The following is a 63,566-nucleotide window of genomic DNA, read 5'->3' on the forward strand; positions in this document are numbered from 1 at the left end:
CGACACTAGGCACGCACGCAGGAAGTGTGGGTGTTACGGGGACCACTAGCTTCCCACCATGGGTGGCTGCAGCCCCCTCACTGAGCCAACGGCCGGGCCAGGGAGGGTTCAAGAGGACTGACAGCTCAGCCACACGCCGCCCCCGAACACCACACTATGTCCTTCCTGGACGCCCCAGGGATGGCGCCATGCTCTGCTGGGCCCTGAGTCTATTGGATGCTGCAGGGGCTGTGGACACAGAAGGGGGCTCAACGTGCTAGGCGAGGATGGGGTCCCAGCACCGCAGGGAACCTGCTCTGCCCCCAGGGGACTGAGCCCCACCGCCAGCTCCCCACCTTTCAGTCTGTGGCTTCATCTCCTCCTCAACAGCCAGGGGAGGAACGGCCTTTCCTGAGGGTTTCCCACTGCAGAAGTCTGGAGTGGAGGTGGCTGGCCCTGGGTGCGCAGCCCACCAGGCCCGCCCAGCTCTGGTCCTCTGCTGCCCTCTTCTGTTGTTTGTCCCAAGTCGCTGCTGGCCTGTCCTGGACAGGGAACCTACCCCTTCTTCCAGTACCCAGCCCACCCCACCCATGGTTCCAGGGTATTAGGGGACTAATAACTAGAAGCAAGAGGACTGTGCTGGCCATTACTTCAAACTAGGAAGTGGGCCACTCCCTCCTTGGGCACAGCTGCCCGCCCCTTTGAGAACCCCGAGTGTCCCGCCCTCCAAGGGTCTGGCAGATGGCGAGCGAGACTAACACTGACACGCTCTGTATCTCAGACTCTACAGCCAACAAGGGCACAACTTGGCACCAAAACTCCAGCCACCCGCCCACACCCACGGTACTATGGAATCACCTAAAAAAGAGCTCAGTGGCGTGGGGGCCACCTGTAGCAGAAGACGCGCAGCCCCACGCTCACGAGGTCTGCAGTGCAGCTCAGCACCACCTGTGAGCCTCCAAGTCCTGTGCACACTGCCCCCACCCCGTCCCCGCATTCAGTCTTGGGGCCACCAGCCGGTGTCTGCTGCCCTGAGGACTCGGCAACCCCTCCCACAGGTCCTGTCTCAGCCCTTTTTCCAGTGAGGAGGCTCTGGGGGCAGCGGCTAGCAGGTGTCCAGACAGCACACCTGTCCTCTCCGGGGCTGGCCTGTCCCGGGGCCTCCCTGCACCCAGGGGACCTTTGTCCATTGTCCCTTTTCTTCCTATAAACCACCCTGTGCAGAGACCCATGGGGGGAAGGGTGGTGCACAAGGCCTGGACGTAAGGCCGGACATACCGCCCAACGACCCTGACGACTGTCGACACACCCCCTCTCATCAGCTCCCTCCAAGGGGCCCACCTGAAAGGACGACACCTGTCTGGAGACAGCAGGGAGGCTCCCTCTGGTGGCCAAACCTGGAGAGGCATCTGCGGCAGCACCCAGGCACAGCAAACTGCCGGCTGCTCTCTGGACTCGGCTCCTGCTCAAAGCAGTCCACTCTTGTTCCTCGGGGCACCCTCTGCACGAGGGGTGGGGTGAGGGGACAGTGGAGTGGGATGGTGACAGGTGAGGTGAGGCTGGGCACCCGCGCCCACCCCTCTGCAGCCCCGCCTCCTCTGGGGACACAGCCTGGATGAGGACACCGTGGTGCCTGGTTAGGCCAGCAGCACAGGGCACGGCCCACCTGTTCCCGGCATCTCCAAGGACAAGGATACTTATGGCGTTTTGCCCACGTGAAGGCTAAAGAGGGCTGCTACATTTCAAGACACCTCCACAACACAGAAGCACCTTCCAAGCCAGGCCACAAAAAAGCAAATGGCCTGTTGGCGGCTGTGGCACCGGGTCACGCCTGCCCACTCCGAGTCTGGGAGCAAGAAGAATGTGGGCGCAGACTTGGGCATGAAGCAGGTTTGCCCGCACCGGGCCCACACGCTCCATTCAAGACCCACAGAGCCCCAACCAGGAGCCAGAGAAACGGAGACGGCTCCTCAGTACAGGGCGCAGGCCCCGCCCCGGCTCATCGGACTGCCAGGCCACCCCTCTAGGACTGGCAGTCTCTGTAGTGAAACAGGGCAACGGCCTACCTACCTGTGCTCCACAAAGTCATCCTAAGGAAGTGACCAGAGCAGGGCACTGCTTCGCCTGGAGATGCCCAAGTGCCCCGTAACGACCACGGACCATCACGACAGCTCCAGGTTCCAGCAGCACCGCCTAGGAACCCGGCACGCCCCACCTGCTGAGTCCCTACAGCCCCCTCCCCCCTCCCTCCCATCCATCAGGTGGTGTTTGCTCCTACGGTCTAACCACCAGTCTGTCCCGGGGATGCTTTCATTGTTCTGTGAACCAGTAACACATGTGCAAGGCTGCATAAAAGCAAAACTGAGTTGCTTATGAAATTTTGTATTAAATTAGGTACAGGTGGAACTGATAAAAGATTGAATAAAGTTGTTTAAATAGTGAAATAGTTAGGGTCCCTCACAAGCTGTGTCTGAACTACCCATTGCAAAGGAAGCCCGTGCCACCCATCACTGGTGATGCCTTGGATGACTGAGTGAAGGCCCCGCCTCCAGGCTAGTGTCTCTCAATGTTCTGTTTACTGAAAGAACAGGCACACGATTGAGGTTAAACGACATGTGCCTGCCCCCCCCCACCCTATGCAAAAGGGGCCGTCTTTTGCCTGTGTTCCTGCCGGAACCATGGAAAAGTACTGGCAAGGGCAGCCGCAGCCCGGCCTGCAACGAGGGACGCCTGCCAGGAGCTCGACTTTCTTGGGGAGAGAGGGTGTCTTTGGCACTTCCAGAGCACTCTGTTTCCTCAGAAAGGCAGTTTTTAATCTATTTTTCCAGCCAAGGGGAACAAGAAAGAACGGGCCGTGGCTTCCACTCACCTGGAACCGCTCACAGCCCGTCTGTGCCTGAAGCAATGCAGCAGGCCTTCCTGAAAGTAAAGGACACATCTGCACCCGCCACGCCCAGCCCTTCGCCTCTGCACCGAGCGCCCAGAACTGACACAGGGACAGGATGATCATTATGTGGCTGGCCGGCCTCCAACATCCAGTCTGTACCGATGAAACTGTTCATCCGCAAGCATTCGAAACACGGAAATCTGTTACATAAGCTTGGAAGAAGTAAAATACACACCTCACAAACTGACTCTAAACTCTGAAAATGAATGTACAACAGTTTTTACTTTGTAAGTTCCTTCTTGACACCATGTTTCGGGTAGGCAGCTTCTGGGAAACATTCCTGTTACAAGTTCCACCGGACGAAGCTGGAAGGACAGAGTTGGAAGGCCGCTGCGGCACTGGGGGTGCAGCCAGGACCCCGTGTGCAGCAGAGGGACGCTGGGAACTTCGCTGGTGTCCTCGGCTCCTCTCCCAACAGCTGCGAGGAGGACCTTTTCTGCCTCATGTGGAGGAAAGACCATTTTAACGTGGCCGACGCCGAGCACAGACTAGCACAGTTACGGACGTGACAGGCAGTGACTCTGAAGTTCTCATCACCTGTCTCCTATAACAGGGACACAGCACCCATGACCCGCTCACTGGCTCTATGGCAGGACAGAGCCCAGAAAGAAACCTGTGGGCACCAAATGCCAACCAACACCTGGCCCGTGCAGAATACAAGTACCCACCAGAGCTCTGAAGTGAAAGGCAGAAGCCTGTTTTGAAGGGGCCTACAGAGCCCAAGGGGAGGTGGGGAGAGAAGGCAGGCCCCTCCCTCCGGACAGGCGCTGACTCTGTGCTCAGGGCCCTGCCACACAGACCCCAAGGGGCGGCCAGCCTCCCGCGGTGGGCACCTCAGATACTGCTGCCAAACGCAAAGTCCAAAACCTCGGCATCTTCACACCTTGTTTCTTGGAGCTCTGCATGGCAGAAGGAAGTGAGGACACTCAGGTTTTTGCCAGCCTGTGTCACCACAGGTGGCACCTCTGGCGTGCAGCTGCCGGCCAGCCTCCTCCTCCACGCGCCGGAGGCTGCGGGCTCCCTGGGAGACGCCTGGAGAGTGATCTGGAAGGTGAGCTGGGGCCCTCGCCCACCCAAGCCCGACTCTGCCCCCGGCCCTGGGGCCCGGGGCCCACTCTGACAGTCCTCTCTGCCTGCTCCTCACGGAGCCGCAGGACGGACCCAGGGCCGGGCCGTTTCGCCCTTTTCCCCACGTCCAGGTGCTTCTCTGGGACCCGGCCTCTCAGTTGACACTCAAGCGCAGTTTTTAGACGACAACACCCTGTTGTCACTTTGGGTACAACACACAGGCCTCGACTGGCAGGGAGACACACTTTGTGCTCATTGGTGGCACCAGCGCACAAGGCAGTGACCGGAACACGCCGCCGAGCCCAACCACGGACCAGCAAGCAGCGCACATGACGGTGGAAGCTGACACTCCAATCCCAGCAGCATTGTGAACAGGTCACCGGGGCAGGGGTGGGCTGCACACACGCCTGCCTCTGCCCCCCTGCCCTCCCCAGCGAGGCCGAGACTCCACCTCCCCACCCACAGATACACCTGTTGCGTTGTGTGGGACCCACGGGTGAAGAAGAAAAGCTGGGGGGGCCGGGGAGGTGCCAACACATGGGCCAACAGGGCAGCATCCCCTTGTAAGCCTCCTGTCCCAACGTCAGGGGACTCTGATACGTTGGAAGACTAGACTTAGACTATGCTCCCGAGTTGTCTCCGCTGGCCCGACGACACCCATCCAACAAGGAGCAATGCCACAGCTTGGGGACGAATGTGACCAGGAGCTGTTCTCACAGGCACAGGCTTGTCAGCTGCACACGAGGGCCCAGCACAGGTCTGTGTCTGCTGCGGCACAGACCCACTGGGGCCGCCCATATCCAGGTTCACGGCCACGGATGTGGGAGAAACAAGGACTAGCAACAGGAGGAAGGAGCCAGCCAGAGTCCTCCCCACAGCACAGAGACCTTTTAAAATGGCAAGCAGGGAAGGTGACGGACGGGCCGCCCACAGCAGCAACGGCTGCCAAAGCCAAGGAGACTGAAGGGAGTGGGGCTGGCGGGGCCCGGGGCTCCCCAGCTCCCCTCACCCCACGCTTCTCAAGCCTCAGAGTCCCTCCTGCTGTCTCGCCCTGTGCCCAGCGTCCCCAGCTGAGCACCATCAGCTCACGCACAGTGAGGGTGATTTCTACGAGAGGAGGACCCATTTGCCCACATTCTGGGGAAGCGTGGCTTTAGAGACAGGCTCTACTTGAAGACGGTGGGGGTGGCCCTTGTTAGTGGGGACTGGTGGCAGCAGAGCAAGATCCAGAAGAGGCCGCTGCTGGCGGTGCGGACGCCTGGCTGGGCAGAAGCCAGGGAGAGCCTCCCTCTCTGACAGCAGGAGGCAGGGGCTGTGGTCTGGTGGATCCAAATAACCAGCATGCAGTGTTCTAGAGGACCAAGGATTTATTCACAATAGAAACTGCAACATTTTATACAAGCTACCGGAACAAAACAAATGAACAAAACCCAGAGAAGAAGGAAGGGGCAGGGAGCAGGCCCCAGGACGGCCGGGCGAGCCCCCCCCCGCGTGGCGCCGCACAGCTCCTCAGCGACCCTGGAAACCGGGCCCTGCATCTGCGCACCGACCGAAGGCTGAGGCACCAACACACTGTTTGGAAGTTCGGTTTGTTTTAATTCCAGCCACTGAAACTGACATAGAAATTATTGCTTAGATAAATAAACCTAGTCTACGAGGAAAAAGAAGAGTGGATAAAGAAACAAAACCCCAAGAGTGAAAAACGTAAGCTCCCCAGTACGGTAACAGTAAACAGGAGAGAAATGCCTCCCCCTGGAGCATTTCCTGGCATTTCTGGTGCCCTCTGGGCACAGAAACCGAGTCGGACTCCCGGCCGGCGCACCGGGCAGGCCTGACGTCGACGCTGTGCAGGACAAGGCGGGTGGGGACCCTGCAAAACAGTCAGCACTTCAAACCTCAGCCACCACAAACCGCTCTTCAGAAAAAAAATACAAAAGGTGTCAAAAAAATTTTTAGTTGTTTTTTCTTTTTTTCAAAGAGTTCTGGAAAAACGATCCCTAAGGAATAGAAATAGCACCGTTTGCAGGCTGGCCTAGACCCGGTCCTGCAGCTCTGCTGAGGCCCCGGAGCCGTCCTGGGTGGAGTCCCGAGCGCCAGTGTGTGGGCCGCGCTGGGTCTACTTCCGGCCCGGCGCGTCCTTCCCCGTGCAGCGCACGCAGACGTAGTCCTCCTTCGCGGCCGTCTCGGGGGAGACACCGACGCAGACCTGGTGGAACCACCGGTTGCAGCTGCCGTCGCACTGGACCCAGTCCACCTGGTTACAGAGAGCGGGGAGACGGGCATTCAGAGGGCCGCGGGCTCGCGGCCGGGCGGGCCAGCCTCAGACCGGGCCGGCCGTTTGCCACCGGTGGCCACCGTCCCACCACTGGGATTCTGGCACGGCAGCCAAAGCCACCAAGTTGGAGCCGCTCTTCAGGCTGCGACTGCTCTGGGGCGGAGGCGGTGCCGCCCTGTGGCAGGCGAGCAAGGGCGCTGGTCAGCATCCCTCCCACCTTCGCAGCGCCAGGGCGGCGACGGCTGGAGGAGCAGGAGGACAGAGGGAAGACGAAGAGTGTCTTCAGGGGAAGGAAGGAGCCCCGGAAGCGACGGGAAGAGCACAGAGACGGTGGGGGCAGGCCGACCCTTCAGGTAAGCGCGGAGCAGGTGAGCAGGAGAGAAAGACCGGGCGCGGCCGGGGCCAGCCCGTCCTCCAGGCCCAGACCTCACTGACCTCGTCTCCTTCCGGCTGCAGGCAGCTCCCCGCCGGGCAGACGGCGTCTTCGTCCTCAGAGTCCTCCTGCTCGGAATGGGAGGTGTCTGAGGGCAGGGAATGCGTGTCCACAGAGTGGACGAAGTCACAGCCGCGTGCACTCTCTGACTGCAGAGTGTCCGTGTCCGCGGGGCGGCTCAGTCTGACTCTCTTCTTCCTGGGGGTCCGCACGCTCCTCGCCCGATCCCACCGTTCGCGGGCAAGGCCTTCTCGGTCCAGGCGTCGCTTCAGTTTCCTCTCCAGGCCGTTGGCTCCGTCTCGCTTCCCGCGGCAACAGTCACTCTGGGGGAAGACGAGGACACCAGTTTCAGCCTCCAGTTCGCCCATGACTGAAGGGAGCCAGGCCGGGAGCCAGCTGTGAGGGAGATCGATGCGCCCCCAGCGACGTGGAAACCTACTGCATCCGAGCACCCACGGTCACCTCCCCTCCACTCCCCCTGGACGCCAGGGGCGTCACCTCCCGACGTCAATTCCTTTGACATGAATTCTGGAAAAAGGTTCCAGATGTGACTGGCCTCCCAGTTATTCAACCAGCACCAGAAGCTGGGAAGACACCGCCACTCTTTTGTAGCCAAATCCACGAGCAACTGACTGGCTACCGAGCTCGCACCAGGCGCAAGGGATTCTCGAGGACGTGCTCGCGCCTCCCTTCCTGAAGGACACACGTCCCCACCCCGCAGCGCGCAGGCGCACAGACAGACCACAAGCAGTAAGTCATCTGTGATGAAAAAGTCATCGGTGACTGCTGCCGTGAGGACAGATTCGGCTGTGCGTGCCCACACCTGCCTTCACAGCCTCCTGCCGAGCCCGTCCCCTCCCCTGAGCACAGCCTCCAGGCATCAGCTCAGAAGCAGGAAGGAGCAGCAGCTGCTACCCGGGCCCTTCCTTCTCCAGGGTCGGCCCGTCAAGGCCGCCAGCACTCAGCACGGACACCCCCAGTCTCAACCCAACCTCCCGCCGGCCACCTCGCTGCGGTCAGAGGGGTTTAGGTCTTTGTTAAACGTTCACTCCAAGATTATCAGATTACCTTTGACGTTTTTTTTTAAAGATTTTATTTATTTATGTTAAATAAATAACATAAAGGGGAAGGGAAGGAGAGGAGAGGAGGAAAGGAGAGAAATATCAATGTATGGTTGCCTCTCATGCGTCCCCTGCTGGGAACCGGCCTGCAACCCAAGCATGTGCCCTGACTGGGAATCGAACCGCGATTGTGTGGTTCGCAGGCCCGCGCTCAATCCACTGAGCTACACCAGCCAGGTATCTTTGACTTCTGAAAGCTTCATTCCCAAAGGCCTTCCCACAACCACAATACACTGCATTTTCATCTGTACTGATTTTCTTTAAAAAAAAAAAAAAAAAAGTTTTTATTTATTTTTAGAGAAAGGTGAAAGGAGGGAGAAAGGCAGAGAGAAACATCAATGTGTGGTTGCCTCCTGAGTGCCCCCACTGGAGACCTGGCCCCCAACCCAGGCACATGCCCCGACCGGGAATCGAACCAGCAACCACCTGGTTCACAGGCCAGCACTCAGTCCACTGAGCCGCACCAGCCAGGGCTCCACTGCTTCTTTTACAGAAGAAAAACAAGCCTGCTTCCAGCTACCACCTGGAAATGAGGAGCAGCCTGCTGCTAAAAACAAGTTCGCAGAGTGACCTGGAGAGCAGGACCGGGAGCCAGGCTGTGGGCCAAGGTGGCGTCTAGCCCCTGCCCGGTCACTGGCAGGCATAGCTGGGCAGTTTGCCTCCCTTTCTGGGCAGACGCCTCCACTCACCGGACGGCCCCCACAGGTGGCCCCGCCCGCCCCCCAGGACAGTCACCTTCTCACTGCTGGGCCGCACTGGGGAGCTCCGGTCAGCCTGCGGAGTAGAACTTGGCTTTGCAAGTAAAGTCCGGTACAGCTCCTGAGTTTCAGGAAGGGCCACCTGGAGCAGCTGTGCTTCCATCAGCAGCTCGTCCACTTCTGGACTCACACCTGTCACGGACCAGACCACGTCACAACACTGACAGCTAGTATCACACATGCACTCAGACCCGTGACACCGGCGGAGGCACCCGCGGGCAACAGCCTGTCCTTTTGGGTTACACGCAGCTGAAGTCAGGTCCGCAAACGTGCCGACAGTGCAGGGGGCACAGCGGAGCCCAAACTGGAGTCCCACCTTCGGTGACCGGGAAGGTGACCTTCCACAGTGAGCCCTCCCCACTCAGTCGCCCGCAGACGACTGTCACTCTGCCTTGACAGCTTGGGGCAGAAAGCACAGAAGAGCCCAGGGCACGGGTCACTGTGACGGTGTGAGAGGGAGCTTTGAGCAGGACTCGGGCGTCATTTACAGGTAAAAATAGGAAAAAGGAGCCAGTTCCAGTTGAGACTCATCTCTAGGCGCCCCCCACCACCAAGTCTCCTGAGTGATGAGGTGACCAGAGAGCCCGTCACCGCGTCTCTGATGGACATGCTGCGCTCAATTCTCAGTTGACATGGCCTGACCCTTTTGCCCCCGAAGGCCATGGATATAAAGACTGCCTTTGTTTCCTGTGCATCGATAAACCTTCCGATAGGATCTTTCTCTACCTTACGAGTACGTGGTAACCCCTTTCGACATTTCAGGATCAAGTTCTTTGTCACAGTATTGATCATCTGTAAGAAACCCTACTGTAGGCTCACAGGCTGCTGTCCTGCCCTCAAAATACAGAACACAAACCATGGAGGGGTACGCAGCTCCATCCTGCGGAGAAGGGCGAGTGCGAGGACGAGGCTCTGCCGTCCCAGTCACCAGACGAGGAAAAGGACGCTGTGCCAGGAGGCTGAGACACCTGCGGAGGAGACCCACTTAGAGGCGGGCTTTTCCAGGGCTGCACAGCCCCACCCATGGGCTGGAAGGGCGTGGGAATCGGGCAGGCACCTGAAGGCACCGCTTGGTGGTCTGTGGGACCTGGCTTTCCCACATGGAAAGCGTCTCCCGGACCTCAGCTCTAGCCAGGTGCCCGCAGACCACCGAGCCCTCAACCCGCCTGGTTCCGTGTGGACTGACTCCAGCAGGAAGAGCTCCGAGGGGAGGGAGGGAAATTCTCAGGGCCCGAGAGCAGAGCCCGTAGCCTCTTCTGATGTGGCACAGAACACAGACAGGACCCCTGGAGTGAACCTTCCTACCTTCTCCACTGGCTACAGGAGGAGCTACGAGAAACACCCCCCCACCCCCAGACCAGCGACTGAGTGACAGCAGTGCCTCCCCCTTTGTTAATCAGCACAAACTCCTGGCACATCTCGCGTGAGCAAACAGACTCTCCACTGGGGGCTGCCCAGATGGCCACCGCCTGCTGGGAGTCAGGTACTATATTTCCAAAACCTGGACAGAAACACTTTGAAAAGAGGACTATGACAGAGACTGATTTTCTGTCCTCTCTGGTCCGCTGAGAGCTGAACACACAAAATCCACATGTTGCCGTCCCCACTGCGCTTCCTGCTAGAGGGCCGGTGGGCGCGCCCAGCCCGAAGGCAGAGGCTGCCCTGCCGGTGCCCATCTAGTAGGTCTGTGCTCGCCCTGCGGCCAGTCCAGTCCCCCCAGTACACGGCTGCCCCTCCAGGGGCCGCGGAGGAACCTGGCTTTTGGCATAAAGGTCCAGACAGTGTGGAGCCTGCGGCCTCCCCTCTGAGGAAAGCAAGTTCCTTTCACTTGTGTTGAGAGGAACACACGAAAAGGGGGCAAAAAGTTAAAGGATACATATACATCCAACGTGCATCTGGGTTCACGCGCATAAGTGACAAAAGTCTATGTACGATGCACATACGGAAACGTGAAACCTGCTCTAGAGAAACAGCGGCCAAGAGACAACTCCTGACCGGCAGGTGCAGAGGAAACTCGGGCCACACGGTGGGGACACAGGACCTGCACAGCGGGCACCACGGGCTCAGTCGGGGAGAAGGAGCGTGGCAGAGTCCAAGCGCCAGCACGGCAAGGCCGGGCTCACCTTGCTGCTGTCCGGCGCCTGTCCGGCCGAGGCCTGCCACCTGCCGTGTGCCGGTCCGGAGCCCGCCCGGTCGTGCACAGACGCCAGGCTCCCCGACGACAGCAGGTGCTGGGCTCTGTGCTGCCAGTTCACGGTTCTCTCGATCATGTAGCGCAGGGCGTCGCCCTCGGGGAGGCGCACACGGAGGCGCTGCAGGGAGGCCAACAGGGGCAGGATCTTCTCCAGCGGAGGCTTCTCCGACCGCCGGCAGTGGGGGCAGAGCCAGACGCGAGGGCCCTGTGGGGCACTGGGGGCGGCCACGCAGCTCGTGTGGAAAGCATCCCTGCAGAGCTCGCACTGCACCATCGGGGCAGCGGGCCCTCGCTGGCACAGGCAGACCTTCGTGTCCGCGTCGGGGCCCGGCGACAGCAGCTTCCCCTCGTTGGCTCGCCTCAGCGCCTGCAGGGCTTCCATCTCCCTCAGGCGCGCCTCCCCGAGGGCCGCCATCTGCAAGGACACCACAACCACGGGCACCGTCACAGACACTCTGCACTCGGGGCCAGGCTCTGCGGGGCGAGCGCTGGACCTTGGGTGACAGACACACCCTACGGTGGGGATGACATGCCCGTCTCACGGGCTGCGAAGGGGAGAGACAGGTGAACAAACAGGCTGCCCGGCACTTCGAAGCACAACCACTCCACATGCTCCACTTCTGGAAAGTCTGACTTCCTTGCCCACTGACCACCTAGAAAATTCACTCCCTTGAAAGGCCCAGGTTTTCCTCCCCCCTCCCCTGCCCCGGGCACTCACTTCCAAAGTCCCCTCCGCTCTCTGCTCCTTAGCTGCAGGCGGAAAGGTGCCCTGGAGCAGCCTCACACCAGCCACTGGCCACGTCTCTGTCTCCCACGTGAAGAGAGGCAACAGGAGCCGTTGGGCCAGACCTTTCTCACACCCATGCACACAGGCAGGACAGAACAAAGTGGGGTGTGGGGCAAAGGCAGAAGCAGGTTGCTTTCCTGCAGGAAGTGGCCAGCCCCCTCCCACTGGGAAGTCTTTCCTCTCCAGTGAAACAAGAGCCATGTCCCAGGAGAGCGCTGACGCAGCGAACCTACAGCCGTGACCTGGAAACACGGACAGACTCCACCTCTCACCAAGCAGCTGGGGGCTGCCGGGCACCACTCTGATGAAGAGGTTTCTGAGCTGTCCAGGGGGCCAGCACACCTCAGGCAGTGTACTACGTGTACTAAGTCCAGGCCAAGTCTAAAGGTGACTAGTTCAAAGCACAGGCTAAGCCAGAGTCAGCTGCCACCACCCTCAGCTTGGTGCAGTCTCCTCGACCAGAGGCTGGGCCACCGTGTTCCTCGACCTCTTCACTAACACACGGGGGGAGCGCAGACTTTGATGGCTGAACTGTCCCCTCTACACTCCAAAGCAGTGGGCCACAGGAACGGGGCCTCCCCCACACCTATCCCCACGTCCTCAGTGGCTCCGTCTGTCACAGCTGGAGCTGTTCCTCATCACCACGTCTGCCCACTGCCAGCTCTGCCGTGACTCACCAGATGAGGCCAGTGTCCTAACGCCAGGACCGGCTCTCCACTATCTCTGTGTGGACTGGGGAAGCAACACAAAGGTCTGCAAGTGTATCAGATAACAGGCCTCTGCTGTGCTGTGAAACACCCACTTGTTTCTGTGAACGGAAGCCGCACACCGAGTGGCTGAGTTGGGGACACTGGGGACAGCTCTCTCGGAGCTCCCGTGCGAACCCAGCAGGGTTCAGCTGCTACGTCCCGCAGCGTGCCGAGTTCCGAGTAGACAGGGTCTTTCTTCTCAGAAATGAAACACAGACATCACAGGGAAAGAAGCCCCTGAAAATCGCCAGAATAAGGCTCAGGCAGCAGAGTCTGATTGGAACTGACTGAATGTACAAACACACCCAAAAAAGGCTGTGTCAAAATATGCAAATCAATCCAGGCCATGTGGAACACAAGAGAAGCCAGCAGCTACAAAGAAGAGACTTGGAAGAAGAGGCCCCACCTGAGGACAGAGCCACACGCCCGGGTCACTCAGCAGGTCGCCCCTGGGCAGTGCTGTGCACCATTAGACCGTCTAGGTGGGACCACACCCATGGAAACCAGCGGCAGAGTGACAAGGCACCAAAACGGAGGCAATACTGGCAAATCCCGTATCCCAGGAGCATCAAACTCATTTTCACCAGGGGCCACATCAGCCTCGTGGTTGCCTTTAAAGGGACGAATGTAGTTTTAGGACTGTGTAAATGTAACTGCTCCTTAACTATGGGCAAGGAGCTCAGCACCGCCACCGGGTGGAACAAAACAAGGTGGAGGGTGGGATTAGGCCCCCCGGCCTTCATTTGCATCTGTGATGTATCTGATAGGGGTTAAAAATCAACTTACACAAAGAACTCATATAGCACAACAGCAAGAAACCCAAACAATCCAATTAAAATGGGCAGAGCATCTCCACAGACATCCTCCCAAAGAGGACGCACCGGTGGCCACCAGGTGCGTGTGAAGGTGCCACGCGTCACCACCACTGGGGGGAAACACAAGGCAGGACCACGACGAGCCATCACGCCCGACGGAAGGGCGGTTCCCAAAGACAAGAAGCGACGCGTGCTCGTGCTCGAGGGACGCGGGAGAAAGGCAGCCCCTGTGCGCTGTGGGCGGGGCCGGTCGCTGGCGCGGCCCCGCGGAGAGCAGTGTGCGATCCCTGCGAGCGGCGAGAACGGAACCACGAGGGGACCCGGCCGTCCCTCGTCGGGGCGCGTCCTCCACGCGCCCGCAGCAGCCACTGCACCCCGCGTTCCCCGCAGCATCACACACGGCGGCCAAGACGCGGGGGCCCCCTAAGTGCCCACGGACGGGGAGCGGGCGAAGGACGTGTGGCGTGTTCACGCGCTGGAACACACTGAGCCGCGAGAGGAGGGAAGCCTGCCGTCTGCACCGGCACGAGTGCGCACCTGCAGGGCGCTGGCTGGGCGAGGTCGGTCAGAGAGACAAAGTAATCTTTCAAAGAACTTTAAAGGCTTCCAAACAACAGAGCTGCCTCCCTGTCCCGATGCTGTGATCACCGAACATGTTCCACCTGGAGGCCAAATCAGCACCCAGGACCCCAACCCCAGCCCAGAGGCACTGATGAACCAGTGCTGGGGGCCCTTGCTGGGTCTGCCACACCTGTCTGCGCATCTTTCATTGAAAACTTCTACTTTCAACAATTTCCAGAAACTTTTTGTTAAACCTGAGTACGCTGCCGCCCTAACACCCTGTGAAGGAGGCAGGGGTGGGGGCCGCCCTCCCCACCACCAGAGGAAGGAGGCGAGGGGCCCATACGCACAGCTGCAGCCGTCTCCTTGCTCTCGGCTAAGGCCCTCTCCAGGTCGCTCAGGGTCTCCAGCCTGCTGCTCCTCTTCTTTCCACTGGGCAAGGGTTCCTTGAACTTCCTCTGCTTCCTTTTTGACCCCCAAGGGCCAATATCACAGCGAGGACACAGCACCTGAAAAGTGGGACACAGCACAACCGCTGGCACGCAGGTTTCGGACACGGACGAGGCAGCCCCAGAGGCAGCGACGAGCAGTGGGAAGGGCGTCAAGTTCTTCCTGCTCAACATTTCACTGGTCCTGTGTTGCCCTGGGCCAGACAAGTCTCCTCTGAAAGGAAGGGGGAAGGAAAGAAAGAGGGAGAAAGAAGGAAATCTCACGAAGCATCGACTTGCACTCAGACTGGTGTCCGCTTACGAAAATACACCAGGTCAGTGGCGGTGCTTTATGAGAGGGGAGGGGACGCCTGTCAAGCTCACTAAGTGCAAGGGGTGGGAGTGCAACCTTAACAGACTGACGAGCCTCAGTGAGAAAGAGTCCTCCCTTACATCAAATGCCATCCTCAGCGTGTCCACAGAACACCTGAAGAATCATTCCCTAGGAGCTCAGAAGGATCTCGGGCTCTACTGAAAAAATCGCAGACCCCCATGGGACGTAAGGGGCGGCACACACACCTCCAGGAGCGAGTACGGGGAGTTCTCCATCAAGAATGTGTTCGCGGCACACTCCTTCCAGGCCTGGACCTCAGCCACCAGCGACTCCAGTCTCGGGAGGGAGCTCAGATGCACTGGGATACAGCGGCCTCGAGTGACAAGTTCCACCAGTGTGTCCAACACTGGCACGCGGCCCCCAACCTGACAAATCGAGAAAAATCAGAGCGACTGAGAGAAAAGGGTGTTTCTGGGCGAAGGGGGAAGAGCCCAGCTGAGACTCGGCCCACGATGGTGGGGGTGGGTGGGGCGTGTTCTTTCACTTAACAAATAACTGAAGAGCCCACTTTGTGTTGGGCCCCAAGGAAACGACTGTGGCCCCTGTATTCTGACTGCGTCCTGGGAAACTCGCTGGCCACACTGGTTGCCATAGGCAGTTTGAGAACAGTTCAGCAGAAGTGTAGATGTGTAGCAACTCAAGAATGCAGTACTCAGGAAACTAACGTGAGCCCAGAAACCCAGTGGTTTCCCAAACCTGAGAACGCAGTGGGACTCTCCACGAAAGCCTGGGTGTTCTGATTCAGATCCACAGGGGAGGCCCAGGAACCTGCATTTCTGACACGCCCAGGCGGTCCTGGGACCCGTTTTGAGAAGGACACCGTCACACAGGAAGGAAGACCGAGACACTGGGTGGGAGTGGGGGCGGGAAGGACAGTGCTGCTGGGCAGCCAGGAGGTGCACCCTCCCCGGGAGGGACGCTTCCAGGAAGACCGAACGGAGAGCAGGCAGGTTGGAGTTTCACTGCTCTGACGTCCGTCCTGGTGGGTCAGAAGCTGAAAGGCACAGCTGTCCTGCTGGGCACTTTGGGACGGCACCTCACACCACACGCCGCTGTGATGCTCAGCTTAGAAAGGCAGGGACACCCCCTGTGTGGAGCAGGACACTGGGTAACACTCTCACGTACACAGTCCACTAAATAAGATGTTCCTTGATGCGGGTGTTCAGTCCTCAAACGCACGACACAACCACGGCCAGGCCGTCACCACAGGACCGGCTCCTGGGCCCTGCCGCGGCACACACCCAGTGGTGTGGTCTCCACACGACAGAGCCACGCCCTGCCTCTCTGTTGGCAGGGCAGGGGTGCCCATCCCCTGGCTGCAAGGAAGGAGGACCTTGCCAAAAACTCACCACCAGAGTTCCAGCCATCGCTGACAAGAGCCTGCACCCAAAGCACCCACGGGGGAAATTTACAAACAGGAAATACTTCACGTGGCCAGTCTTTAACTAGCTGGGCTCACTCACTCCTTAATTACATAATAATATTTATCACACATCTTCTCTTCCCTATGAAGTGCAAGAGATGCCCAGACGTTTTCTTGTAAATATCTAGACAAACCTTCCTTTCTGGCATTTATTAGACATTGATTAATTAGCACCACTTTAAATGACACAAATGTTCATAAAGCAAGGTACTTTATTCCTAACAAGAAATTCTGATGGCTTAAAAAAAAAAAAAACAACAAAAACAGACCACCTTGAGACTCAAATATACCGTAAATTAAAATGTTACAACACAGCCCATTAAATAATTCAAAGGTCTTTTTCCTCACTAGGTCACTGAGACCCTTTGGTTCTGGGGATGAGAAAAGAAGGTCAGGAAGACACCCCTACCGCCCCCTTTTCAGTGAAGCCCCCAGCTGACCAGGGGGGACAGCCTAGAAGTCACTGCCAGCGAGTGTGACTCCTCCCCCCGCAGGAACACCCAGCCGCAGTGCTTCTCTGGATAATCACTTTGCAACTCGCCCCACTTACTTCTTCAGGAGGGACGGCAAGGCACCTCTGGTCAAGCCCCTACTGCCTGGTGACACACCTGGGCCCTGGGACCATGTTTGGCCACGCAATCATGTACCTGGGCTAAATCTGCACTTTTTTAAAAAGCCTTTATTTAGAGAGGACGATGGAGGGAAGGGAGAAAGAGAGGGAGAGAAACATCGATGTGTGGTTGCCCCCCACGTGCCCCCACTGGGGACCTGGCCTGCAGCCCACGCCTGGGCCCTGACCAAGAATCTAACCAGTGACCCTCTGCTTCGCAGTCCAGTGCACAGTCCTCCGAGCCCCACCAGCCGGGGCCCAGTTTTTCAATTATTGCCCTTAATAGACACATCCACACACTGAGGTTTGTTTGTCTTTCACACCAACCTGCAGGGCCTCCACCTCCTGAAGCCAGTCCCTGGCTCTCTGCACCGAGTCCTTCAGAGCCGCCCCGCTGGGCAGGTACGCGGGGATCTCCTCCATCTCCTTCAGCGCCGCCGTGAGGCTGCTCAGGGAGTGCCGAGGCCTACGAGGGTGAAACAGCAGCCGCTCAGCGCTGTGTGCGAGGGCTCGGCTTCCTTGTGGTTCACCAAAGAGCCAGAAGAACCATCTCAAAGGGGACGCAGCCCGACCCATACCTTCCTTAAATGGCAACAACTACTAGATATCCAATTAATTAAGATTCAAATGGCTGCCTAAGACTTAAAAGAGCATCTAAGACAGAACCAATGAATCAGCGAAGCATTTAAATCCTCTTCACTCTGCACGGGCGAACCACAAACCTCCCTGCAGCTCCCTCAGTGACGATGCTCTCAAGTTACCCACGTCTCTCCACGTCTCCTGCGTGGGCCCGGACACCCCACGAGGACCCCTGCAGTGTCACCAAGAAAATTAAAGTTCGCCAGGGTCTCAACATGCCACAAGCAGTGTCATCAATTTGTGCACCCTCCCCAGTGACCACGATTCCAGGACTATGCAGTGTCTACAACTGAGATGACTTCATGTGCTTTATGCTGTGACAGCCAGACACTACAGACCCGTCAGACAGAGCACAGGACGCCAGGCTGGTCAGGGACGGCCGCCACGGTCCGGGGCCGCTCCTGAGCAGCAGCGCAGACACGCAGGCACGTGGCCACCCTCCTCCACTCTCCGGGACAGAGCACATGAGCTCACACCCTCTCTCTCCTTAGGACCCTTCGGAATCTCGCCCATTAACTCAAGTTGGAACATTTCCACTGATTTGCAAAGTCTGCTTTCTCTCTCAAAGATGACACTGCATCAAAACCAAGAAAAGGCCAGTCCAGATGAACCACTCATTTCCCTATCTGTCTTCCTTGACCCAACTCCCAGCAGCCCCGACAGCTTGGCTATCTGCACCACCGCAGCGGCAGAGCACCCGTCCCCGGCCTGTGCTGGGCGCTGGGACAGAACACCCCCGCCCTCCCCAGGAGAGAAGGCAGCCAGGTCGCTCACCTGGCTCGGAGGAGGCTCTTGGCTCTGTCATCCCAGTGCTCTGACACCGTAAGCAGCTCCTGCAGCCGCGCCATCGCCTTCTCCACGGCCGCGTACGGGGCCAGGCCCACGCCCAGGTCAATGAGCCGCCTCATGTCATCTAAAGTGAGGGAGCTCGGGTCTAGGCAAGCCTGCTGCACCTCCTCTAGCCAACGGGCCTGCTCCAGACGGACACGCATCTCAGCAAGCTGTGGAAGTTCAACATCGAATTCGAAGCTGACGTCCAGCAAGTCCTGCAGCTCGGCGGCACCGGGCATCTCCTCGGAGAGCAACTTCTGGCTACGCTGCTGGAGATCTTCCACACGACTCAAAAGATCCTGAAACACACAGCTTGGTGCATCAAAATGGGGATCTCAGTGAGTGGCCTCTTTCCCTTGTAGAACCCGCGGTGCACACTCAACATGACGCTGTCCCACCTCACTGGGCTGCAGCAACAACGCAAGCGACGACGCGTCGCTGCCACCAGACCGCACACCCCTGCGAGGTGGGGGTCGCTCCTAACGTAAGCACGCCCGCCTTTACCTCTCCTTTGAAGGCCCGTCCTTATCTCTATACACGCACACCCTTCACGTCAGCCCAACTGATTTACAAAGGGCCCAGCACTCGCCCAGGTGCCCCGCAGTTACCTTCAGCAGTGGCGTCTGACTGAGGACACACGGGAGAGCATAGAGCTGCGTCACGAACTGGCGGAGCTCGCTCACTGTGAGCTGGTTTGGGGACTTCCCCCCACCAGACCGGTACCTACAAAGACAGAGGCGAGGGAGCCCCGTGAGAACACGGCATCCCCTCCCCGTCCCCGGATTCCAGGGTGGCAGGCGGAGGACAGACAGCAGGGGAGGCCCAAGTTCACCACCACAGGCCCCACCTGGTCTGCCTCTTGCCATTGAGCAGCTGCTGTGCGACAGAAGCACACTTCTCCGCGTCCTGAGTGACGAGGCGAAGGTGGCGTAGAAGGTCGTTGTCTGGGAACTTCTTCATCTCAGACTCTTCAATCAAAGCCTTGAAGCTGGCAAGGCCTGTGGACAGATAAAAGGTCACCGTCATGGGACACCCGGCGGGCGGTGTGGAGGCGAGGTGGTTTCCATCAGCTCTGATCTGTAAGTGTTTGTAATGTTCCACATCATTAAATCCGCAACCATCAGTGTGGCAAGTTTTCTGTTTAAAACGAAATGTTTCGACCTGAAATGTTTGCACAGAAAACAGCTGACTTGTGGAAATAGAGCAATGCAAACTCTCACTGTGCCCCAACTCCCCTCCTGCCTTTCACCCTGCGGCCAGCAGTCACCGGTGGACTCACAGGCAGCGGTGCCGCACCTGTCCCTGAAACACAGGAGGGCAGTCACCTCTTAGGCTACCGAGAGAAGAGTGTAAAAACACTGAGATGGGGAGGGAAGCCATGGCTTTCAAAGGCCGTTGTCTGGCACGATGCAGGAGAGAAGAGGCCGAATGGAACGAGTGGCAGGAACCAGCACCTCAGAGCCTTCTGCCTCGTCATGACATCTCGTTAGACCAAGTTTTTCTGAGGCGCCACGTGAAACGGGAAGGACACTGTCTCTGAGACAGGTGTGCAGGCCTCTCTGCTTCCTGACAACCAGGTCCAGGTGGAGAGCACACCGTGCACAGCTCGTGTGCCAAGACCTCGCTGGCGGCACCTGAGCCACCTCGCCCGCTCCTGCACCTCCCCCTCTGCGAGCCTGCCTGCACGGGATGCACCTGGACAGAGCAGTCAGACTGTGGCTGACTGATTCCCGTACCACCTACTTTTCTTCTTGTTGACTTTCGCCTCCAGAGCATCATTCACATTCAAGGCCCACTCATTGTAAGACTCCGCTCGCAGCTTCAATGCGTTCATCATGGGGTAGAGGTCGTCCAGGGTGTATCTGTACCTGCGAACAGGAGAAAATCCCGTTTCCCGTTCAGTGCTCCGGCCCTGCAGCTTCACGGAGGAGCCGGGGTGCTGTGCAGGGAGTCACCCACGCCTCCCGCTCACCGCAGTTTGTATCTGTGGGGCGGACAGGCACACAGCTCCCGCGCGTGGTGCAGGCAGACAAGCAGGCCCGGCGAGCACGCGCAGGAGATGGCGGACATGAAGCACGTCGTCTTGCATCGGATACACTGACGCTCGTCATCCGGCAGCAGCTCAAAATCCATTCTCTCTGCATCCATCACTCCCTGGAGAACAACACTGCGTGAGAGGCCCCCGGAGACCGCTGTGGTCCACCAGTGCCCCCAACGGGGAGTATAGGGTCAGGACCGTGCGCAACGTCAAGTGACAGTGACCCAGCAAACACGGAGTCGGGCCGCTTCGCTCGTCTAGTGAGGACCCGGTTTTGGACAAAGTCTGATGTGAGTACACAAACGGTGGTTGACAGGATGGTAAAATCTGACTCTGAAGTGGCCGTGACCACACTGCAGGCACATGCAGAGGCAGAGCTCTTGCCCCACACCCTGGACCATCAACAAGAATTACTGAGGATGAAATAAAGATTTAAATGTAAAACCTAAAACTGGGAACTCTAGGACTACACAGGAGAAAAATCTCTGAGACTTCGGGTCAGACCAAGGTTTCTTAAGGACAACACACGAAACAGACTGGAAGGAAGGGTCTGCAGAACACCCACCTGCTGCCCAGAATGAACAGAAATCTCGGCTTCACCCAGTAAAAGGGGGCGGGCAAGACGTTTAAACAGACCCTTCCCCAAAGAGACACAGGTACAGGTAGATGAGAACTCGGTAACATGTCTCACTGCACCAACAGCCATTAAACAAACTCTCGCAGGTAATCAGGTTAAGGAGCAACTTAGAACCTCACTAAGTCACACGCGACAAACGCCCCAACACTCAGGTCCCAGGAGCCTCACCAGCTGACGCACGGCTTCTCTCAAAGCTCTCTCGTCCTCAACCATGACGGCCATGTCCTTCTGGACGGTCGAGGCCACGACAACGTCCAGGACGCTGGCCTTGGAGGCCATCTTGCAGATCATCTCATCATGGGAGAACACGCAGTAGCGGTGCAGCAGGCGGTAGTGCTCCACGCACTGGCGGCCCAGGGGCAGCTGTTCCGAGACAGGGACACGAGCACTGTCCTCCTCCCACCACGTCCAAAGCCTTCCCGACTCCGACCCTCACCACCCAACAACCCGAGATCGCGCCTGGGCCCCGCGCATCGCACACCAACTCTCAGAGCGGATCTGAGAGGCCTTGGGGTTCTTAACGCATTAACAATGCGTTACCGCCCCAACAAGAATCTAACTGGAGCCCTGGCTGGTGTGGCTCAGTGGACTGAATGCTGGCGGCCTGTGAGCCAGAGGGTCGCCAGTTCGACTCCCAGTCAGGGCACACGCCTGAGGTGTGGGCCAGGTCCCCAGTGGGGGCAACTACACACTGATGTTTCTGTCCCTCTCTGTCCCTCTCTTTCTCCCCCTCTTCCCTTCTCTAAAAAATAAAACCGAATCTAACCAGAAACAGAAATTGACACATTTCCTGAAACCACCGTGCAGAAGTGGACACGGTTCACCTGCTGCTTCTGGGAGCAGTGATGCTCCGGAACGAACACAGCAGCTGTAGAGACAGGCGGTGCTGTCGTTCAGAGAGACACCGAAAGAAGATTACAACTTGTCAGATATAACACCTCACACTTCAACCAAACAGTGCTTTTTAGGTAAAAGGAAAGTACAAATACTGACATTAAAAAACCCTACTGTCCAAAGTAACTAAAACCAAATATGTTGTTAAAAGCTGTTTTGGACAACTGGGGCTTGTGTGGAACAGTCCTAAGATGGGAACTGTCATCAGTTTGCAACGAGACACTGAGCTTCAGCCAAAATGTGCCACAGGAGATGCTTTCCTTAAAGTCTTACTATAAAAGAAAACACCGTCAGCTGACCCCAGCCGTGTGCTGTTAGTCCGGCCTGAATTTACAGCCCGGTACAGCGCCTGACTTCACAAGGGGTCAGCAATCTGCAGATCAGCTTCCTGAGTGGAGACAGGTTAAGTGACCACATGTGTGACAGGTGCAGAGCACTCCCCCGACTCAGCGTGCAAGGCTCACGAAGCCTCAACCCCATACCCAGTCCACAGTGCAGAAGTTCACAGCCTCAGCGAAGTTGAAGCCCTGGTTGAAGCCGCTGTGGTAGGCGCGCGGGAACGTGATCACGAATTCCCCAGCACACTGGTTAGTCCGGTAAACCTACAGAGACACACGGAGGTTGTTACTGACGTTCTCCCAGAAGACAGTCTGGACACAGCCGATCAGATGGTTCTTCAGAAGGGGTAGCTTCCCACCAGTTAAAAGTGAGCCGGAAGAGAAGAGGACAAAAACCGCCACGGTCCACCACCAGAGGGAGTGGCACCCCGGCCACCAGGGCTGCTGAGGGTCTAGGACAACGTGACATGGCTCACATTACACAAGCGGCTACATTCAGCATTGGGACACATGCCTGTAAGTGTAACCACAATTAAGACTATCCCACGTTACCAGCCCCGGAGCCCTGGCTGACATGGATCAGGGGACTGTGTGCTGGCCTCTGAACGAAGGGGTCACTTGTTCAATTCCCACTCGGGGCACATGCCCGGGCTGAGGGCCAGATCCCCAGTAGGGGGTGCCCAACAGGTAACCACACATTGATGTTTCTTTTCTCTCCCTCCCTGCCCCTCTCTTTAAAATCTTAAAAAAAGAAAGAAAAAAAGAAAAGAATATTCTACTTTAACCAAAGTTAAGATCTCTGACCAATTCAAGAAATTGCACACTACTTCAAGAACATCGCTCTCCGAGATCTGGGCTCAGACGTGAGCCCCCGGCACTGCGCTCAGATGCCTGTGCTGCTGTAGGTGCACGCACCTCAGGCTACTGCTATGTAAGGACAACATTAGCCGGACGAGTTTTCAACTCTGCAGCTGCATCGGTGCTCTTCTGACATGACCCACAGCAGCGTCACGCAGGGGGTCTTCTCAGAAATGTAAATCCGTGAGCTCCGCCCCACACCAACATTACAGGAAACTCCGCGGTGAACGGGGCTCAGCCTGCGAGGCAAACGCCCCCCAGGTCCGGACACTGGCCAGAGGTGCAGCCCACGACCCAGCACACAGGCACGGCTCCTTTCTACAGGGAACTCTTCTCCCTCCCCCAGCGCTGCCTTACATAGTCCTCACGTGCGTCTGCCCAGACACACTCCCTCCTCACTGGAGCTCCAAGTCCTCGTTCAAACACCGTTTTGGAGCCTGGTTCTCCAGTCAGTGGGTCCGCAGCCTCCCACGTGACCCACTGTCAAGCCACATCACCCTTCCGTTGTCTGTCTCTCCTCTTCCAGTGTCAGCTCCCAAAGGCAGGAGTTCACTCACTGATCTGAACGTCCAAAGTCGAACCCCACATGGCCATGGCCATGGCCAGACACTCACAACAAATCAGAAAGGGCAATCAGCATGAGGGGGTAATACCAACAATGAGGAGTCGGTGGTGCTTTCGTAGTGACTGGTCCTTCTTTACTAAGCTATTTTATGATCCCTCAAATAAAGTCCTTTCTACCCGACCCCAATTACTGGCCTATGGACCCAAAAGCATAAAATTCAGGCTACAACAAGATCAAGAATTCACATCTGCACTGGAAATGCACCATTCATGTCCGATTCGGCCGAGACAGGCTCTGCAGCTTCCTACACCTCACCCCCGCCGCCCCACGATTTTCAGTGTCCTCTCCACAAGGAGCCACTGCTACTCAAGCAAGCGTCATTTCACAGAAAGCTCAGAAGAAACATCACCAACAGCCCCTGTCTAGAGTGAGAAGCCCAGTTCCAAGCTTAAGACCTTAAAACAAATGTTCTTTTAAAATATGCTTTACTGGGAGTGAAGGAGTAACACAATCAAGCCCTACCCAACATGTCACTTCAGTTCATCATTCAAAATTCACACCCAGTAGGTTCAATAAATTATTTTTTTAAAGTACGCGGACAGAGCATGAAGGATTCCAACGTTAGAGTTTAGATCTAATCATAACAGAACCTGGCCTTTCTCACAGTATTTATACTGACAAGTGACGTGTGTTTCAGGTTTTTGTTTTGTTGCAGTGAAAAAGTGAGTTATAAACAAAAACCATGGTGCAGAGTAGGCAGTGGGGACGGCCACGTGACCTGCGAGTGGACAAGAGACAATGGGATTGGAGACAAAAAGAAAGTGTCACAGTTGTGACTTGTGAAGTGAGGCTGCTGCAGCAGCCTAGTTATCGGCAACAACGAATTAGTCTTTGCAGTGTCTGAGGATCCCCAACGCAACGTGGCGTCAAGTCGCACAGGAACAGGGAGCCCTGGGGGTGGGGGTGGGGGTGGGGGAGGGGAGGGCCGGCCGAGCGCCTACGGGAACGTCGTGCGTCATCAGGGTGTTGGGGTTCATGATGGTCACGAGCTGGTGCAGCAGGTCTGGCTGGGACACAAAGAGCTCCGGGGCCAGTCTCTTCATCACGTCTTCCAGCTGCTCGGCGGCGTACCCAGGGACACCGTACCAGGTTTTCGGCTCACCCCTGGAAATGCAGTATAAGTATCAATCGGTGTCCAAACACCTAAGCGTGGACTTCTAGTAGTTTCTCTCGATCACACACATGCCCAAAGTCACCACCACACACAGCCACACAGGGACATGGCACAGCTCAGACATGCGTCTGAGCTGAGACACAGCTGGGGTGGGAGCTGCCGCGGCCAGCCTGCACCCTGAGCCTGGGTCCCCAGGGCACCCACCAGTGCAGGTAGTTGATCGAGTAGCTCCAGTGGTCTTCGATATGCCAGCAGAACGAGGAGAAGCACATGCCCACGTACAGCCAGGGCAGCTTCATGCCACATATGTCGGCGGTGATGTGCGCCAGGACCGACTGCTCCATCACGGGCATGTTGTTCAAATTCCAGCCACTATCAAGATACTCCTAAAACACAGAAGCAAGACAGTGAACAGACTTAGCTGTGTCATGCCAACACTTCAGATGTCAGGGCAGCAGGCGGGTGAAGCCGCAACACTGACCCCTTGGACACCGAGGACCACCTCTGCTGTGTTAAGCTTCACACACATGGACCTGCACAGCCCGCGCTGTATGTGCCTCTTTTCTACCGGCTGCAGAAGAGCCAGGACAGTGCTGTCAGGGGCTTGTTCTGAGACAGGGACAGTAGTGAGGGGACAGGGAGGGGCTTCTGGGGGGATGTGGTCATGTCCTGCTTCTTCCAGCAGTTACACGGGTGTGTTCAGGCCATGAAACTTCATCAAACTGAGCACATACGATTATGTACCTCTCTGTTCATATGTCAGATTTCCAAAAGTTTACCAAAAAACCCCTCTGACTTCTTACTAAACAGAAACCTTCCTAGGAGTTGGCTACTGTGGGGGGTCATTATGGGAAGTAACGGACTCAAACCTTCAAGTTCATTGATAAGTAAGGTCTGATGCTGGCTGGTGTAGCTCAGAAAGAGGACTGAGCATCAGCCTGTGAACCCAAAGGTCACGGGTTCGCCTCCCAGTCAGGGCACAGGCCTGGGTTGCAGGTCCCCGGTGGCGGGCATGCGAGAGGCAATCAACTGGTGTTTCTCTTGCTCAACATTCCTCTCCCTCTCTTTGTCCCTCCCTTCCCCTCTCTCTGAAAATAAATACGTAACATCTTTCAAAAACTAAAATGAAGATAAGTAGGTCTGGTTTCAATTCCTCAGACTCCCTTCGGAAGGAGAAACCGAGGTAACAGGCTCTGACGGCCAAGGGAGGGCAGGGCCGTCCCCTGTCACCGCAGTGCAGCGGCACCGCTGGGACCGGGACGCTCCCGTGGGCGCTCGGTGCTCTGCTGGAAATCATTAGAAACCTGGTGACCAACGATCTTCTGAAAGCAATCATAAACCACTTCAAAACAACCACGTGGAAACTGCATTAGTAACTCAAGCTCCAGGCTACACCTGGTTTTCGCAGCGAGGCTGCCGCGAAGGCCACCTCACGCCCAGCAGACCCCGTCAAAGATGCGCCCACCTCCTCCTCGGGGGAGAGCCTGGCCTTCCCGTCGCGGACAGGGAAGCCACTGCCAAACTCCTTCGAGGCGATGTCGGCTCCGTACTCGACCGTGACGTCCTCCTCGATGGTGCTCACCAGCCGCCAAAATTCTTTCTCAACCAGTTCTGTGGGAACCATCTGGAAGAAAAACCGTGAGAAAAAAATGCACCTTCTCCAACACCAGCTCTCAGTGTCCCCCTGACCGGATGAGCTGAGAGACAGGACCACGGGCCGGTGCCCTGAGAGCAGTCCTTGTGCTGAGGTCCACGGTGGCCCCAGGCAGCTCCCACTGTTTCCCAGCAGGCATTGACATGGTAACGGGGAGTAGCCACCAGGCCCTCCTGTTCCTGTGGCAGACCTGGCCACTGCGGTAAAGGAGCCGAGGAGCGCAGCACACTGACACTCCCAAGCTGCAGGCACAGTTCTGCTCAGACAGGTAACTCGCACGGTCTCCGGGCTGAGTGGCGCTCGGCCCTTCGAGGTGGCCCGGCACATCGCCCGAGGCCCCCACTCGCCCTTCCACTGGCCCTGGCTGAGGGCAACATGGCGACCATAGAACAGATGGTGCAGACTGTGAACAAGAGCGTGCACCGATGCACCAAGCACCCAGACCGAGTGCCTGGGGTCTGTGGTTCACCTGACTTGTGTCCATCTCGAAAAATCCTGTCTTTTAAGTAAAATAAAAAGCCAAGCGCAGATGGAAAAGACACAGACAAGTCACGGGGACTGGCTAAGCAGACACGTGGGGAATAATACAAGGCACAAGGGGGAAAAGAATGGAAAAGTCAAGCAGAGCGTGATCTGGATTTACGGTCCCATTAAACAAACACTTGCAGCAACCTCCCAGCTAACGCTAGTGCCGCCAGGCCCACAGTCACTGCAACAACTATGGTGGCAGGGAACAGCCAGTCACTCTCGCCCGACCTCAGTAACCATCCCGAGAACAGAGTGCAGCTAAAAAGACCAACACGCAGAAGTGCCTGCTGAAGCACTTCATCGGTGGTCAGAACACCCCGCCGGCGCACCCAGAATCACGGCAGAAAAGCACTGAAACGCTGGCGTGCTCACGGGAGCAGAGCGCGGCACCTCATGGTGACGGACAGCGTGCAAACGTGTTCCCCACGCACGGCACACTGCGTGGCCCGCGGAGTCATTCAATGAACCCTGTGAAGTTTTCTTTAAATTGCATTTGCTGAGCCGAAAAGATTACTGGAGACTTCGTATATTGTACTGTTACAGCTGCTCTATGGCTTACGTGGAAAAGCCTCTCTCTAGAAAATCAAGTGAAAACTCAGAATGCACTTTAAAGTGCGGTGGGATTTTAACGCCCCCGAACAAACCAAGGTTTCGCTGTGCATGATACTGACTGTCGGAGAAAAGTGCCACCTCCAATTTCTCTCCAGACCTGCCTTTCTAAAAAGTTACTGAAACCCTCAGTCACAGCAGCATCTGTGTACATACGTGCACTGGCATGTTGAAGTAATCAGACTTGAACGCATCTGCCATCTCCCCAAACGTGCGGAGGGTGTAGTCCCGGGCTGCTTGCTCAAAGCCAAATGCTTCTTGCGGCTTACTACACTCCTGTGAGAGAAAAGAGAGATTTTTGTTTATATACATATGAAAACAGACGACTGAAATTGCTTATGTAGCACAACTGCATTCATTTAAAATTTTTTAAAAAGTCTGGATGAATACACATCAAAATATCAACAGTGGTTATGTGTGGTATGGATTATAAAATCACACTTTTGTTTTTAAAGTCATTTGGGATTTAAGAATCTCTGCAAAGAGCATACAGTGTTTTTTCCCTCAAAGAAAAAAAACTTAAGTGTAGTTATTAAGAGTTTTTCTGCCTCTTAGCTCCCCGCGCAGCTGTGAAACTCACTTCCAAGACCTCCTTTCTGGGCAGGGCTAGCCCAGTGCTTCTAAGGCCCCCACAACTGTCAGTCACCAAGTGCAAACCCAAAGGCTAAGAACAGCACCGAACGTCCTGCTGCTGCCCCAGCTGCTGACTCTCACCTGAGCCAAACACTTGGGACACCTCCAGTCTCCCTTGGGAACATCATGGAGGGGTGGGATCAAGCAGAAGGTGTGGTAGCTGTCATCACACCCGTCGCACAAGAGGAGCCGGTCCTCGTCGCTGCCACTGCCACACAAGAGGCAAACGTACAGGTCCACCTGTAGCCACGACACAGGTACAGAACATGGGGTGCTGAGCGTCCACCAGAGCCTGCAACTCTAGGCATCGACTGAATGGAGATGAGATCCAGGCCCCCCCCCCACCGCCTACTTCAGATGACCAGCCCCCTCCAGGGCCCTGTGCGCAGGGAGGCTCCCCTCCCAGACAGACTGCCCACACGTGCTGTCCAGAGCTGGAAAACATCAACTTGACTTTGGTTCCAGCCTTCAGCGCACCTGGAGGCGGGCCAGCAATGGGTGAGCAAGCCTACAAATCAGCACCATGTGGTGCTCAACTGGCCTCCACAAAGTGGCCCTCAGAGCCCAGATGCCACCATTCTCCTTGTGCCTTTGCAAGCTCCCTCCTCCACAAACTGGCAGGAGAGGCGGACCTGACGCGGCCGCTGCACTGCTGGCCGCCAGACCTGTCAGGCGCACGCGTGTGAACTAGGATCAGAGTGTTAGAAGGCATCCACTCACAGCACTGGTGGTTTTCTTAGGTCGACTCTTGGGCTTCTCCCTCTCGCTCTCTACAACATGCTCTTTCTTCTCAATGGGTTCTTGCTTGATGCAGCTTTTTACTTCTTTCTCTGCAAGAGGTAATCCAAGTTAGCTAGCTCTTTCTGTGCTTTTCTCAGCCTGACCCCCGACCCTCCCTCCTCAAACACACGTGACACACGAGCGCACTGCCATGTGTCTTTGCACGAGGCAGCGGTGGCACCAGTGTTGCTCTGTCCACTGCTGCCTTCATGACAAGTGCCGAGTCTCACCCCACTTAAAGTGCGAGGTGTGGGTGCACAGTGGAGATGCCGCTCAGATTTCTATGCCATTAGAACAACACGTTATGGGGGAGGGGCAAGACGGCAAAGGGGGATAAATGGTGATGGAAAGAGACAGGGTGGTGAACACACAATACAGTACACAGGTGATGCATTAAAGAATTGCACACTTAAACCCTGCAATTTTATTAACCAATGTCAGCTCAATAAATTCAATTGAAAATACAAGAACATACACTGAGACAAGCAAGTCCTCTGACCAGGCCTGGGAGGGCCTGAGACTCCCTAGCTGGACCCCCTCCCGTTCAGACCAGCCTCCAGCCCCGAGTCCCCTCACCTCGCCTGCTTCCTGGTCCCAGAGGCTTTAGGCTGAAACACTGGTGTCCGTCAATGAACTGCCCTGGGGTAGGCCCTGTGCTAAATGCTTCCCACCCATTATTTAATCCTTTGCAACAAATCCATTCCAGAGATGAGAACATTGTCATCAATGGCTGTCAAGGAGTATCTCTAAGGTCGAACACTAGACGAGGAAGCGGCCGAGCGGGGACTCAGAGCTGCTCTCTCGGGTCCCTTCCCCTGACTCTGTGCTGCCCCTGGCCGACTCCCCGAGCGCGGGGCCCCGACGTCAGCAGCTCTGGCACCCGAGTGCCCTGCCCATGAGGGAGCCAGGGCTTCCACTCCACGTGCCAGGCTTCCCGGTGACTGGCACCTGGCCGAGGCCAGGCAAGCACCTGCCAGCTCCACCCCGACTCCCAAAGCAAGTCCACCCGCCACACCGAGACGAGTCCGGCAGAGACTGTCATCCAGAGGAGCAGCCAGTGCCAGCCGCGGGACACGCTCCACCCCGACGGCCCCCCCGCCCGTTTCCCTGTCGGCTGGGACTGGACGATGAGGACGTTCATACGCGAAGACTCCATTTCTGAAGGCCCAGCCAGTGATCGGCAGGTCACAGTTGCTCCAGTGTTTTCTTAACTAACAAATCATCGTTTTTACTCGTTTACTTTTTATTACTTTCCTTTTTGCAGATAAATTTTCTTACCGTTTTCATACTTTGGAGTTGGGCAACCCATTCGACGTCTGAGGTTATGAGTTCTGGCTTCCGTGGTCTCCTCCAGTTCTATTTTAATATTCATGGCCTCAAAAAAAGTTGTGATACACATAAATATTTTCTTTAAAAACAAGTAATTCTTCTAAAATCCCACTGGAATCCCAAAGCGACTATAATCCTATCAACTGTCTCTATTAATAGGACATACTTAACAGGACCTACTCCTCCGAGCCCTGGCCCTCGGGAGCACTGCTGTGGAAGGAACAGAGGAGGAATCTCGGGCACTACAAGAGTCAAAGCACAGGGGACAGTGAAAGGGCCAGGAGCAGACTGTGGGCAGCCTCACCACCCGGACGCAGAACAGCTCTTCTCCCCCAGTGCTTGCCTTGGTCCCCGCAGAGCCTGAGCCTCCACCTGCAAGCCTGCCGAGGCTGCCGGCTCTTCAACGGTGGCCAGTGTGTGCGGAAAGCTCACTTCTACGCTCACCCGCTACTGGCTCCCTTACTGCAGTCACTACCACCCACCTCTCTGCCATCGCTGGGTCTCCTGGGACTCCCTCGTCATCAAGGGCACATAAGCCAGTCTCCCTTTCTGTTAGTTTCAAATGTCTTTTCACTCATAATTGACATTATTTCTTGAAGTGCTAATGCTTACTGATAGCACAAAACAGTGTTTGTGATCTGCCCCGCCAAAGTGTTTTTGGAGCCTGACGTGGTCACTGCCCCTGATCACACAGTGCACTTGCAGGGTGTCCACGGCTATGAGAACCCCCCCAGGTCACTGTCACCAGCACCACACGTGTGCAGGCAGACCCCGGATAAGGGCGTGTCTTAAACAGGAAAGATCAAGACGTTCTTGAACAAGGACTGACTTCAGACTAATGAAACCTTAACTTTTTAAGCATGCTAACAGGCTTCAAATAACCATATTTTCCAATTCTGAGGAAGTCTCTACTCAGAAAACTACAGCTGCTACATCTCCCCCAGCTCCAACTTATCTAAGTGGAAAGCAATTCCCTTATTTATCCATTTCCTCAGAAAACAAAATGGCTTGTTTTTCCTCACCCTCTCCAACTACTGAACACCAGAGACTGACTCAGAGCTGAGGCACCAGGAGGCGGCCTCCCAGGGGCTCCGCCCGCACCGCTGTCCAGTGTCACCTCGCTCCACAGGCCCCTGGGTTGGGCTGGAGCCACCCCGTGCTGTCTGGGAACCAAACACACCCACACCCCTCCCTTGCCCAGGGGGCCTCTCGGGCAGACACAGACACGCCCTGCGCAAAAGGTCTCCCTCACCTTGTCTCTCTGCCCCGATCCCAGGTGGCTCCCACATTCACTGCTCCCCTCTCCCCATGCTGCCCAGTCTCTGTCTCAGCCTCACTTTTGCCCGAGGGACTGCACTCCTTTTGAGAAGCCTGAGAAAACCAGCTTTCTATCTTCTAACTATCTTCTATCTTCTAACTATCTTCTATCTAACTATCTTCTTTTCTATCTTCTAACTTCTCTCTTTTTAAAGAAGTTCTTTTCAGCAAAAATCTCCCCAGCTTCGCATCTCCTAGCCTTACTCCAGTGAGTCGCCTGACTTGGTGACAGCCCCAGGCAAGCCGCACAGCACCCTGCCTGCCACCAGCGCCGCAGCCGTCTGTGGGGCGGCACAGCCTAGAACCAGCGCTCGGACTGCCCACCCCGACAGCATTCGCCCCAGAAGCTGGAGTGCACAGAACCTGCCGGGGGAAGCGAGGCACGAGACGAGGCACGTGGGCTGGATGGGCGCGGGCGCCGGAGACTCACCTCAGCCCTCATGCGCTTGGCCCGGCGGGCGGGCGGGCCCGTCTCCAAGGGGGGCACCGACTGCCTCTGGGGGATGTCGTGAGGTTTGTACTCCTTGTCCTTCGTGTCTGTGGCCAGGTGTGGCTTCTGCAGACACTAGAAACAAACAATCATTCTGATGAACCTCCCCTCTTTTTAACAACAGAGAATTCACTGGGTTTTCAAAAGGTAACAATTATTTATGTTCATACATAACACATCTGCAAAATTTTAAATCTAAATAAACAAAGACAAGTTGCAGTTGTTAATCATACATACACACCGTATAGCAGGCTTGAATTTTTTTATGGCAGGTTCTAGGTAGCAGCCTCCCCCGCTCAATACTACAGCTTTTCCTCCAATATTTTTTAAAGATTGATTGATTGCATTTATTTACAGAGGGGAAGGAAGAGAAAGAGAAACACTGATGTACAAGAAATATCCAAGTTAACCTCTTACACGCCCCCAGCTGGGGACCCGGCCACCACCCAGGCATCGAACCGTGCCCTTTTAAAGGGAGCAGGATGGTGCCCAGCTCACTGACCCCCGCAGCCAGGGCTCTCTTGCCAACAACGGACCCTGTCCCACTGGTCCTGCCCAGCAGCCATGTGAGGGTGCAGGGGGGACACGTGCAGGGTGTCTGCTCACAGAAAGGGAACGAGCTCTGTGCCCTCTGCCCAGCAGCCCGAGCTCCTGTTGAGAGCCCTGTAAACTGATGAGCCATTCCTTCAGGCCCCTGCTCTGAGCACACCCTGACCCCTTTGAGCAGGTGAGAGGTGCTGCTTTGACTCACGTAGTTATCAGTGTCGTCAGGTTACAAGGGGCCGGCAGGCTCCAGACGCTTCCAGTCAGCCAACTGCGATTACTTGCTTATGGCTGTCAGAAAGGCCTCTAAAAACTTCCCGTAAAAACTTTCCACACTGAAAACAGCTCATCTTTTACAAGTGTTTAGATTAACAAAATACAGAACCCAATGGGTTTCTTAAATTTCACATTCCTGAGTCTATGCGGCAATGTTCTCTTAACAAAAGGTATCACCTGAACTGAGAAAGCAGGTCTCTGGACTCAAGTGTTCTGCCATGTTAAGGGCTTCCCTCAAAGTCTGACTCATAAGACAATGGCTGACGGGGTAGGCAGCCCACAGCCCTGGGCTGGTTTTCATCAAAGAAGAGTCTCATCTCGCTTTCTGGCTTTGCCTTTTTCTCTTTGGTTTGACTCTGAGCGTGCAGAAAGAGGGCGCTCAACGTTGACGGGATCTAGCATGAACCACCTCCTTCGTAAGCAACCCTGAAGCATCAAGGAGGCATTGCTCAAAGTAGGTTCCAGAGTGAAACCAGCGACCGCTGCACCACACACAGCAGCGACGCCTGGGCAAAGACACATGGAAATAACCACCTCCCAGAACCCTCGGTTCTGCGGGCACTGTCTTGGTGCTGTCTCACCAACGACACTGGCTCCTTCCTCAAAACCTCTGCAGAAAGAATCTACAGAACGGCAGGACGAAACAAACGAAAACTTTAAAAAAAGCCAACCACCCAACAAAATGTTTGGGGTTTTTTGTTTTAATTTAGAAAGTCAGAGGTAGGAGTGGGCGGTGGAAGAACCGGGCTCCAGAAACAAGTCCTGGGAGCCGGGGGCGGGGGGGGGGGCCCTCCAGGACAGAAGCACCGCCGCTTCGACGCTCTGGACCACACGAGTGACTCCGCCACCACCACCCTGACTGTCCCCGTGCACAGGCCTGGACGGCCTGAGTGACGTGGCGTGGGCGCTGCCCTCCACCGCGCATCAGAGTGTTTGCTGACAGCACACGGGGGGAGTAAAACCTGTCCCTCCCTGGAGTTAACCTCTTTTATGTATTAAAAGAACTTACTATTTGAGACATAAAAGTATGTGTGATTAGCAGAAATACAACCTGAGCTGAACCACAGAAACTGTATTAAGTGGAGGGTCAGAAATTCAAGTATTACATCAGAACCCCCTCTGCCATGAGTCTAAATGGCCACGGCCCGTGGTCTTCCTCGGTTTCTTTACAACGATCTCAGACCTCGAGTGAAGTCCAGCCCAGAGGCCTTTAGAGCGCACAAGGAGCTTCATCAGTGCGCCCGAGACACGCACCTGAAGTGTGCTTTAGAGCCGAGGCTACGACAGACAGACCCTCTAACTGTGAACCTTCACCTGAGAAACTGGGACTGAAAGGTCAAAGGTCATCGACGGGGTGGGGGGGGGGAATGCCAGAATGACACCCTCCCTCAGGGAGGAAGCAACCCCTCAGGGAACTTAGAAAAGACCTCGATGCAAGACGGAGGCCTCTGCTCCCTTCCAGCTCTGGTACATCCACACTCAGCTTCCTCAAGTTTCCCAGGATGCACCGAGGCTTTGATTCACCCCTCTGTAACAACGCCTTCACTGTATATCACGTTCTTCTTTTTTTTAAAAAAGATTTTATTTATTCATCTTTAGAGGGGAAGGGAAGGAGAGAGGGAGAAATATCAGTGTATGGTTGCCTCTCATGGGTCCCCTGCTGGGAACCACCTGCAACCCAGGCATGTGCCCTGACTGGGAATCGAACCACGATCGTCTGGTTTACAGGCCCACGCTCAATCCACTGAGCCACACCAGCCAGGGCTCATGTTCTCTTCTTAATACCGGACCCTGTTTCTTGCAGAAGTTTTAAGTTTAGAGCACAGTTGAGCGGAAGGTCCAGAGAGCCGCCCGGCCCCCGACCCCACACTTGCACAGCTCCCCCGTCATCAAGACCCGCCCAGGAGCAGCCTGTGACCCGTCGTCCCGTGTCTGCGGGTCACTCGAGGGCCTGCTCTGGTGTCCTCCGCCCCGGGGTTTAGACGAGTAGGGATGGGCCCGCCGTCACAGCGTCCCCAGGCTCACCGCCCTGACTCTCCTCTGTGCTCTGCCTGCTCCCTCACACCCCAACCCCCGCCCCCACCTGCGGCCACCAGTCTTTTCACGGCCTGCAGAGCTCTGCGTTTCCACAACGCCACACAGGTGGAATCGGGAAGCGTGAGGCCTGTCAGACTGTCTTCTTTCACTTGGTCATAAACATTTAAGGTCCCCCCCGCGTCTTTCCACGGCTTGAGAGCTCATTTCTTTTTACTGATTCACTGTCTGGATGGACCACACTTCATTTATCCATTCACTAACTGAAGGGCATCTTGGTGCTTTCAAGTTTTGGCCATTAGGAATAAGGATGCTATAAACATCCACGTGGATGTAAGTTTCCAACTCCTTTGGGCAAACACCAAGGAGCCCAAGCGCGGGATCCTATGTTAACAGCATGTCAGCCGATCTAAGAAACCACCAAACCGTCCTCCGCAGCGGCCGCCTGTGCTGCGCCCCCTCCGGCCCCAGGCGGGGCGGGCGGTTCCTGTGCCTCCAAGTCCTCCTGGCACCTGTGCCATCAATGCTCTGGCTTTTACCACGTTCTGACAGGCATGCCATGATATCTCACTGTTACTTTTCATTCTTTTAAAAAATACATGAATTCCAATTTCCCTTCCTCTAAGAATCGCTTTCAAAATAAGATGCCTAAAGATTTATATACAGAGAATACTTATTATATAATAAAACTAATTGAAGCCAATCTAAACATTCAACAACAGGAAAAATCAAATCAAGATCTGGCTATAAAAATAAAATGCCCAAGTCACTAAAATTAGATTTCAAAACATGTAACGACACTGTAAGTGCCGAGGACTTGTGAAAGAGGAGAAAAGCAGAACACACCGTGTGTGTGCAGAGCTCACTCTCGTGTGTGTGTGCGCACACGCGCGTACAAAGCCGGCCTTGGGGAAGCGCCGGCGGGAGGACAAGAACTGACTTTCTTGTCGTCAGACCTCCCTTCGGTCGAAACTTCCTACGATGAGCAGTGTCGGTGCCCAACACAGAGCTGGCACGCGGCAGGCCCCTCGACCGGCCCGAGTCTGTGCCACAGAGCCCGTCTGTGCAGACCGTCTTTACCGCCGTGCCCCCCACTACGACACCGCACTGCCATCGGCTCGAAGAAAGGGTGTCTCTCAGCATGGGTCCCAGAAGGCGGACAGGCCCTCCTGCCCCTCTTCACTGTGACTGTGACCATGAGACACAGGGGGGTTAACAAGGGGAAAGTCTATGTGGGCGACTCTCTGGATCTGACTACAACACAGAGGCATAAAGATTCCACACGCAACATTCTGAAAAGTTTCATCCAGGGGTTCAAGCAACACCCACACGATGGATATACATGCAAAGGCCTACCACTTGCTGAATGTCCCGTTCTTCTAGGCTGAAAGGGCAAGCCCATCGGAATCAAGGAAGCGAGGGAAACACGCAAGGTTAGCAGCTGACCGGAACCTACGTGCCACCTTCCTGCCTCTCCCTGCGGCACAGTAACAACTCTGGCTGCTCTGAGGAACGTGAAGAGTGCGCAGATCATGATGTTCTTTTCCACCCTACCAGAGCCTTGAGGGTGGTGGAAAGTTTTGATACTGTTGTTTCAGCTTAATTAGAACAACAGTTTTAGACTTCCGCCAAGATGGAGGCTTAGGTGGATGTGCCGTGCCTTCTCACACAACCACGTTTAGAGACAACTAAATATTAGCAACAGAAAACACAGCCAGAACACGGAAAATTGAACTTTTCGGAAGTCCGTTAACAACAAATTCTTCAGCCTGACCGGTAAGGGGCGAAACCAGCAGCTGGTGAAACGGGATTGCACAGGAGGACTCGGTCAGACGGACTCAGGCGCGGAATCCAGGCACAGGGTTGGACCTAGTGAGCGACCGGAGCGAGCCACCAGGCAAGCGACCGCGGGGGAGCGGTGCTGCGTGTTGGTGCTGCGTGTTGACTGTGGTTGCGCATTTGTGTGCGGGCAGACAGGCGAGGGAGTAGGCGGTTGGACCGGGCCCGGCGGGTCCCCGCGGCAAGCGGCAGTGGAGGGCGCCGCCATTTCCCCCGCTCTGACTCCACCTCCACATACAGACAGCGTCATAACCCAGCGACTCTGAGTGGCACGGCCCTGGTGAACCACCTAAGACGCTAATCCTCACCCAGCTGTGAGAAACAGCAGAGGGTGCCGCCATTTCCCCGCTCTGACCACGCCCCCACATACAACGTCACAACCCAGCGACCTGGGAGTCCAAGGCACTGCTTCTCACACTTAAAGGGCCAGAACAGACCAAAAATGTTGCAAGATCTCAAAGCCCCAGAACTCATAGATCTAAGCGATGAAGAAATAGCAAAACTCTCAGACGCACAGTTTAAAACACTGGTCATCAGGATCCTCACAGAACTGGTTGATTATACGGACAAATTAGACAAATATATGAAGGCGAAACTAATTGAAATGAATGGAATTGCACAGGACACCAATAGCAATGAAAAGGAAACTGGGACTCAAATCAATGGAGTGGACCAGAAGAAAGCAAATAATGGCCAAACAGAAAAGAGTCAAGAAGCAAGAATTCAAAAAAATGAGGAGAGCCTTAGGAACCTCCAGGACATCTTTAAACACTCCAACATCCGAATTATAGGGGTACCAGAAGGGGGAAAGGCACAGCCACCAGTGGAAAACTTATTTGAACAAATAATAAAGGAGAATTTCCCCCAAGCTGGCAAAGGAAATAGACTTCCAGGAAATCCAGGAAGCTCAGAGAGTCCCAAAGAAGTTGGACCCAAGAAGGAACACACCAAGGCACATCATAATTACATTAGCCAAAATTAAAATGAAGGAGAGAATCCTAGAAGCAGCAAGAGCTAAGGGGACAGTCACCTACAAAGGAGTCCCCATCAGACTGTCAGCAGATTTCTCAAAAGAGACCTTACAGGCAAGAAGGGGCTGGAAAGAGGTATTCCAAGTCATGAAATCCAAAGACCTACAACCAAGATTGCTCTATCCAGCAAAACTTTCATTTAGAATGGAAGGACAGATAAGGTGCTTCTCAGATAAGATCAAATTCAAGGAGTTCATCATCACCAAGCCCTTATTATATGAAATGTTAAAGGGACTTATCGAAGAAAAAGAAGTTAAAGAAACATGAACAGTGAAAGGACAACAAACTCACAGTTATTAACAACCACACCTAAAACAAAAGCAAACTAAAAGGACAGCTAGATCAGGAGTGGAAACATAGAAATGAAGATCTCAAGAGGGTTAGCAACAGGGGAGTGGGAGGAGGAGAAGGGGGGACAAGGTACAGAAAATAAGTAGCATAGACAGTAGATAGAAAATAGATGGGGGGGGGCAAGAATAGCATGGGAAATATAGAATCTAAAGGAATTGAGACACATGGTCATAAACTAAAGGGGGGTAATGGTGGGGATGGGGGGGTAGGGTGGAGGGGAATGAAGGGGGGAATAGAACAACTGTAACAGCATAATCAATAAAAAAAATTAAAAAAAAAAAAAAAAAAAAAGAACAACAGTTTTTATCAAAATAATGTAGCAAATGCCATCCCTGTGAGGAACCAGTCAGTTACCCAGAGCTCAGCCCCCCACCCCCTAGTCAGCGTCCCAGCTGACAAGTGCCTTGGAGAGCTCAGCTGGCACAGCAGGCCATCACTGGTTATGCTTTCATGTGACAGCCAGGAACACACATGAAGTGGCGGGTGAATGCAAAGGCATCAGCCATGACAAGTGGACGATAAGCAACTCCTGATTGTAGAGAGAAATCTATAGTGAAGTTAATACAAATTTCAGCTTTGACAACAAAAGGCCATTTCTACAACCTTATCCGTCCCCAAACAAGCTTCTAAGTGTGGATGCTCTCAAAAGAGAAACAAAAACCCTGGAAGAATAACTCACACAACAAAGACTTATAAACAATGCCCCCCCAACACACTCAAGGCCTGCTCACCCCCGCAGCAACAGCTCACCCACCAGCAATGAGCTGGATGGGCCAGGGCCGGCCTGACACTCACCCTCAGACTGTCCCCGGACAGGAACAGGTTGTAGGGGTTGAGGATCCGCTCGTAATGCCCTCTGATGTGGGAGCCCACAGCTTTGCCAGGAGCGAACCCCATCTTGGTGGCAATTTTGGTCCATTTTCTGTCCTTGCAAACAGCTGTAAACCCACCTTCTTCTGCAACTAACTGTTAAATGAAATGGCAAAATTGATTAGAAAAACCTACATGGAGACCATGTCTAATCCTCTCATGCCTAGGTATGACTCCAAAAACAAAATATTTTTGGCTAAGGTAAGCTTTCAAAAATTTTTTCTAAGCCAAAAGAAAATGCACATACCTATCATTTTTAAGCTAGAAAATTAAATCATGACTTTTGATAGCACGGTTCATAAACACTTTCAATCCCCCCACCCAAAAAGCTACTCCTCCAAAGCAGTCAAGATTTTCTGGGAGACAGAACTAGATTAACAATTAAATCTCTTTATAAAGAAGGGGTCCAACTCAGTAAACCTTAACAAAACCACACACACTGTGAAGTAAAAACGACAGCAGCGTGTTTGGTGGGAAGAACCCGGACTTTAGACTAAAGTGACCCTGAGTTAAGGCACTGAATTATGACTTGGCTTTTCCAGCTTCGCCCCTATTCTCCCCAAGCCCCACTGCCTCATCCGTACTGAAACAGACAAGAGCATCGCACAGGCCTGTTGTGGAGTTAAAGAAACAGGCCGCAGGAAAACATTTCACAGGATGAGGCTTTCAGACCCGAAGGGTCAGAGCCCCATCAGCTAACCTGAATGAAGAAGTTCATGTCACACACTGCAAACGAGCATGTTTGTGTTTAAGGCAAAGAAGGTCACTTCCGTGCTGCCAGAGGGTCCACTGCAGGAGGGGGAGCTCGCTAGCCTTTACCTTGTTAAGCTGAAACAAATCCAAGATCTTCCTCTCCACGTGGGGGATTTTCAGAGTACTTCCCTGTAACTCCCAGTACTTCGCAATCTGATCCAGGAAATTCAACTTCACACGAGTTTGAGCCTTAATGACAAAGAATTGTGTTTCAATTTTATTTTAAATAATTTACTTACTTATTCTTGGGGAGGGGAGAAAGAGAGGGAGAGAAACATCAATATGTGGTTCCTCTCACAAGCCCCCACCGGGGACCCAGCCTACAACCCAGGCATGTGTCCTCATTAGGAACTGAACTGGCAACCCTCTGATTCACAGGATGGCACTCAATGCACTGAGCCACACCAGCCAGGGCCAATGGATGCTTCTTGCTCACCTCAATGTTTCTCTCCTCCTTAGCCCTCCCTTCTCCTCTCTCTAAAACTAAATAAAATCTTATTTATAAATAAATAAATAAGTAAATAAATAAATCTTTATTTATAAGTAAAATCTTTAAGAAAAAGAAAAAAGACCTCAAAGTTAGTGCCTATCTCCTATCTTCCAAGTTCAACCTGAAAATGCATACCCTATACTACCGGCACCCACAAAACTCTAGTGAACACATGTTCCCTTTAAATTAAGAATGTTTAATACAGAAAAACAAAACATGGTTTGGTTAAATACAAAAACCAGATTAGCAAACCATCAACGTGAACAGCCCATGCCCCATGTCATCAACACCCAAGCCTCCTCCACCTTGTACACGAGGGTCTTGAGAGCCAGGGCCGAGTGAACATTACTTCTTGCCCAGAGAACGCCCTGCCCAATCCTTGGGGAGTTAAAGCCCCTGTGGAATGAATCTGGAGTGAAGACATGTATTTGGAAGAAAATTAGAGCTGAAGTATCATTTCCTTTATATGATTCTATTCTTTTTGAAACCTAAATTCTAGTGACTGTCACCTAAACTTAGAAGGATTTAGGCCCTGGCTGGTGTAGCTCAGTGGATTGAGCACAGGCCTGCGAACCACACAATCGCGGTTTGATTCCCAGTCAGGGCACATGCCTAGGTTGCAGGCCAGTTCCCCAGTTTGTTGTGTGCTAAAAGTAATCACACACTGACGTTTCTCTCCTTCACTCTCTCTCTCCCTTCCCCATCTCTCTAATAAATAAAATCTAAAAAAAAAAAAAAAAAAGGCCACTAGATTTGTGACGGAGCATATTCAGAGGAGGCCCCTCTAGAATCCAGGCCACCGGAGCAGCAGCTGAGACGTTACCTCCAGCTCATTCAGCCTCTGGATGCGCGGGGTGAAATGGAGCTTGTCAACATCACAGGCAAACGGTGGCTGCCAATCCTGGGGAAGAGGCAAAGGCTTTTATTAGAGGAGTGTGCAAGTCTGACCTTTTAAAAATTGTTTTAAATTAAAACCCTGTTATCTCTAAACAGTCAAACAAAACAGAACGTAGAATTGTAGTTTCAATTAAGATTGAAAATACACATAGGTGAGATACAATGAAAAAGACTACTTTCTTATCAATTTAATGGCTTTCTTTCAGTAGAATGTCCCAAATGCAAGAGGTAAAACTATGCACATTGTAAACCCTCATTTATAAATCATGAAAACAAGCAGTGTTTACAAGCCCCTCAATGGAGTCCAGTGGCCGTGCACTTGGGGGCGTTATCAGGAAAGCTCTGTTGATGCCAATGACCTCATTCAACACCTTCCAAACTGAGAAAAAAACGTGCTCATTTGGTGAGGCTGCTGCTTCTCCCCCCTTCCTTCCCTCAGTGTGGGGCTTGACACCAAGCACCTTTAACTGGTTCAAATTAAAGACCTCCCATCCTTCGTGAGCCACTAGTAAAGCCACTTACTGTGAAGACTTTTGTTTCAGACTATGGAATTCCACTTTCACACCTTAAATCAGAGGCTCTTAAATTATGTAGGGACTTGAGTGTGTATTGATTTTTCTGGGACGGGCCACAGCTTTCACCAAGTTCTCAGAGGGGCCAAAAGAAGCCCTGGAAGCAGATCTGGCTTTCCTAAAAATGTTCGCACCTCGTCGCCTTACCTGCTTCCTTCCCATCCCTGCTCCTTGCACTTCAGACCTGACAGTGGGTGAGACGGCCGCCTGTTGCTGAGAAGGGCAGCAGCCTACGTACAGCCCAGAACAGACAGAGCGCTGCACACAACGTTGGAGGCCTGGGTTTGAAAGGTGTAAACAACAGCTACCTTTAGGACTATGGGGAGAATTAAAATTACAAATATAAAAGGCTTTTATTGTAAAGCAAAAATAATAACTTACTACATTAAGTTCCGGCAACTAAACTACAATTTTCCCCTACCAAAAAATCTCCACAACCTCCGCTTCCAAGGAGCCTCTGACCCCTCACCTTCACCTGTAAGGACTCTCTCCATCCAGCCAACCCTAGCTGCCAACTAGCACTTTTCATCACAGCAACTTTAACACAGGTGGACAGGCTCCTGATTTCCCTTTTTGCTCCAATGCTCGGTTTTAAAGCACGGTGCCACCATTCACCTCTCCCTTGGACAGTAAAACCTGGGAAAGAGAAGAGGTTCCAGAATCACACAGCCCAGGCTCAAATCCTGACTCTGCGAGGAGCTTTGTTACCAGTTAATCTCCCTGCCCCAGGTGCTCCTAGAAATGAAAGGGAAACTATAAGGCTTATATCAAGTATCTCAGAGAAAGACTTTACACAGGTACCTGGCGTTTACAAAGTAAATGGCCAAAAAAAGTTAGTATCTTTTTCTAAAATGTTCATCTTCATAATGTTAAACAAAAAAATGTATTGTCTTTTACTAACTGTGCCATAAACATATAATATTTCATTGTATTGATACTTTTGGGTCCTTTCTTTAACTTTACATTATTACTCATTAAACAAATTAGCCATATCTTTACGGAAGCTCGTTTTAGCCTCATTTGACGAGGGAAAAGAAGTCGCCCTGACCATAGTGGTCACCGTACTTTAACAGCCTCTTAAGAGCAGCGGCTTGATTTGGCTCTGTAGATGGACGACGATTACATGTAAGTGTGAAACAGCATTCGGGTTCTTTTAATCCTCACCTGAGAATATGCATATTGATTTTAGAGAGGGGAGGGAGGGAGATATGCAACCATTCAAGAAACATCGATTGGTTGCCTCCTGCACATGAAACCACAACCTAGGTACGTGGCCTGACCGGAGATCAAACCTGCAAGCCTTTGGTGCACAGACAAGGTACCGCTCAACTGAGCCGCCCGGCCAGGGCTAAAATGTTTTTTTCAGGAGGAATTAAAACTACAACTACCTTCATAAAACAGTGCTGCTGATGTTCAATTAATGTTACTGAACAAGTAAAAAATCTAATTAAACAAGTTAATGTCAAATGCCTCTATAAAGCTAACAGTAAAAGCTGTAAAACCAAAAGCTCTGACTCCTAAAAATTTGCCAATTAAGAAAACTTAGCAACAAGACTTTGTAAACAAAGAGAACAGTTGTTTAGTAAAAATCACACCATACTCCTTCGTCAGATAACTGTATCCGCTGAGGCCCGCGCTATGCGGCATGGGCTGCCCTTCGTCCAGAAGACATGACACCCCCAAGGTGTCCGTGGTTAAACCCTTCCACTGTGAGAACAGATAGCTGACCCCCTACCGGAAAATAAATCAGCAGCTCACAGACCCAGTTTTACCATGAGAAAAAACATCACATAAATTCCAGCAGTGGGACATCCTATAAAGAAACCCTCAGTCCGTACTCCTCAAAACTGTCAAGGTCATTAAAAACAAGGACAAGTCTGAGAAACTGTCACAGGTAAGAGGTGAAAGAGGCAGGGCCGCTGAGAGAACGCGGTGCCCTGGGTGAGACCCTGAACGGAAAGAGAGGCAGCAGTGAAAATGGAGGAGACCCGAATTAGTTCACGAACAAAGTGTAGGAACCTGCGTCACCAACACTGGTTCATTAAGTGTAACCAAACCTAATGCAGCGACAAAACAAGACCCAAAAGGCCCACTTCAACAGTGAAGCTGGGGCTGGCCGTGTGGGAAAGTGGACTGTCTGCGCTCTAGACACCACCAGAAAGCTTTCACTCCACAGAAGCCAAGAGGGAGGTGACAAGCTGAAGTCTTCACCAAACACCTCTGGCTCCATGGGGGCCCCACCGGGTCTGTCCCCAGGAGCCCAGCCTCTGCAGGAGCAGCTTGCCTTCCTCACCACGCAACCGCGCTCAGGCTTCTGGCCTTAACACCCCCTTTTAAACTTAAAAATTGAGGCCCTCAAAGAGCTTTAGCTTATATGAGAAATATCTACTCACTCTCATCACATGAGAAATTAAAAGACATGTTTACAATCATTTAACTTAATAACAAGCCAAAAATAGCAGAAGAGCGGCATTGTTTTATTTTGCACAGATGTTGCAATTCTCTTTACATCTGGCTTAACAGAGATAAGCTAGACTTTCCGATCTTCTTCTACAGTCCATCCGTTGTAACATGTTGGTTTGGTGAAAGAATGTGAAGGAAATCTGGCCACTGACGCTTGGTTGAAAAGAGGGCATTCCCCTCCACCTGCTGCAGGGGTCTTATGAACCCCACCGCGCCCTCAGCCCACAAGGACCAAAACCTTGGAAACAACTGCCCCGGCAGGATTCCCCATCCACCCTGTGCCTCCGGCAAATGCTCTCCACCCAGATTTTAAGAGCAGCCCCTTCAAGTGCTTCCTCCTCCCACAAATCACGATTTCCTGACGTATTTGTATAATGCCAACATTTCTGACATACCTACGTCAAATCAGTTCTACTATCAAAAACAATCCTGAAAATACCCACATGATCATTTGCGAACATGTATGGTATTAAAATGTAAGTACTAAGGAATAAGAAAACTTTTGCTCAAGTTACAGCTCCTGTAGATAGATCAGGCCTGATAAAGTATTGGTTTTCAGTTTCACAGAACTACTTATTTAAAAGAAATGTCTTAATTTCTGAATATTAAATGCTTGGAAAGGCTCCCTGGCCAGCCATTACACCAGGATGCAGGTCCGATCTCCAGACAGGGCACATACAAGCAACCAATGGATGCAAAAGTAAGTGGAACAAACAAATCAATGTTTGTTTTTCTTTCTATCCATCTAAAATCAATTTTTAAAAAATTTCAGCCCTGGCTGGTGTAGCTCAGTGGATTGAGCGCAGGCCTGGTCCCCAGTGGGGGGCACATGAGAGGCAATCACACACTGATGTTTCTCTCCCTCTCCTTCTCATTCCCTTCCCTCTCGAAATGAATAAAATCTTTTTTTTAAGTTTTTTTTTTTTTTTATTTCAAATACATCACATGTCCTAACCAAATGATGCAGTATTTCAAGGGAAAAAATTCTTGGAAAGGCGAAGGGCTACCGTATTTTCTGGACTGTAAGACGCAGCCCCCCCCCCTCAAATTTGGGAGGAATAATGGTTGTTAATGCTGTTCTTGAGTTGTTCACATTCACATTGGTGAAATATCATGTTAATAAATATCCTACCATATTTTTTGCTTCAAAAACATTTTTCCTATTTTCCTTCTCTAAAACCTAGGTGATTCTTATAGTCAAAAAAAACACCACGTTATTTTAATGGACTATTGGGTCTATTAATACATTAAAATATACGAAAAAAGGGGGAAACGTCATGGTATTTATTTTTTAAGCATTAGTCTCAGTAAATTCCTCTTTACCCACTTTAATGAAACTTAGCAAGAATATTATACATTAGCAGGGCCTCTAGATGATTTACTTGTTACTGTCAAAACCATCTAAAAATATAAAATGGTCTTTCAACAGATACTGCTGCCCACACCTCCAAGTGAGTTTCCTTCTGAGTCACTTCACAGAACAACTAAGTACCATCTTGTTTTGTTCATAAGCAAGAGAGCAAGGGAGTGAGTGTATCGCATGAAGACCTTCTCTCTTCCAAAATGTCCCCAGCATCTACCCAAGTTACCTGTACTAGAGTGACTCAGGTTCCTGACAACACAATGGGTCACGAGGAAAAGTCAGCAGGAGAGCATCATTCCTTTCAAAACATTCCTGGGCATCTCATGGCACAGAAGCCACCGAGTGGGGCCACAGCCTCGTCAGACCTTCTCCCCCAGAACGACGGCAGCTGGAGCAGATACCAACTCACGTCCCTACACCAGGCCGTGTGGTGATCAAGTAGCTATACCGCAGCAGCAGCTCTTCCCCAAGGAAAAGATCTCGTAAGTAGTTCGATTGTTTTCTTTAATACCTAGTATCCCAGGACAAAAAGACCATTTCTTTTTTTTAAAGATGCATTTAAAACTGGGGGGAAGGAGAGAGAAACAATGGTGTGAGAGACGCAGACAGGCTGCCTGCAGCTTGCCCCCAACCTCACCCCCAAAACGGGGGCCTGGCCTACAACCAACCCAGGGCCTGTGCTCTGACCGGGAACTGAACTGGCAACCCCTAGGTTCACAGACCAGCACTCAATCCACTGCGCCATACCAGCCAGGAAGGGCCAGACCTGCCTTTTCTCTCCTTGGCTTCCCAGCACACTTCCTGCAGCCTCCAACTAGGTCCTCTTCGGCCCTTACGTGCTGTGTTTCTGGGGTTCTGTCACGATCCTCTTCCTCACTGTACACAGTACGCCTCCTTTCCTCCTGAACCAAAGCATCCCCGACATCCCAGGCAGCACCCTCTCCTCGTGCTCCACCCGCACCCACACCCCCAGCCCCAATGGCTTCCGCTGTTCCCCACACGACCTCCAGCACCCACACACACGCTACGTAACCTAGTTCTCGGCAGTGCACCGAGTTCTTTCCAGTCAAAGCTGTCCATTTCTGAAACCCTAGAATCTGAACACAATGCTCTCAGTAACTGAATGGAAACCACCACCAGCCCCAAGGACCCAGTTCATGTCTTCCCTCACCAGAGCCAGGCAAAAAAGGACTTCCCTAGTTTCCCACAGCACAGTGGAGAACTTCTAATTCTGAAGTTAACAGGTTAAGAGAATTCCTGTTATTAACAGGTGCCAAATGACCAGAGGAGCTACTTAAAATTCAAACACTTGGGCCCCACAATGGTCAGTGACATTGATGAGCCAGGAGTTTCCATACAGATCAATCAGGCAACCAACCAACAATACAGGAAATGGCGGAGCTCATACGTATTGATAAACGAAAAGAACGAAGTATGATTTATTTACAATTCTGCAAACAAATGTGATGGACACAAGAAAGGGTGCGCGATCCCATGCACAACGCTCCTCACTGTATTCGCTGCCCGCACTTGTGCCTGGACAGCCAGGAGGCGGCGGGGCAGCCACAGTCTCCCTCCCAAACCACTCGTGAGGGGTGGGAGGGCCCAGGCCGTGCCTGGGCTCTCTGCAGAGGACCGCCGGGCAGGAGATGGACATGGACTTGGAAGTAAAAAGAGGCTGTGGTCTGCAATCCCCGATCTGTCCTTAGAAGCTGTGACAGCGGAGACGAATGACCTCACCCCTCTCCGCAGTCTCCTGGTCTCTGAGGTTGTCATCACACCTTAGGGGGAAAGCACACACACCAGAGGCCCAATGTTTTGATCCCTACCCTGATATTCTTTCCATGAAATCTGTTCTCTGATACCAACCAACCACCAAAACCAGATTAGCTTGGATCCTAAATCAAACTCTAAACCCTGTCTCCTTCAAAGAATCTTGATGAGCAATTACCTATTATATGAGAAAGAAATTTTATAAATGGAGGCTTGGAAAAGCCACAAGGTTAGCAGTGGAAAAAAGCAGATGCAGAGTTCAGAAGACTGGGCTGCCATCAAGTACAATTTTCTAAAACCCCCCACCCCTACCTGCACAAACCCATGAGGCCAGCCGCACACTCGGAAGTCTGGGGGCTGTTCTGAGTGTCCAGAATGCATGGCAATACTGGGTAAGAGCCCCTCTGGAAGAAGAAAAATCTTGGAACACCTGGAACTTTACAAAATGAAGGTTATATTCCAATAACTCTCTTGATAGAACTCTGTCCCTCCCCCCCCACACACCTGACCACAAATAGGAAGCTACAAGAGCACAAATCCCAGGAGACCCTGCTCCCAGGTCTTCCCTCCAGTGAGCGCTGGTGAGGATGAGTCGGGACCATCTGGTTTCAATGGTACCCAGTGATGAGCTGGTACAACCACAAAGAAAACTGGGAGGATCTTGCCTTAAAGACCTTGTAATTATGCGGTTTTGATAGGAATTTGTCTCTGGAGTTAGGAGATGAGAGTAAAATGGTAACATTTTGGTATCTGCAGTCTGCAGTATGGATGCCTCATGGGCATATGTGCTTAATAAAAGCTCTAACCGGGTGTGCAGAACACACGAGGCTTTTAGACTTTAGTTTTCTGAACATTACAATTTAGTCAAGCTGGTGAAATGGCAAGAATTAACACAAAAATCTGCCTACAGCCACACAAAAAGTATACATAGCCGGGAAGAAAAAACCAACCTAGCTTTAGATTCACAACTAAAATACTCAATATTTAAAAGCTTTTTGTTTTGTTTTTTAAGGGGGAGAGTGCAAGCACAGCTGCCCACTACCACAAGTGATGCTGTCAGTTTCCCACGGCTGGGGAAGCGGAGGGGTCAGCTCACCTGGATGCGGTGGACAGGCCCCACCCTGGGAAAACTGCCCTCGTGATCAGGGCGCCTCCCCTGCCAGGGAAGCATAACATTCAAAGACTTAAAACTTGGACAGCCCTGGCTGGTGTAGCTCAGTGGATTGAGCGCAGGCCTGCGAACCAAACAATCGCGGTTCAATTCCCAGTCAGGGCACATGCCTGGGTTGCAGACGGGTTCCCTGCAGGCCAGTTCCCAGCAGGGGACCCATGAAAGGCAACCATACATTGATAAAAAAGATAAAAAAAAAAAAAAAACCACTTGGTACAGACACCACTGGAAGAGTGTTTTAATACGTCTAGAAGGCTATACTGAATAAATCGCTAGATTCAAGATAAAACCGAAGACCACACTCTAGAAACACATATATACATGGGGTCCACCTAAGAGGCAATGTTATGAGCTTCAATAACAGAAAATACATTAGAACAAAACACTGGAGAATCCTGGTATGTATGATTATATGGAAGTTCTAATTAGCTTTATTATTTTTAAAGTCTGATTGTTAGCAAAGAATATAACCCGGCTCTGTCCTGAGGAACAAAGTAAACACTCTCCACGCCACCTCTCCTACTTTCTCCCTACTTCACAAGTAAAACAATTGCAGAATAATAAAAGCTCATCCAATTTACTCTCCTGACAGGCAAGCATGGGAATGACTTAAATCACGCCTGTATACAGACACTGCACCAAATACATGGCACACATGGACCTGCAAGTTTTCTGATGTTTATAGCAGCTCTACCTAAAACTAGTGGGAAATTTTTTTTATCCCACTAGTTTTTAAAAACATCCAGGTATAGAAAAGCTTCACCTAAACCAACTGAAGAATTTACATTCTGTATATTCTAGTTTTGACGCTGGGTGGGCTTTCAATTTTTCAAGTGTCACTTCGTACAAGTTCACAAGCTGTGTGGAGATGGGGGACATGTACTTGGCACTGGCCCTGCCTCACAAATCTGTCCCCAGATTCTTCTTAGTGGGACAAATAAGCTTCGGGGCTTAAGCTCCATGCGGGACGTCAGTTAATCAATCTGGACAGCAGTCCTCGATCCATGTCAGATCCCCTTTTAACAGATGAGAAGGCATAACAGAGAAAATGACTTCGTCCAAGGTCACGGGGGAATTAGAGTCAAGATTCTACCCACTTATTTTTTTAAATCTAGAACCAGTGATGACTCCTTGTACATAAGAGAAACTGACTTTTAAAAATACACAAAAATCCACACATTCTCCCCTCGATAAAGCTTATTTTTATCCCTGCAATATAGTCCTTAAATTTTACATTTGTTGTAAAATAACAGATCACTAAGTGAAATGTAATCATCAAGTTCTAAAAACCTGTCCATTATGTGTGTTTCTGCCTGGCAGTGTGTAACAAGGCTCCTATCTGAGAAATGAAGTTGTTATTTTTGGGGAAAGAACCCTTAGATTTTAAGGGGTGTAAACAGAAAATATTTTCCAGTGACCCGACTTTTAAATTGCTCATTTTGCAGGCCAGTTCCCAGCAGGGGATGCATGAGAGACAACAACCATACAGTGACACTTCTCTCCTTCCCTTCCCCTCTAAAAAAAAAAAAAAAAATCCCTGGCTGGTGTTGCTCAGTGGATTGAGCGCGGGCCTGCGAACCAGACAATCGCAGTTCGATGCCCAGTCAGGGCACATGCCTGGGTTGCAGGCCAGTTCCCAACAGGGGACGCAAGAAAGGCACCCTACACATTGCTGTTTCTCTCCTTCCCTTCCCCTCTAAAGATAAATAAATAAAGTCTTAAAAAAAAAGAAATAAAACATTTTTTAAATAAATAATAAATTGCTCATTTTGAACATCTGAACAGGAAAGTTAGCAATTCTGCTGAAAGTCAAACCGCCGGTTTTCACAGCCATGTGAACCTAATGACCACGACCCAGTAGGAAGGCCCTTCTCCAGATCCTGACTTCGTTCCACTGCCTGATCACCCCACACTCCCAGCTCGGTCCGGCCGAGGCAGAGGGGAGGACAGAGAGCGGAGAGTGGAGGAGGCCCTCCACCCAGCACCAAGCTCAGCGTGTCAAGCGCTGGCCTGAAGAGGTTGACTTTCCACACAGGTTCCAACAACTGTGCAGCCAGGCCACCTGTGAAAGCTGGGAAACGCAGTCCCCATCCCACCTGGACAAAGGAACTGCCACTCACTGAGCCTGGAAACCTCACTCCCCCTGAATAATAAGACAGCTACACACCCCCCGTCTTGCTACTACTTTCTGTTCTCTTATATCCAGGAAAATAGCTAAAGAGACTATGTTCTTTAAAGCTCATGTGTATGGCTTGAATGTTTTCCTAATAAAAATGTTGTAATTTACACCCTGGAAGTGATGGCTGACAGGAAAAAAGCTACTCTTCACATCCCAAAAGAACACTTAAATGACTAAGAAATAAGTAAAACATGATCATATCGATGATTCAAAGCCACTTCTGAAGGGTACAACAACGATGCGGTAAGAGGAAGGGTCGCCCTGGCTGGTGTGGTTCGGTGGGTTCTGCGCCGGGCCTGTGAACGAGAGGGAGCCGGTCCAATTCCGGTTCGGGCACTTGCCCAGGTTTGGGGCTGGGCCTCGGGTCAGGGGCCTGCAAGAGGCAACTACTGGTGTCTCTCATCACGGTGAGACATCTCACTGTTGGCGTTTCTCTCCCTCTTTCTCCCTTCCCTCCCCTCTCTCTTAAAAGAAAAATAAACTGAAAAAAGAGGAAGGACCTACAATTAGAAATTTATGTTTAAAAAAAAAAAAGAACTTATGAGAATGCGTTAAATCAAATTCCACCTCTTTGTTCCAAACATAATTATGGAACATAAAAGACTCACTGCCCCAGGAACAGCTTTTCCTCATTAGTCTGGTTCATAAACTTGGAAGTATAAAAAAGCAAATTCAGCCCTGGCTAGTGTAGCTCAGTGGATTGAGCGTGGGCCTGCAAACCAAAGGATCGCGGTTTGATTCCCGGTCAGGGCACAGGCCTGGGTTGCAGGCTAGTTCCCCAGTACGGGGTGCGTGAGAAGTAACCCCATGTTGATATTTCTCCCTCCTCCTCTTTCCCTCTCTCTAAAAATGAATACAAAAAATTATCTTATTTTATTTTAATTGTTGCTCAAGTACAGTTTTCTGTCTTTAAAGAAAAAAAAATTCTTAAAAAAAAAAAATCCTTGTTAGGCTGCCTACTGCTGTTGGGTCTAGAACAAGTTTCTCACGACTCGATTTTAAAATCCAGTTACTAGTTTCTCAAAGTTTAAGTACTCTAAAGGACGCGGAGTAGTCCACTCACCCCAAGAGGGGCTCCCTACCTGCTATGCCTCTGGAGACCCCTCTTCAAGTGATGCTAACTTGACAGAAACTTCTCAAAGGAAAAGTACTGCCAGCCCTTCAGTTCCCCACATTTATTCCACCCAACTTGAACTTTTTGAGGTTGAAATGACCTTTGCCATTGAAGCAGGTATATTAGCACCATCTATAGAGAGAATCTAATTCTCTGACAAAGGGAGGAAAAAAATCAGCCCTGGCTGGAGTGGCTCTGCGGACTGAGCGCCTGCATGCGTACCAAAAGTCACCAGTTCAATTCCCAGTCAGGACACAGGCCTGGGTTGCTGGCCACTCCCTGGCTAGAGGCATGCAAGAGGCAAATTAATCCATGTTTTCCTCCCTCTCTTTAAAAATAAATAATGTCTTTTTTTTTTTTAATCACATCACCAGCTCAACACAAACCACGTTAAAAGGACTGTACAGAGAGGAAAGCAGGTTTTCCTAGGTCACCTGCTGTTTAACCTACAGATGGCCTGTGGACAGAGGAGCGCGCTGGGGGCAGGGGTGGGGTACCGGCTCTCCCTTCACCCTTCTCCACAGTCAAACTTCAATGTGCTCCAACTGAGACAGCAATGAGAGGTTACAAAAGTCTACAAAAAGATCCCATTTAGAGCACATGAACCATATTCTGCTTTTTTTATCAAGTACTTTTTTGGGTTTTTTTCCCCCCTTCTAAAAGAAAATTCACTAGCTGATTTTTGTCTGCCTATATTAAAAAGTATCCTAAACACCCTGGACCTCCTTATTGTTTCCAAGTTAAAGAAACAATTTTACTACTAATGTATCAACCAAAAATATTCCACATCTAGGCCAATACACCATAAAAAAAATAAGTACCTCAAAAACAAAGAATGAAATTCAAGGTTAATAATTTTCTTTAAGTATGTGTCTCAAAACAATTCAAGCCCCAGCTTTAATACAGAACATTTATTAAGATTTTTTTCAAAGGCAATTCTGTATTCCTTTGGCTCTTTCAAAGGTTTAGACTGCAAGTTTAGAAACAAATACTATAAGCACAGGAAGTTTTCCAGTGAAGGAGGGACGTGAATCTTCTGCTGCCTCATCCGTGTGCAGCGTCACTCACAGCCCATTCCAAACGTCTACCAACTCTTGTTGATTAGTTGTTCATCAGAGTGCAACTGGAGGGACGTGTCTGTGGCTACGGCTAGCACCAGTTCACCACTGGCCAAGTCAAGTTCAAACATCCACCCAAAGCCCACAACCAGCGAGGTCTGGTTGTGCTTTGGGAACACAGACAATTTCCAACAAGGACTACAGGACTTTATCCAGCCTCCTACAGAATAAGGGGAAAGAATGTTTTTTCCCTGAGCAGCACAATCCTAAATCTGTCTTTAAAAGCACTTTACAAATGGGTATGGGGTTTCTTTGACTGTGATAATGGTTGTACAATTCTGCGAAAAAGTGATTAATTGTATAGCATATCAACCGTCTCTCAACAATGCTGCTATTTTTAAAAAGTAGTTGCACATTCTTCCCTCGTTCAAGAATGGATCCTACTGATAAGTTTTTCTCCAGATATTAAGGGTTTAAGTTGGTCAAAGAATCGCAACTACAGAAAATTTTGTGACAGACTCCAGAAAAACTGGGAAAAACAGAGATCAGGCCGAAGTCAATCAGCCAGAAAAGAGGGAGCCAGACGAGCAATAACAAGAGGGACTGGGCTCCGGGGCCACTGAACACGGAGGATTTTGCACTTTTGGCTAAAAAGACAAAGGGATCCAACTGGTGACCCCGGGAAGTGACCGCTGGGAACTGGGTCTGCTGGGCCATCTGGGCCTCTTCGCCCTAACCCTGACCCCTGGACCCGCCAGGGAAGACACGTGTGGCAGCCCAGCTCTGGGGGGCCGGACAGGAAAGGAAGCCTCTGTGGGCAAGGGACGCGTCAACGCCATCACATCCACTCCTGTCCAACTATTTTTGCCTAACACCGTCTCCAAGTACCACACGGTACCATGGAAAATACAACATGCACCCCAGTACTTGTAAGGAAGAGATGAAAATTCGCGTTTCAAAGGTAACGAAACGAGGAGACAGACTAAAGGGAAAGAAACAGGCAGCTCAGGAAAACATCTGGTATCCCACCCGGCCGGTCGGCGTCACCCCAAACAAAGGTCTTTCCCTTCCTGCGGGTCCCAGCGCGGACCAACAGTCTCACCGCACTGCCTTTGACCCCAAACGTCTCGCACCCCAAGTTCCCACAAACGAGGCAGTTCCGCTCCCCGAGGAGGCAGCTGCTCCGTGGGCGCCGGGAAGGACGCCTAGAACAAAAGGGCAGAAGCGCCTCGAAACGCCCCCTCCACCCCACACCCGCCCCGCTGGATTCCGACAGCGGTGCACGCCCAAAGCCAGGCGCAAGAAACCGCTGACAAACGCGGACCCCCGGCCCCGGATCTCGCGGCTCCACTCCGACTCTAGGAAACCACTTGTTCACAAGTCGCTTCCTAAGGAGCGGCTCGCACCCGCCGCCCAGGGCGCCTTTGTTCCGAGAAGACCCTTCTCCCTCCGGAGCTCGACTTCTGCGGACTCTTCCGTCCCCTGGGCCTCGGAGCCCGCAGACAAAGGAGACGAAGAGCCCGGCAGCGGCCGAAGCGGGGCCGGTCCCACCGCCACTGAGAGAGACGGAGACGCTCCATCTACCCGACGTCCGCGTCAAGTACCTGGAGCGTCAGGAGCCTGCTGACGTGCGCCCGGCCCACGGCCGGGCCAGACCGGACACCTGACCCACCACGTCGTCCGCGGGCCGAGCGCGCCCAGAGTCAGACCCCGCGGGCGTGTGCGGTTCCCTGGGGCGACCCGCCTCCCGGCCCACTTCCGGGCCCACTTCCGAGCCCCCATCCGGCCAGCCGGCGACTTCGCCAGCGCGTGTCACCGCCGTTGTCAAACTTGTCCGGCAGCACCTGGCCCGGCGTCCGCGCTGTGAACGGGGGGCGCCGGGCCGCGGGATCTCGCTGAGGAGTTCCCTCCAATCCGCTCCCCCAACAGGGCGCTCGCCTCAAGGAGCCCCCGCCACCTCGAAGGTCTCGGCGGAGCCGCCCCGGAGGGAGCTTCGAGGGGCCGCGCGCCGGGAGGGCCGGGGGCGGGGCGGGGGCGACGCGGCGGCTGCAGGCGCAGCGACAGTTAAACCCCGTCCCAACGGCCCCGGCCGGCCAACCGCCGTCCGGCGGACGCGGCCTCCACCCGCCCGAGGGTGGCCGCGCAGGGGCCGGCGGAGACTCTGTTCCGCGGACGTTGGAGCCGTTGGGGGGGGGGGGGTCGTTCCAGGAGCCCCCACCCCACCCCCACCCCGTCCCGCGGGGAGCTGCGGGGACCCGGGCCCCCGCCTCCAAGGTCCTCCTGCCAGGCGTCGCCCCCGCCCACTCACCGCCCAGCCCGTGCCGCCGGGCGCCCGCTGCCGCCCCCAGGTCGCCCCGCCACCCCTCCGGGCCGGGCCCGCAGCGCGCGGCGCCCAGGTGAGGCCGCCCGGCCCCGCCACACAAAGGACCCGGCGCCGCCGCCATATTGAAACTTTGCTGCGCGCACAACTCCAGCCGACCGACCGCCCCCCCGCTCGCCGTCCCGCACCCGTGCCGCGCCCGCCCCGCAGCCGCCCGCCCGGCCCCGCCGCCGGCCCGGACGCGCCCGGCCGACACCCGCTCCGGCCCGGCGGCCGCACGCTCGCCTGACTCACCGGCGGCGGTCGCACCTTACAGATGCCCGTCTGCTCGGCAATGGGCCGGATCTTGTGGATGAAGGCAAACGGGTCGGCGAACTCCTCCCAGCTGGGCTCGAACACCGGACACTCAGGCGGCGGCAGGAACTCGCCCAGAGGGCCGGGGCCCCCGAGCGGCGGCGCGGAGCGCGGGCCGGGAGGCGGTGCAGCGACCGGATCCATCGCCGCGGCTCGGGCGGGGACGAGGACGGGGCTCCGGGCTGCAGGCGACGACAGCACCGGGCTCCTCAGCTTTCCTGCGGCGCCTCAACCTTCCTCCTCCTCCTCCTCCTCCTCTTCGGCGGACGGCGACCACGACGTCTGCGCATCCACGCCGTGTGCCTCCGCTTCCGCGGAAGGAAAAGGAGTCCCGCCCCGCCCCCACCCACCGCCCCGGAACCGCGGGCGGGCCTGCGCGCAGCTATCCTGGACCCTGCTGCCGCGCGAGCCGGCCTTCCCCGACCGTTTACTGCGGGCCCCGAGTCCAGCCCTCCGCGAGCCACCTCTCGTGGAGGAGGGGGCCTCGGGTGGCAAATCGCCCGGGGTGTCGCGCGCGGTGGTACGTCTCGCTGGGAAAGTGCACCCCAGGGGACCCGAGGGGCCGGAGGCACCAGTTCCCCGTAGTTACAGCACCGAGACGAGAAAACGGTCATAGGACGTTTATACCCGGCTAACGTGGACCACTCGCATGTCCTAGGCACAGTCCTAAGAGCTTGCGTGATTAATCGTGTAACCTACGCAGCAGCCCGGGCAGGCAGGTCCCCTATTTTTATTGCACAGAGGAGGCCTGTGAGGCACGGGTTGATGGAGCGATTGGCCCCAGTCCACGCAGTTAAGGAATGCAGCCTCTACTGATGGGAGGTGATGGTGTTGCAGAGAAAGGGGTCCACCAGCAATGTGAGGGTGAGACTGAGCGGGAGAAACACTCCTAAAGCTAGGCCGTGGTGCTATTCATTAGGGGGAAGGGAGGCAAATGTAGATGAAGACATGGCGATGACTCGGGGAGTGATAATGAAGCATCATGATGAATCAGGAGCCTGGGATACAGGCCTGAGTGCGGGCGGGTGGGTGGTTGGCATTGCCAGGTATTAGATTTATGAGCAAGAGTCCAAGGGAGGGACGCAAGGTGCTCCCTTCCTGGCGCGTGGACTGGGAGGGCTCTTTGGGACGGTTGGAGAGATCCAGCAGGCTGAAGGAGAGACATCAGACCTGGAAGTGTGAATCTGGGGGTTTCCAACATGTATTTGTATTTAGAATAAATAGCTTTTTTGTCTGATGCTCACTGTGGAAGAAATGCTTTGCTTATGTTAATGTATTAGCTCATCGAACAACCCTCTTGTTGGGCAGGAACTGCCGTTGTGCCAGTTTTGCAGAACAGGCCATGAGGCACAAAGAGGTTAAGTAACTTTAAGACATCTGAACCCTTTTAGACAGTTTTGGGGGGGAAGAGAGGGGCATGTAGTGTCCTGCCCCAGAAAAGGGGAGCGAGGAAATTCAGAAGGTAGGACTTCATACTGAAAAGACTTCTTTTACCCAGGAAGCAGCCAAAGCCCTGGAAGGACTGGTTGCAAGCTAGCTCTGCTGTTCCTCACGGATGCTTCTGTTAGTGGGAGAGGGCTCATCAATAACCTTCCCAGAAGTCCTTGGCCCTTCAAGAGTTCAGAGGGTCCTTGGAGAAGGCAGCCCTTTCCTTAGCTCTCCGAGCCCACTGCCATGGCGACTGAAGCCAAGGGACGACCAACAGTCCCCAGTGTAGGGCAGAAGATGTGAGGCACAGCGAGGTGTTGTGAAGTGAGAGTGTGGGATCTGGGGGGTGCAGTGGGCACAGAAGAGTGGGCTGCAAAAACTTTCCACTTTGCTGAGTAGCTGACCCTTTTCCTTAACAAAACGTAGAGCAGAAAAACCATCCTGCAGCCCTAGGTCGCAGGCGGGCTGTGCTGTTGAGGGTCTTGCTGGAGCCGAGTTCCCGACCTAAGAGCCTAGCCCGCACTTCACACCGGCGTCCTCCGAGCCAGGCAGGCCTGGCCTGCAGGGAAGTTTTGGGCGCACACGGATCAGGAGTGTTCCCTAACTGGGGTGCCACGGACACTCCTCGGAACACCTCCCCAGCGCCGGATGGCCTGTGTTTCCGGCGGTGTCCGTAATCGAAAAGACTGAAGCTCCCAGGTGAAGCAGCACTGGTGACGTAGAGGGGGCGGTCCCCGACGCCGGGAGCGGATCCCGCGGGGACTGCTCTGGGAGGCGACGCCTCCGCCCTTTATGATGCATGTTTACATGGCGGAGGGATCTACCAGCTGACACCGCCGAGCCGGGTCTTCTTTTTTTAAAGAGCCCGGCCGCGGGCGCGGATTGGCCGCACGGCCTCGGGGGCGGGGCCCGACCGCATTGTCTGGTCCCGGCCGCGGGATACCCCGGAGGCCGGACCCGCCACCCTAGCCTGCTGGTCCCGGGCTAGGGGTCCCGGACCGCTGGGCGTGAGGCCTGGACCGGGTCGGGTTCGGGCTCCTGGCGGAAAGCAGGGCTGGAACCCGGACGGCCTGGGAGAAACCAGCCCCTCTCTGAGTGCCACGTCTCCAAGAGCCCCTCCTTACTCCTGACACCCCGCCCCACCGTCCCCTAACCGCCCCATCAGCGCAGCCAGGATCCTCTGGACACACTCCTAGGGGTCTTAATCCTCATCCGGCCCGCTGGGCCCCAGCCTTCCCAACCCACCCCCCGCCTGCGCCCCCAGGTCCGCCCCCCTGTGAGGGACGCTGTCTGAGTGCCTTTCGGTCGCTGAGGTTTCCAGGCTTCGGGGTGCGACTTCCGCCCCGGCCCACCGCTAGGGACGAGGCTCCGGGATAGAGGGTGGCTTGCTCCGCTCGCAGTCCCCGCGCTCCGCTGGAATTGCGCTCGGGGATGGATGGGGGCGGGCCCGGCTTCCAACTGCCGGAGAGGGGGAGGAGTTGCTCGCACAGCACGTAGCGCACGTGTAGGGCCTCCCCCTCCCCCCGCACACGTTCCCCTGCGGCCTCCTGCTGCTTTCCTGGGCTCCCATCTGCCCGGACCTCCGGTCTGCGCCTTCCTGGTGCTGCGGACCTCTGACACCATGTCCCCACCCAGCCCGGTGGAAACTGCTGGTTCTCTCCTTCTCCTTACTCTGCCCAGTGCTCAGGCCTCCCATCAGCCTCAGTCCATCCCAGTTCAATGCCATCATCTCGCTCCCCTCCACCACCACCACCGCTCCCCCCCCTCCCGCTCTGGTGCCCCACGATGTCTGGTGTCATGCCCACCGTGGAGATCCCCAGACCTTGCGATCTCACGAGGAGCCGCAGCCTTTTTGGCCTCCCTGCTTCGTCTGTTGTGCCCTGCCGTGACTTCTCGATATTTGTGTTCTTTCCCTGTCCCTTCCCTGCACACGCCCGCCGGACCAGATTTAAGCTGCTGGAGGGAAGGAGTAGTGGGCTCTAACCCTGGCACCAGGCACGGAGTAGAAGCTCCACAAATATTTGTTGAGGGGGAGAGGAGTGGCCTTGAGTGTCTGTGGCTCCCACTGGCTGAGAATGTAGTCTGGGGCCGGACAGGAGAAGAATCTGGTTCCACAGCGAAGTGGAAGAGATCACACAGCAGATCAACACGTGGGAATGGGGGCACCAGCAGTGGGAGGAACCATCCTCCCCCATTGCCCTCCCCTGCTCATGACCCTGAGACCAGCTACCCCTTCTCGTCTGCAGAACTGGTCTCCTGTGTCGGGCTTCTGTGCACTGGGCTCTGCCCCACCCCAGCCGCTGGGGCTGCCCTGCAGATCGGCTCACATGGTGACAAAGGCTCTTGTTTCTGGGCTTCTGTCCCTGGGAAGCTGGGTCTGGATCCAGGGAAGTCACTTGGTAACTAAGTTCATTTCCTCCTTCCCCTTCCTCCTCTTCTCCAGTCCGGGGACCCCTTCTCTGCTGACTCAGCCCAAGGGGATCCAGGATTTGGGGCCTCAGTGGGCCTGGGTGTGGGCCACCCCTCCCCAGGGAGCCTTCAACAGATACCAGGTGGGTGGTTCGGTGCTCCCGCCCTGCCCAGAGGGTAGGGAGGGGCAGATTACCCCCACCAGGGCCTCCGGTGCTGCCTCCTATTCAGGTTGGGCCACTTTGCAGGTCCCAACCTTGAGCAGCTGAGAGGCGGAGTGAAACTCTTGTTCCCTGATCATCCTGCAGCTGCCACCAGCGCCCCCATGAGGCCTCTGGACTGAGGGGCCCCACTCTGCATGCTCCCTGGCCTTGGACAGTTGGAAAGGTTGGAATCCTCCGTGTGGAGGATCAAAGTCTTCCCTACACAAATGATACCGTAACTTCACACAGCTCTAGGAGTGTACCAAGCTCTCTTGAAGTCCACAGTGTTCACACAAACTATGTTGCACCCCCTGTTCGATACATGAAAACCTAAATGCTGATTCCCTTTCTTCTCTCCCCTGTCAGGGAGCAGCCGGAAATGCTGTGCAATCCGGAATAAAAACAGGGCTGGTGAAGGCCCTGGCTGGTATAGCTCAGTGGATTGAGCACGGGCCTGAGAAACAAACAACCACAGTTCGATTCCCAATCAGGGCACATGGCTGGGTTGCAGGCCAGTTCCCAGCAGGGGACGCATGATAAGCAACCATACATTGATATTTCTCTCCCTCTTTCCTTCCTTTCTCCTCTAAATATAAAAATCTCAAAAAAAAAAAAAAACACCCCACACACGCACACAAAAGGGCTGGTGAAGTAGGCGGATTTGTCATCCTTTTTTCAGATGGAGAAACTGAGGCTTAGAAAGGTTAACCAGCCAAAGTGACACAGATCAGCACAGAGCTGAAACTAGAATGGTGAGCCTAGAGCCTCTGGTCACATGACCCCAAATACCAAGCGACTTCCCTAACACTGAGGAGATGGGACACCACAGAAACCCAGTCCCGGACGTCATCACCGTTTGCCCCTTAACCTGTTCACGGGTGTCCACTCTCCACCGTGGGTTCACACTTGTTTGACTGACTTCTAGTACCAACAGTTTTACAAGACAGCACTTGCCCCTAGCGATGCCGGTTGATACCCACGAAGCTGAGTTTGTAACCTATAAACACTTTGTGACCTTCAATTGGAAAAAAGTTGCTCCGAGGCCAGCTCTTCCTGCCATTGGGCAGCTTTCAAGATCCAGCTGGGGCGTCAGTTTTCCCTACTCCGTACCCTTCTGCTCTGCACTGTGGCCACACCCGTCTCCTGGAAGTCCTCCAGAACCCAGTCTAATCCTGCACAAAACCCGTCAGAGTCTCTTATCTCTTCAGTTTGTTTTCCACTGTTTATTCATCGCTTGTCTGCATTCTTCTGTCCACCTTCCTCCTACCTCCGCCCACTGCTGTCCCACCCCAGGGGTCCCTCTGGGCCCCATCTTTTGAACTCCTCATCCCCTGGAGGTGCCACAGGAGACCGGGATCCAGCACAGTCTCCCAGAACCGGGCTCAGAGCAGGGGTCAAAGACTCAGATGCCCGAAGGGCGCAGACTTCAGTGACTGAAGTCAGCCAAAGGGTGTGTCCAGCCCCTGGGGCTATCACTGAGCAGGCCAGGGTGGCTGAGAGCTGCCATTTTTCAAGAGAAGCCAAGGTTGAGGTTTTCGTACGATCTCCCGTAATTTTAAAGGCTTTGTTTATTTATTTTTAGAGTGGAAGGAAGGGAGAGAAACAGCAATGAGTGGGTACCTCTCTCACGCCCCCAGCTGGGAACCTGACTGGGAATCAAACTGGCGTCCCAGAATGGCACTCAGTCCACCGAGCCACACCAGCCAAGGCTCTCCTAATTTTTAAATGTTTGATCTTCAGTTGATTTTTTTAAAAAACTGTGTGTGGGCCAAACAAACATGCTTGTGGCCAAACTGTGTTCCGTGCAGAGATACGTCCCTGGAGAGTTTGGCGGGGTGATGACCTTGCCACCTTCTGAAGGGTCGTGGTTAGCAAAGAGGCGGTAGCAGAGATGTCTCTTTGGAACAGTGCTGGTGTAGGGGGGTGAGCTCCTGCCCCACCCCCTCCCCGGGGCTCAAAGGACAATTGGGACTTCCAGCAACATCTGGAGCCCGCAGCCAGGGTAGCACAGAGTCACAGGGGGAGGCGGGCTCAGACCTTCCCACACGCCCTCCTCTGCTTTTTGTGTCCTCTAAAGCCCTCAGATGAGTGGGAATCCAATGCTAAGATTCAGAAATTTACCGAAAGTGCTGAACGTCTGTGTAAGAATCCAAAAGTAAAAATTTGGGCGGGAGCTCAGGAATAAAGGGAAATGGACCCCTCAACGTGAGGGAGGAACTGGGGTTCAAAGAGGCCACGTGGTCAGTCAGCTCAGCAGAATCTGACTCTGGCCCAGCCTGGCTGAGTCCACAGTCCAAACCACGAGCCAGCAACCCCTTCTCTGCAGGCTGACGGGTCCTCCCCACTGCTCCTGCACCTCGAGGAAGAGATGGTGCCCTTACGATTCCTGGGGTGAGCTAACAACACTGGCTGAGCACACCCTCCGGGCCAGGAACCCTGCACCAAGCTGTGGATGCAGCACTGAACCAAAGCCCTGCCCCTCAGGGGCTTACATTCCGGTCCAGTGGGTCGGAACACACCATCCGCACGTACATGCAGGATAGAAACAGACACTGAGGAAGACAGCATGGCTGCCAGACCACGGGGGGGGGGGGGGGGCCGGGGAGACTGCGAGAGGTGCGCTGACGTAGAAAAGGGGCTGCAGAGCTCAGGCTGAGGCTTGGAGGGAGGCGGCGACTGGAAAGTCTACAGGAGAAAATTCTAAAAGAGTCATTGTGTGCAAAGACCTGAGCCCAGAAACAGCTTGCTCCATCCAAGGGGTGACCCCTCCCCCAAAAGCCAGGGTGGGAGGGGGGTCAAGTCAGAGGTAGACAGGACTACTCCAGAAAGGACCTCCTCAGACACGGTCAGGAATCGGGATTTTTCCTGCTTGCAAAAAGGAAAGCCATCAGAAACTCGTAGGTAGAAGGGACACCATCTGACTCACAATTTTAAAAGGTCTCTGACTGCCCCGTGGAGATGGACTGCAGGCTAACAAGGGGGGGAGGGGAGGGGCCATTAGAATGGTGGTGGGGGGGGAGCAGTGCACTGGTCCAGGCAGGAGGTGATGGCCCCGGGGACCACGCCGTCACAGTGAGACCGTGAGGGAAGGCCCCCCTTGGATGCATTTGGAGGAAAAGGTAACAGGACCAAGTAGACTGGAGTGTGGAGGGAAAGAGACGTCAGGGGCAGGCTTCTGGGCTGGGGAACCAGCCGGCGGCAGCACTCTTTCCTGAGGTGGGGGAGTATGAGAGGAAGAGACTTGGAGGCGGAAGCCGTCCTTCCACTTTCTCTCTGTTAAGGTTGAGTCCCCCTGGCTCATCTGAGAGCAGATGTCGAGCAGCCTAGTCGAGGAACCCAGATCTCAGGCTCGGGTCAGGGCTGGAGATGGGTCAGCTGGGAGCCAGCAGTCTGTGCACCGGGCGAGCACCTAGACAAACCCACACACTGCCCGGTACAGAAGCCCTTAAGGCTGCAGGACTGGGTGAGGGCTCCCCGGGAGGGTGTGGAGGAGGAAGCGAGCCCGCCAGGGAAGGACGGCCTGTGTGGCAGGTGATGGCTGTCGGGCAGGAAAGGGCTCCAAGGAGGCAGAAGTCGGCCGCGTGAAAGGTGCAGAGAGGCCAGTGAGAGGAGGAGAGGGAATGTACGCGAACAGGGACTCACTAACTAAGACACCTCTCCAAGGAGTTCTGCTGGGTTAGGGTCGCAGAGGAATGGGGCGAAATCGGAGAGAGCCTGAATTGGAGGAGGGATGAGCACTGCAAGAGGAGAAGAGGTTCCCTGCCTGCGGGGAAGAATAAGAAGGTGGGGAGTGCGAGCTGGGCTCCACTCCGCGGCTGCCAGCTGGCTCTCATCTCTCTGCCCTGAAGATACTGGGGCTGCTCCTCCGGCCGCATCACAGTGAGCGACTGAGCCGTCGCCCTGGGCAGGGCCTGCCCGGGCGCACCTCTGACGACAGGCAGGTGGGGAGCTCACAAAAGTCACATCACATCACAGAGGCAGCTCAGCTCACGGGCGGAGACCTGGGAGGCCCCGGTGTGCTTTTCTGGGCCTCCCAGCCCTGCGGCCCTGCACAGGGACCGGTCCTCAGCACCCACTCCTGGGTCTGTCTGCCTCTAGCCCCCTCCAGAAGTGGTGCAGTCTGAGGGCTGAGAGGCAGCGGGCTCCCAGAGGGACTGGGGAAGGAGGCGGAGGGGCACAGAGCCGCAGACTTGCTGGAGAGCCTTTTCGCTCAGCGTCT

At 54.0% G+C, this 63,566-nt stretch overlaps 1 protein-coding gene and 2 non-coding genes across 3 annotated transcripts; all 3 read right to left on the minus strand.

Moving 5' to 3' along the window:
- Positions 1 to 5,343: 5,343 nt before the first annotated feature.
- On the minus strand, positions 5,344 to 55,615 carry KDM5B (lysine demethylase 5B). Its single transcript, XM_037160876.2, has 27 exons — positions 55,248 to 55,615; positions 40,867 to 40,944; positions 39,620 to 39,742; positions 38,726 to 38,896; positions 31,797 to 31,931; positions 29,999 to 30,095; positions 28,661 to 28,770; positions 28,022 to 28,180; positions 27,464 to 27,583; positions 25,982 to 26,140; positions 24,721 to 24,902; positions 24,344 to 24,506; positions 22,064 to 22,183; positions 20,856 to 21,050; positions 19,985 to 20,166; positions 19,756 to 19,880; positions 18,860 to 19,010; positions 18,621 to 18,735; positions 17,956 to 18,311; positions 16,870 to 17,008; positions 14,695 to 14,874; positions 14,038 to 14,196; positions 10,705 to 11,190; positions 9,438 to 9,549; positions 8,559 to 8,713; positions 6,705 to 7,025; positions 5,344 to 6,248 (listed from the first exon to the last, which is right to left on the minus strand). The coding sequence occupies exons 1-27, from the start codon at positions 55,449 to 55,451 to the stop codon at positions 6,111 to 6,113; spliced, it is 4,635 nt and encodes a 1,544-aa protein (XP_037016771.2). The 5' UTR covers positions 55,452 to 55,615; the 3' UTR covers positions 5,344 to 6,110.
- On the minus strand, positions 32,442 to 32,568 carry LOC119060844 (small nucleolar RNA SNORA11). The gene has a single exon (XR_005084675.2). It is a non-coding gene; the product is annotated as a small nucleolar RNA SNORA11 (small nucleolar RNA).
- Positions 48,123 to 48,282, minus strand: LOC119060839 (U1 spliceosomal RNA). Its single transcript, XR_005084671.1, has one exon. It is a non-coding gene; the product is annotated as a U1 spliceosomal RNA (small nuclear RNA).
- Positions 55,616 to 63,566: the final 7,951 nt, after the last annotated feature.

This window comes from Artibeus jamaicensis, unplaced genomic scaffold, assembly GCF_021234435.1.
Source record: "Artibeus jamaicensis isolate MK-2021 breed Jamaican fruit bat unplaced genomic scaffold, CSHL_Jam_final scaffold_754, whole genome shotgun sequence".
Lineage (NCBI taxonomy): Eukaryota > Metazoa > Chordata > Mammalia > Chiroptera > Phyllostomidae > Artibeus > Artibeus jamaicensis.

Bases quoted from the DNA above. Each gene is read 5' to 3' on its own strand.
- KDM5B (XM_037160876.2), bottom strand. From the start codon at position 55,451: ATGGATCCGGTCGCTGCACCGCCTCCCGGCCCGCGCTCCGCGCCGCCG. The intron at 14,875-16,869 runs GTTGGTGTGAAA...TCGATTTGTCAG, and splicing joins AGGAGGTGGAGGCCCTGCAG to GTTGGGGGCCGCGTGCCAGT. The intron at 9,550-10,704 runs GTGAGCCCGGCC...TCTCCTCCGCAG, and splicing joins AGGCGCCGGACAGCAGCAAG to GTGTCTCAGCCTCCTGGCAC.